This window comes from Adiantum capillus-veneris, chromosome 30, assembly GCF_014529385.1.
Source record: "Adiantum capillus-veneris isolate H3 chromosome 30, ASM1452938v2, whole genome shotgun sequence".
In the NCBI taxonomy this organism is placed as follows: Eukaryota; Viridiplantae; Streptophyta; class Polypodiopsida; order Polypodiales; family Pteridaceae; genus Adiantum; species Adiantum capillus-veneris.
The window spans coordinates 20,914,400-20,986,488 of NC_140960.1; the positions used below are offsets into that span (position 1 = coordinate 20,914,400).

Here is a 72,089-nt window from a genome sequence, read left to right on the forward strand (position 1 = left end):
ACTAGGTCAAAAAACGACTATGTGTGTGTGTGTGTGTGTGTGTGTGTGTGAGTGAGAGAAGGAAAGAGGGGGAGAGAGAGAGAGAGAGAGAGAGAGAGAGAGAGAGAGAGAGAGAGAGAGAGAGAGAAGGAGAGAGAGGGAGAGAGAGAGAGAGAGAGAGAGAGAGAGAGAGAGAGAGGGAAGAGAGAGAGAAATAGAGAAAGAGAGAGAGAGAGAGAGAGAGAGAGAGGGAAAGAGAGAGAAAAATACAAATAAAGAGAGAGAGAGAGAGAGAGAGAGAGAGAGAGAGAGAGAAATAGAGATATCAGTGGGGAAAAAGAGATAGATAGATAGATAGAGAGAGAGAGAGAGAGAGAGAGAGAGAGAGAGAGAGAGAGAGAGAGAGAGAGAGAGAGAGAGAGAGAGATAACAAAATAGGGAGATAAAGAGCAATGGTTGTAGGTAAAGCAGCCATTTTGTGATGTGCGCAATGCGGGTATGCTTCTGCTTCTATATAGTGCTATGAAAAAGACCTTCTTTACGTGAAGCTAATGGAATTCAAAAATTACTTTCTACTCTCTTCTCCTTAGCTTCTCTATCTTTCTCTCTCTCTTCCTATCTCTTTTTTACCATGAAATAGGCATTAGTTTGGATAGCTTTCAACGGTACCGTACCTCAAAATGGAGGCATGCATGCAATGTGGAAAGCAATCCCTTGAACCAGGAGCTGTTGTGAAGAGATGCTATGCAAGAAGCAAAATAAAAAATCTCTTCTTCATAGCACTCTACAGAAGCAGGAGTTCTCTGGCATTGTGTACAATACAAAACGATGGCTACATTTACAACCATAACTCTTTATCTCTACTCAAAATGATGGCTACATTTACGTAATTGTATATATATTTGTGTGTATATATATTTGTTTTTGCATGTATGTAGGCACTGAATACGAGAGCAGAGACGCTTCCTCTTGGGTATAGTACTTTTTTAATCGTGGTGTTGCAGTCATTGATCCTCTCATGCATGGATTATTGCAACGTACCTTTGGTTTTACCACGGTTGAGACTGTGATGATATCTAAAGAGGTGCCACTTGGCCTTGGGACTACTAGCCTCTACTTAGGTCTACTAGTATGTATATGTATCTACATGATTGTGTGCTAATATATTCGTGTACGTATTTATAGATGAGTGAGTAGGGGAGAAAGCTAAATCTCATATTGCTCTTTGTAATGTAGATGTCAGACAAGAGACCACTTGGTGGAGAGCAGCCATCTAGTTCTTCTTAGTACTAGCCATAGGGGGGCTTGCGAGGGGCTAATAATTCACAGATGTCGTTTAACCGAATTGGTGCATCATGAGGTGACCACCAAAATGAAGAATCTTCTCTCACCTCCACCAAAGAGGCCTTCTAACCCTAAAAACTCCCATCGGGTAGTCCATAATAAGAAAACCCTCCCTTTGGAAAGAGCCTCTCATGAAGAGGGTTTGCATCAACCCTTCAAAAAACCTAAACCCTCCTCCTCGGGAATCCTCCCTTCCCCTTACACCCCTTGTAAACCACCATCGATCTCCTCCTCCAAGAACCCCCTTTTTACTCCTCCCCCCTCTCCCAACCCCACCTATATCCCTCCCCTTTTGAAAACACCTAACTATCCCTTGGGCCCTTCCTCCTCTTCTACCCCTTTCCCTCACCCTCCACATCCCCACCCAAAGCATAGCCTCCCTTTTAAACCTAGAGGGTCAAAAAACTTGCAATGGAGGCAGAAGAAATAGGCTTTGAGCACCCTTCCTCTTGGGTCCACTTGCTCTTCTCCCATATCCCTCTGTATACCTACCTTTGGATCCCTCCTCCATGTAACTCGTCTTTTCTCCCCCTCTCTTGCCTTGATTATAGAAAAAGGTCTAAATATTGGCTCCCCCTCACCAACGCCCTCTACAAAATCTTAGCCTTGGGTAAGCAAACACTTTTTACCTGAGAACATAAGATTACTAACCTCCTCTTTCACAACCTAGCCAATCACTCTATCTAATCCGCGGAGCGTAGAGTTTTAGGCCTAGGACTCAATTACATTCCCCCCTCCCCTCCTCCACCCTCTTCTTCTATCTTCGGGGCTTACTCCAACCTCGAGAGAAGCTTACAACTAAAACTGTTTTTCAAAGAAACGCTCCCTCTCTCTCCTTCGTTTTCTCTCCCCAACCCCTCTTGGAACCCTCCTTCTCACTCCACCACCTTGAGGCGTGCCTTTGATTGTACTTTCTCTCGTTTAAAACCCCTCCTTATTCATTTTTCTCCTTTTATACCCAAAGCCTTCTTGTTGAACGCCATCAAAATCTTCATCCAGCTTCTTTGAAGTAATGTCAACATTAGGCTCATTGCAATGCTCATACATATCATGCTCATCAGACACAATGTTACTGCCAAATATGGATGATTTTTGCATTAAGCACCTTTAAGCCATGTGGCGTTGCTCCAAGAACTTTACATGGGTGAGAGAACTTTGTCAGCTGGGCTCATACAGAAGGTATGAGGCATAAAGTTGTCTTTGACATGTCATATGGCGAATGTGGCAACCATGTGTTGCATATGGTGCTTGCTAATGGGTATGGCGAATGTGGCTGTTAGGTGCAGCGCAAATGAGAGCTTTGCTCAAGATGAGTGATCCGATCGTGCTCAAGGTTCCTTTCACTTACGAAAGGGAGAGCCTTCCGTACCTTTAATGAGAGAGTGCAAGTAGACACAAACAAAGTGGTAAACATAGTGCATGAAGGTGCTGAGACTGAGAGATACAGAGAGAAGAATACGACACCAGAAAAGTTGTCAAACTTTCCTCCGAAGGCCCCACTCTTTATGGCGAGAGTGGTCTACTATTGATTGCACAATCTCTACAATGCTATGGACTTGCCGACGATGATGAGGACAACGACGAGACGGGCTGGAATCTGAAAAAATGCTCTCACCTTTGCTGGCATCAAGCTCACACCCTGTGCGATCTCACTGAAGCCTACAACCTCTATGAGATCGCCAACGATCTAACTCCGGCCCATGATCTTGCATCAACTGCAGGCACAACTGAGCCTAATCAAATTGGTCTTACTCTGAAAGCAAAACCCACATGATCATAAGTGCAGAGTCGACGTGTACGTGAACATGGCAAGAAAGCCCATCCGCTGTGCATCTATGGACATATTGTCAAACATTGTCTTGCCTATAGTACCACCTTTTGCCCTGATCGACAACTTTGTGAAGGTTACCTTTATGGCAGGATGGCTCACAAAAAAATTTCCTAGTCTTCATGCTGCTACAACTGAACCTAGCATACATATCCACTCAAGTGGATGTCGAAGCCAACTTGTGCTGGAGAAGTCAATAGAAGACCGCTATGAACACCATCAGATGGTGTCCTGCTAGGAGGTAGCATCATCCTCTATGGAAAACACAAGCCAAGGTCCTACTGTCCACCCAAAACATAACCTTTGAGGGGCTAAAAAAGGCTGTTGTAACGCAGATTTCAGCACTTCCGTACACCCCTGATAGATGTCGAGAGTGTAGGAGAGGCTTGATGGAGTGTGGATCTCTCGTACCACAGTCGTCAGAGGGCTGTAAATAGAGGAAAACTAGCAAGGTTTTAAGGCTCGTAACAGTGTTGTGTGAAGAGGATACGGGCCGGCAATGCACCGGGTGCAAAGCCGAGAAGTCGAAGGCAAGATCAGAGGTAGAAAGCCCATCATCCCCCTGTCCATGCTAAAAATGAAGGTCCCTTGGGTCGCTTGATAGGGTTGCTTTTCCCCTCTCCAATTGCGGGTCCTCCTTCACGTGCTCCAAAACAAGCGTCCTTTCAACGAACCGATGCTCGTATGCGATTAACGCAAGGGCCGAAAGTTAATGCAAAGGTGTAGATTAGGCATGTCTTGTGTGTTGGCCGCCAAGAACAATGTCTTAGGTCTCTTTTTGGCCCGGAGTAGCTACGAGGCCTCACGGCCAACCTACCCATTGAAGACCTTGATCAACTCTCCCTCCCCTCTTCCAAAAGGTGGCACTGCCAATGCGGCTTTTGTATCGCGGAATAGTGCCTTCTCCAAGCCTAACCAAGGCGGTATTCTTTCAAGCCCCCCTCTCACTTTCCCGACTACCTTCGGATCCCTCTCGGAAAACTCCTCCTCCTTCGTGTTTGCCCCATCCCTAGCCATGAACCCGCCTATGGATACACTACCCGTTCTTCCCGCCATCAACAAACCGTTGGAATTTGACAAAATTGTTACCCTTTCTTTAGTGGAGTTCAAAACCCTTAACCACAAGCTCCACAAAGCCTCTTCGCACCTCACTCATTTGCAAACTCTTCTCGCCAACCAAAAAGCCCCCCTTAGCCTTTGTATGAAGCCTCCCCGCCTCTCCCTAGAGGACTCTCAAGCGCAAGCGCTTTTGAGTGCCAAAATAGAAGCTCTTAACATCCAATTCCAATTGGATTGCACCCAAGCCTACATTCTCGCCCAAGGTATTCTTGTCACCAACCTTCAAAAAATCTTTGACTCCTACCATGACATAGTTGAAGAAAGGCTTCTTGACCTCACCAAGGAGCTTGCCTCCATCTCTTTTCCAAGGGTCCAACCTTCGACTTGGGCCAATCAACTCCTCACATGGAAGCTTTCCTCGCTACATGAGTTTGATGCTCAACTTCAAAATGCAATCCTCCAAACCCACTTGGCCTCTTCAATGAACAAGGCGGCCCATAATGCAAGGAAGAGGGATCAAGCTACCATTTTGGAGGAAGTGGAGTCTCTCCCAAAGGAAGAAACTGTTGGCGAATTGGTGCATCATGAGGTGACCACTCAAATGAAGAATCTTCTCTCACCTCCACCAAAGAGACCTTCTAACCCTAAAAACTCCCATCGGGTAGTCCATAATAAGAAAACCCTCCCTTTGGCAAGAGCCTCTCATGAAGAGGGTTTGCATCAACCCTTCAAGAAATCTAAACCCTCCTCCCCGGGAATCCTCCCTTCCGCTTACACCCCTTGTAAACCACCATCGAGCTCCTCCTCCAAGAATCCCCTTTTTACTCCTCCCCCCTCTCCCAACCCCACCTATATCCCTCCCCTTTTGAAAACACCTAACTATCCCTTGGGCCCTTCCTCCTCTTCTACCCCTTTCCCTCACCCCCCACATCCCCACCCAAAGCATAGCCTCCCTTGTAAACCTAGAGGGTCAAAAAACTTGCAATGGATGAGGAAGAAATAGGATTTGAGCACCCTTCCTATTGGGTCCACTTGCTCTTCTCCCATACCTCTCTCTATCCCTACCTTTGGATCCCTCCTCCATGTAACTCCTCTTTTCTCCCCCTCTCTTTCCATGATTATAGAAAAAGGTCTAAATATTGGCTCCCCCTCACCAACCCCCTTCTCTACAAAATCTTAGCCTTGGGTAAGCAAACACTTTTTACCTTAGAACATAAGATTACTAATTTCTCCTTTCACAACCTAGCCAATCACTCTATCTCATCCGCAGAACGTAGAATTTTAGGTCTAGGACTCAATTACATTCCCCCCTCCCCTCCTCCACCCTCTTCTTCTATCTTCGGGGCTTACTCCAACCTTGAGAGAAGCTTACAACTAAAACTGTTTTTCAAAGAAGCGCTCCCTCTCTCTCCTTCTTTTTCTCTCCCTAACCCCTCTTGCAGCCCTCCTTCTCACTCCACCACCTTGAGGCGTGCCTTTGATTGTCCTTTCTCTCGGTTAAAAACCCTCCTTATTCATTTTTCTCCTTTTCTACCTAAAACCCTCTTGTTGAATGCCATCTTTTCTCTAAAAAATGATCATAAAATATTAATTAAACCGGCCGACAAAAACCTTGGACCCAACATTCCCTCACAATCGTGGTACACTAAAGAGGCACTACGCCATCTCTTAGACCCTCTCACCTACTCTCCCATCACTACCCTCCTTTGCCTTTTGTACAATCCACTCTTTTTTCCATTGTTATAAACTTTCATCTCCTACCTTCCAAAGAGAGAGCGTCCATCCTCTCTTCTTCTCTTGCCCCTCCCAAGCCTTGTCCCTTCTTTCTTCTATCTAAAATTCATAAACCTGTCCTTGTAGGCTGCCCCATTTGTTCATACAAGGGGTATATCCTAGAAAATGACTCAAAGTGGTTACATGTGCAACTCTTCCCCATTCTCTTCGCTAAAAAGCAACACCTCAAGGACTCTCATTCTCTCATCTTAGACTTAGCCTCTATCCCCTTATCCCCCCATGTCACTCTCTTTACATTTGATGTTGAATCCTTGTACCCTAGCAATCCTATCCAAGAGGGGCTTAACGCTCTGAAAAGCTGTATCCTAGGTTTCTTCTCCTATCCCAAAGTCCTCTTCATTCTTTCCCTTGCCTCTCTCATTCTTAACCATTACTACATCTCTTTTAAAGGAAAATTCTGGCATCAAGTCAAAGTAACCGTTTTGGGGTCTAATTTTGCGGTGGTGTACGCATGTCTTTTTCTTTGCTCTTTGGAAGAAGGCGGGAATCTTGTCTCTTCCCCTTCTCTCCTATACTTGAAGAGGTTCATAGACAACACTTTTGGGATGTGGGACGCCCCCCCGCCATCCTAGAAAAACACCTCCTTGAGTATGGACATCCCCTCCAAGAGCATGTAAAAATCACTCCTTTCATCTCTTCACAGGAAGATTTTACCTTGGACATACACTTTTTTAAAGGGCCCTCCTTCTTCTCAAAGGGGATTTTAGACACGCATTGTCACCAAAAACCTCTTAACTCGTACAACTACATCTTGTGGCAATCTTGACACCCCACCCACCAGAAAATTTCATTTCTTCTTTCTGAGCTCAAGAGGTATATCATTAGGGAAAACTCGCTTGAGGGATTTATTTCAAATTCGCAACCTGTTATTCCTTCGGCTGAGGGCCAAAGGATACCCGACGCCCTTTTTGACAGATTGTTTTCTTTATGTTACCTATGCTTCGAGGCCCTCTCTCCTTCTTAAAGATAACCACAAGAATGCCCCACCTTCCATTGTCAAAATCCCCTTTTCTTCCTTCACCCGCAAACTCAACCTAGCCGCTCCATTAACCAACCTCTTTCTAAGCTTCTTGTAAATAACTGTGAACTCCCCCCTATTTCCAAACCGGTCATTTGTGGGCTAAATGCACCTAATATGGGAAATCATCTCTCTTAAAGTAACCCCACTCCCCCTTTCCCTTACCTCCCCTCTATTCATTAAAATCTATACCCCCCCCCCCCCCCCCACACACACACACACACACACACTCACCCCTACCCATAGTGCTACCCTCCCCCATACATTTTTAATCAAAGTTCCCACCATGCCCCCCTCCTATTACTCCATTATTTTGGTCATAGTTCCCCCATACCACCCTCCTCTTACTCCAAAATTTTGGTCATACCACCCCCCTCTTACTCCAAAATTTTTGGTCTTAGTCCCCCCATACCACCCTCCTCATAGTCCATAAACTTTTGGTCCAAGTCCCTTTCTCTTTGTACCCCCCAAGTTAACACTCTTTAAACCTCCCTCTTTCCCTCCTTTTCCTACCCCATTTAAGAGCTAATTCCCCTCTATTAAAGTGGCCTCCTCCTCTTTAAAACCTATACCTACCTTGGGAACCCCTCTTCTCTCAAGCGGACACCTATTTAAAACCCTCCTACTCCTCTTGTATGGTTAACACCACTGAAGAGCTAATGGCGAAATGCGTTTGGTGTTTAACCTATTTTGCACGATCTCCTCCCCATTCCCCCCTTCTCTACACTCTAGAGAATTTCCTCTCTCTCATCTCTCTCTCCTTCCTTAAGTTGGCAAAATTAATTTTATCGCTTGCTTAGTTTTTTAGCTAGTCAAGATACTTGGCTTTTGATAAAGTGTTTTAATTTTGAGATGTTGTTATAGCAAAGCCTTCCATTGCTCAAAAAAATTATATCTTTACATCAATGCATAGAGGGCTTCGTGCCTTTGATTGAGGCTATAGATCACCTAAATTGGAGTTCAAATGAAGGAGTTATGATTAGAAGAGTGAACTACTGTGTACTAGGTCAAAAAACGACTGTGAGTGAGTGTGTGTGTGTGTGTGTGTGTGTGTGTGAGAGAGAGAGAGAGAGAGAGAGAGAGAGAGAGAGAGAGAGAGAGAGAGAGAGATAAAGGTAGAGAGAGAGAGAGAGGGAGAGAGGGAAAGAGAGAGAGAAATAGAGAAAGAGGAAGAGAGAGAGAGAGAGAGAGAGAGAGAGAGAGAGAGGAAAAGAGAGAGAAAAATAGAAAGAGAGAGAGAGAGAGAGAGAGAGAGAGAGGGGGGGGGGGGGGGGGGGGGGGGGGGGGGGGGGGGGGGGGGGAAGAGAGAGAAAGAGAGATAGAAATTGAGAGAGGAAAAGAGAGAGAGAGAGAGAGAGAGAGAGAGGGAAAGAGGGAGGGAGAGGGAGATAGAGAAATAGAGATATCAGTGGGAAAAAAGAGATAGATAGATAGAGAGAGAGAGAGAGAGAGAGAGAGAGAGAGAGAGAGAGAGAGAGAGAGAGAGAGAGAGAGAGAGAGAGATAAAGAAATAGGGAGATAAAGAGCAATGGTTGTAGGCAAAGCAGCCATTTTGTGATGTGCGCAGTGCGGGTATGCTTCTGCTTCTGTAGAGTGCTATGAAAAAGACCTTCTTTACGTGAAGCTGATGTAATTCAAAAATTACTTTCTACTCTCTTCTCCTTAGCTTCTCTATCTTTCTCTGTCTTCCTATCTCTTTTTCCCCATGAAATAGGCATTAGGTTGGATAGCTTTCAAGGGTACCATACCTCAAAATGGAGGCAGCCATGCAATGTGCAAAGCAATCCCTTGAACAAGGAGCTACTGTGAAGAGATGCTACGCAAGAAGTAAAATAAAAAAGCTCTTCTTCATAGCAGTCTACAGAAGCACGAGCACTCTAGCACTGTACACAATACAAAACGATGGCTACATTTACAACCATAACTCTTTATCTCTACTCAAAATGATGGCTATATTTACGTAATTGTATACATATTTGTTTATGCATGTATGTAGGCACTAAATACGAGAGCAGAGACGCTTCCTCTTGAGTATAGTCCTTTTTTAATCGTGGCATTGCAGTCATTGATCCACTCATGCATGGATTACTGCAATGTACCTTTGGTTTTACCACGGTTGAGACTGTGATGATATCTAAAGAGGTTCCACTTGACCTTTGGCACTACTAGCCTCTACTTAGGTCTACTAGTATGTATATGTATCTACATGATTGTGTGCTAATATATTCGTGTACATATTTATAGATGAGTCAGTAGGGGAGAAAGCTAAATCTCATATTGCTCTTCGTAATGTAGATGTCAGACAAGAGACCAGCTGGTGTAGAGCAGCCATCTAGCTCTTCGCAGCATACTTCTACAATATTAACACTACAGCTCGCTCAATACCTAGTACGAGTTTTACAGCTTCATCTTCAAGCTAGTATAGGCGTATAAATATGCTACCAGCAACTTGATTCTATGCACGAACAACCAATTACTACCCTCAGTCAATATTAAGCTTAAAAATATGTACCATGAGTCCTAATTTGTTTGCAGGGATGTGTAAGCCATTCAGAAGCTGCACTTGCATGAGCATGAAGCTGCCAATTCCTGATTCAATCACCAAGTGGCACTCGGGGTGCGTGAAGCAAAGTAGTGCCATAGTAGTAGTAAGAGCGCAAGCAGAGCATAATATACCTGAGCAGGGAGACAATGACAACTTGGAGCTGAGTGAGCATGGCGCACAGAACATCCAACGGGCTCGAAAGGAGGCCCTTCTTCTTGGAAACCGACTTGTTGGCTCCCACCATCCCTTGCTTGCCCTTCTCCACAACTCTTTCGCCATCCCTGCCATTGCTCTCACCTTTGTCGGCATCAAGATCACACCCTGCACGATCTCACTAAGGCTACAACCTCTACGAGATTGCCAACGATCTAACTCCGGCTCATGATCCTGCATCAACTGTAAGCGAAGCTGATCCTGATAAAATTGACCTTACTCTAGAAGCAAAACCCACGTGAACATAAGGGCAGAGTCGACGTGGACGTGAACACTTTAGTCAGCTTCTCCAATGCTATTGTAGGCCTGCACACATGGGGTTGCTGTGTGTATCCCTTAAATAAGGATATAACATCCCTTACAATGAGCTCATAAGGAATCCGTCCTAGTTTTACATTTGCATCACACTTAGCACACACATCTACTCAAGCCGATGTTGAAGCCACCCTGTGCTGGAGCAGTCAACAGAAAACCGCAATGAACACCACCAGATGGTGTCCTGCTAAGAGGTAGCATCATCCTCTGCGGAAAACACAAGCCAAGGTGGGAAGTCAAAGGCAATGCACGGGATGCAATGTTGGGAAGTCGAAGGCAAGATCAGAGGTAGAAAGCCCAGCATCCTCCCCTCTAGCCCTAAGATCTTGTTTTCCATGTCTTTTCCCTCTCCAATTGGGGCTTCTCCTTCATGTGCTCTAGAACAAGCATCCTTTTGTCAAACTAGTGCTTGTATGCGATTAACACAAGGGCTTAGAGTTAACACAAAGGTGCAGAATAGGCAAGGCTTGTGTGTTGCTCACCAAGAACAAGATCTTAGGGCTGATCTGGGGTAATCCCATCAGGGATGAGAGAGAAGGGAGGAGCGATGGCTGATCTAGCTCTATAACACAGAAAATGCAACTTGAGAGGTTTGGTTGTTTTCAGAAAACACAACCACCAAAGGGGAGCGATCTCAGTTTTAAGGGAGTTCTTCACGATGGAAGCAATCAACAGGGGAACGCTGGCTTAGGAGAAAAACCTCAACGTCTGATACCATGTGAGAGTGGGCAGCGAAAGCGAAAGCGGAAGCATGAACATCAACTATAATGCTGCCAACAATAGCATATAGCTCAGGTTGAGTCCTTTCCAGGGATACATGAAGATCTGCTTTATTTTGTCCACATTTGCCATACGGTTAAAAGCTTGTGTTGCGTTCGACCACAAACCATCAAATCTCTCATGTAGCTTACTCTTGCATTGAGCTCCACCTGGATCAAAAGGAATTATAAGAAACTTCCCAAACTTATAGTTGAGATTACATACTTCTTCATTTAACATGAGCTGCAACCTCCTGGATCTAACATTAATTTGCAATGAAACATCGTCACCCCCTCTATCTTTAGAGCATATGATAGGCATCTCTAGACAATCAAACCCTATGGCATGCTTTAAAATCCCCAATCCTTTGCAAGCATGTCTACTATCCTCATTGTAAGGTTCTATTGCACTTTCAGATCCCTCATGACATATGTCATCTTGAACTTGGTCTTGCAAACCATCTTTGTTTGCTTCTAGAACCTTGTCCACAACAAAATCTTCATCCAGCTTATTTGAAGTAATGTCAACATTAGGCTCATTGCAATGCTCATACATATCATGCTCATTAGACACAATGTTATTGCCAAATATGGATGATTTTTGCATTAAGCACCTTTAATACTAGGTTGGTAACCTAACAGGACATAAAAGTGTCCTTTCAAGGTTTTGAAAAAAACCTCCAAAACCATAGTAGATCCACTCATTTTGTAAAATCCTTTCATGAGGTTATAGTTCAAGGGCTACTACACATGGAAAAAATAAGAAACTTGTAAAATTTCTCATCTTTTGGTCACACCAAGCCTCCAAAGTTGATGGACCAGTGCATTTTCATCAAAACAGTAATTTCTTACGTTTTGTTGCATAAAAATAAGATTAGGGATTTTTGTAGGACTTAAGATAAATTCCCTAGTTAACTTCAATGGGTTGGTGATCAGAACATATGATTGCTTCTCACTCACTATTTTTTGTTTTGCCAAAATAAATAGGTACAAAAAAGTTGAATTTTTACCATTCTGCAAACCTATCATCAAAGTTTCTATAGCCACACTCAATACAAATAATATATGCATGTTTTCTTAGCTCCCTATTGTCCTTTATGTTCATAAGGAGCCATGGAGCATGTCAAAAGAATAATACATATCTTACCAAGGGGAATCTTGGGGACAAAGATGAAGTGCTAAATACAGCAAACATGAAAAACCTTGGTTCAACATTATGAGTTGTAGAATCCCATAGAAACTATTCAATATCTAGCCAAATTTGATCCTTATGACTAGATATGGTTACTACCTACAAAATGCATGTAGTTGTCACAAGAAACTAACAATATGGAAAAAGCTATACTTGATATACTAGAATGTTTTGTTTTCTTCTATAATTGAAAAAATCAACCATCGTTGAATACTATGCAAAATAGGGTATTAGGTGCCCCAAAACTCAAGGAATATTAGCTTTATGTTACAATATGCGACGTAGAAAATCAAAAATGAATTTGGATATCATGAAATCCACCAAAAAAATCATAGAAGGGCTAAAATTGGCTAAAAAACAGGATTTGACAATTTTTGTAATTTGGTCATAACTTACAACTTTAATATTTATTTCTCCCTAGAAGCATCAGGACATGTTGAGGACTACTAAAGATAGTTCTCTAGAATTATATACCTCACAAAAATGAAATCTAGAGTGGTATAGTTGCAAAAAGTTGAAAAAAAGCCAAAAATAGGACCCATTTTTTCACACAGTTTAGGTTGTGAAATGTTGTGCAAGGACAAGGTTAAAGATGGAATTGATATTCCAAAAAAATGTCGAGTTTTTTTCAGCTCATGAGACAACTTTCTAGATAGATAGCACCTCAAAATCCATTTTGACACTCTTGACATAATTCAAGGAAAATGGTCACTTAATAGGACATAAAAGTGTCCCATTACCAACCTAGTGTTAAGACATGTGGCGTTGCTCCAAGAACTTTACATGGGTGAGAGAACTTTGTCAGCTGGGCTCATACAGAAGGTATGAGGCATAAAGTTGTCTTTGACATGTCATATGCTGAATGTGGCAACCATGTGTTGCATATGGTGCTTGCTAATGGGTATGGCGAATGTGGCTGTTAGGTGCAGCGCAAATGAGAGCTTTGCTCAAGATGAGTGATCCGATTGTGCTCAAGGTTCCTTTCACTTACGAAAGGGAGAGCCTTCCGTTCCTTTAATGAGAGAGTGCAAGTGGACACAAACAAAGTGGTAAACATAGTGCATGAAGGTGCTGAGACTGAGAGATAGAGAGAAAAGAATACGACACCAGAAAAGTTGTCAAACTCTCCTCCGAAGGCCCCACTCTTTATGGCAAGAGTGGTCTACTATTGATTGCACAATCTCTACAATGCTATGGACTTGCCGACGATGATGAGGACAACAACGAGACGGGCTGGAATCTGAAAAAATGCTCTCACCTTTGCTGGCATCAAGCTCACACCCTGTGCGATCTCACTAAAGCCTACAACCTCTACGAGATCGCCAACGATCTAACTCCGGCCCATGATCTTGCATCAACTGCAGGCACAGCTGAGCCTGATCAAATTGGTCTTACTCTGAAAGCAAAACCCACGTGATCATAAGCGCAGAGTCGATGTGTACGTGAACATGGCAAGAAAGCCCGTCCGCTGTGCATCTACGGAACATATTGTCAAACATTGTCTTGCCTATAGCACCACCTTTTGCCCTGATCGATAACTTTGTGAAGGTTACCTTTATGGGAGGATGGCTCACCAAAAATTTCCTAGTCTTCATGCTGCTACAACTGAACCTAGCATACATATCCAATCAAGTGGATGTCGAAGCCAACCTGTGTTGGAGCAGTAAACAGAAGACCGCTATGAACACCATCAGATGGTGTCCTGCTAGGAGGTAGCATCATCCTCTATGGAAAACACAAGCCAAGGTACTACTGTCCACCCAAAACATCAACTCTGAGGGGCTAAAAAAGGCTGTTGTAACGCAGATTTCAGCGCTTCCGTTCACCCCCGATAGATGTCGGGAGTGTAGGAGAGGCTTGATGGAGTGTGGATCTCTCGTACCACAGTCGTCGCAGGGCAGAAAATAGAGGAAAACTAGCAAGGTTTTAAGGCTCGAAACAGTGTCGTGTGAAGAGGATACGGGCCGGCAATGGACCGGATGCAAAGCCGAGAAGTCGAAGGCAAGATCAGAGGTAGAAAGCCCATCATCCCCCTGTCCATGCTAAAAATGAAGGTCCCTTGGGCCGCTTGATGGGGCTGCTTTTCCCCTCTCCAATTGCGGGTCCTCCTTCACGTGCTCCAAAACAAGTGTCCTTTCATCGAACCGATGCTCGTATGCGATTAACGCAAGGGCCGAAAGTTAATGCAAAGGTGCAGATTAGGCAAGTCTTGTGTGTTTGCCGCCAAGAACAATATCTTAGGTCTCTTTTTGGCCTAGAGGAGCTACGAGGCCTCACGGCCAACCTACCCATCGAAGACCTTGATCAACTCTCCATCCCCTCTTCCAAAAGGTGGCACCGCCAATGCGGCTTTTGTATCGCGGAATAGTGCCTTCTCCAAGCCTAACCAAGGCGGTATTCTTTCAAGCCCCCCCCTCACTTTCCCGACCACCTTCGGCTCCCTCTCGGAAAACTCCTCCTCCTTCGCCTTTGCCCCATCCCTAGCCATGAACCCGCCTATGGATACACTACCCGTTCTTCCCGCCATCAACAAACCGTTGGAATTTGACAAAATTGTTACCCTTTCTTTAGTGGAGTTCAAAACCCTTAACCACAAGCTCCACAAAGCCTCTTCGCACCTCACTCATTTGCAAACTCTTCTCGCCAACCAAAAAGCCCCCCTTAGCCTTTGTATGAAGCCTCCCCGCCTCTCCCTAGAGGACTCTCAAGCGCAAGCGCTTTTGAGTGCCAAAATAGAAGCTCTTAACATCCAATTCCAATTGGATTGCACCCAAGCCTACATTCTCGCCCAAGGTATTCTTGTCACCAACCTTCAAAAACTCTTTGACTCCTACCATGACATAGTTGAAGAAAGGCTTCTTGACCTCACCAAGAAGCTTGCCTCCATCTCTTTTCCAAGGGTCCAACCTTCGACTTGGGCCAATCAACTCCTCGCATGGAAGCTTTCCTCGCTACAAGAGTTTGATGCTCAACTTCAAAATGCAATCCTCCAAACCCACTTGGCCTCTTCAATGAACAAGGCGGCCCATAATGCAAGGAAGAGGGATCAAGCTACCATTTTGGAGGAAGTGGAGTCTCTCCCAAAGGAAGAAACTGTTGGCGAATTGGTGCATCATGAGGTGACCACTCAAATGAAGAATCTTCTCTCACCTCCACCAAAGAGGCCTTCTAACCCTAAAAACTCCCATCGGGTAGTCCATAATAAGAAAACCCTCCCTTTGGCAAGAGCCTCTCATGAAGAGGGTTTGCATCAACCCTTCAAGAAATCTAAACCCTCCTCCCCGGGAATCCTCCCTTCCGCTTACACCCCTTGTAAACCACCATCGAGCTCCTCCTCCAAGAATCCCCTTTTTAGTCCTTTGGATCCCTCCTCCATGTAACTCCTCTTTTCTCCCCCTCTCTTGCCATGATTATAGAAAAAGGTCTAAATATTGGCTCCCCCTCACCAACCCCCTTCTCTACAAAATCTTAGCCTTGGGTAAGCAAACACTTTTTACCTTAGAACATAAGATTACTAATTTCTCCTTTCACAACCTAGCCAATCACTCTATCTCATCCGCAGAACGTAGAATTTTAGGTCTAGGACTCAATTACATTTCCCCCTCCCCTCCACCACCCTCTTCTTCTATCTTCGGGGGTTACTCCAACCTTGAGAGAAGCTTACAACTAAAACTGTTTTTCAAAGAAGCGCTCCCTCTCTCTCCTTCTTTTTCTCTCCCTAAACCCTCTTGGAGCCCTCCGTCTCACTCCACCACCTTGAGGCGTGCCTTTGATTGTACTTTCTCTCGGTTAAAACCCCTCCTTATTTATTTTTCTCCTTTTCTACCCAAAACCCTGTTGTTGAACGCCATCTTTTCTCTAAAAAACGATCATAAAATTTTAATTTAACCGGCCGACAAAAACCTTGGACCCAACATTCTCTCACAATCGTGGTACACTAAAGAGGCACTACGCCATCTCTTAGACCCTCTCACCTACTCTCCCATCACTACCCTCCTTTGCCTTTTGTACAATCTACTCTTTTTTCCATTGTTATAAACTTTCATCTCCTACCTTCCAAAGAGAGAGCGTTCATCCTCTCTTCTTCTCTTGCCCCTCCCAAGCCTTGTCCCTTCTTTCTTCTATCTAAAATTCATAAACCTATTCTTGTAGGCCGCCCCATTTGTTCATACAACGGGTATATCCTAGAAAATGACTCAAAGTGGTTACATGTGCAACTCTTCCCCATTCTCTTCGCTAAAAAGCAACACCTCAAGGACTCTCATTCTCTCATCTTAGACTTAGCCTCTATCCCCTTATCCCCCCATGTCACTCTCTTTACCTTTTATGTTGAATCCTTGTACCCTAGCATTCCTATCCAAGAGGGGCTTAACGCTCTGGAAAGCTCTATCCTAGGTTTCTTCTTCTATCCCAAAGTCCTCTTCATTCTTTCCCTTGCCTCTCTCATTCTCAACCATCACTACATCTCTTTTAAAGGAAAATTCTGGCATCAAGTCAAAGTAACCGTTTTGGGGTCTAATTTTGCGGTGGTGTACGCATGTCTTTTTCTTTGCTCTTTGGAAGAAGGCGGGAATCTTGTCTCTTCCCCTTCTCTCCTATACTTGAAGAGGTTCATAGACGACACTTTTGGGATGTGGGACGGTCCCCCGCCATCCTAGAAAAGCACCTCCTTGAGTATGGACATCCCCTCCAAGAGCATATAAAAATCACTCCTTTCATCTCTTCACAGGAACATTTTACCTTGGACATACACTTTTTTAAAGGGCCCTCCTTCTTCTCAAAGGGGATTTTAGACACGCATTGTTGCCAAAAACCTCTTAACTCGTACAACTACATCTTGTGGCAATCTTAACACCCCACCCACCAGAAAATTGCATTTATTCTTTCTGAGCTCAAGAGGTATATCATTAGGGAAAACTCGCTTGAGGGATTTATTTCAAATTCGCAACCTGTTATTCCTTCGGCTGAGGGCCAAAGGATACCCGACGCCCTTTTTGAGAGCTTTTTTTCTTTATGTTACCTATGCTTCGAGGCCCTCTCTCCTTCTTAAAGATAACCACAAGAATGCCCCACCTTCCATTGTCAAAATCCCCTTTTCTTCCTTCACCCGCAAACTCAACCTAGCCGCTCCATTAACCAACCTCTTTTTAAGCTTCTTGTAAATAACTACGAACTCCCCCCTATTTCCAAACTGGTCATTTGTTGGCTTAATGCACCTAATATGGGAAATCATCTCTCTAAAAGTAACCCCACTCCCCCTTTCCCTTACCTCCCCTGTATTCATTAAAATCTATACCCCCCCCCCCCCCCCCCCCACACACACACACACACACACTCAACCCTACCCATACCGCTACCCTCCCCCATATATTTTAAATCAAAGTTCCCACCATGCCCCCCTCCTATTACTCCATAATTTTGGTCATAGTTCCCCCGATACCACCCCCCTCTTACTCCAAAATTTTTGGTCTTAGTCCCCCCATACCACCCTCCTCTTACTCCATAGACTTTTGGTCCAAGTCCCTTTCTCTTTGTACCACCCAAGTTAACACTCTTTAAACCTCCCTCTTTCCCTCCTTTTCCTACCCCATTTAAGAGCTAATTCCCCTCTATTAAAGTGGCCTCCTCCTCTTTAAACCCTATACCTACCTTGGGAACCCCTCTTCTCTCAAGTGGATACCTATTAAAAACCCTCCTACTCCTCTTATATGGTTGACACCACTGAAGAGCTAATGGCAAAATGCGTTTGGTGTTTAACCTATTTTGCACGATCTCCTCCCCCTTCCCCCCTTCTCTACACTCTAGAGGATTTCCTCTCTCTCATCTCTCTCTCCTTCCTTAAGTTGGCAAAATTAATTTTATCGCTTGCTTAGTTTTTTAGCTAGTCAAGATACTTGGCTTTTGATAAAGTGTTTTAATTTTGAGATGTTGTTATAGCAAAGCCTTCCATTGCTCAAAAAAATTATATCTTTACATCAATGCATAGAGGGCTTCGTGCCTTTTATTGAGGCTATAGATCACCTAAATTGGAGTTCAAATGAAGGAGTTATGATTAGAAGAGTGAACTACTGTGTACTAGGTCAAAAAACGACTGTGTGTGTGTGTGTGTGAGAGAGAGAGAGAGAGAGAGAGAGATAAAGGTAGAGAGAGAAAGAGAGAGAGAAATAGAGAGAGAGAGAGAGAGAGAGAGAGAGAGAGAGAGAGAGAGAGAGAGAGAGAGAGAAAGAGAGAGAGATAGAGGGAAAGAGAGAGAAAAATAGAGAGAGAGAGAGAGAGAGAGAGAGAGAGAGAGAGAGAGAGAGAGAGAGAGAGAGAGAGAGGGGGGGGGAAGAGGGAGAGAAAGAGAGAGATAGAAATTGAGAGAGGGAGAGGGAGGGAGAGAGAGAGAGAGAGAGAGAGAGAGAGAGAGGGAAAGAGGGAAAGAGGGAGGGAGAGGGAGATAGAGAAACAGAGATATCAGTGGGAAAAAGGAGATAGATAGAGAGAGAGAGAGAGAGAGAGAGAGAGAGAGAGAGAGAGAGAGAGAGAGAGAGAGGAAGATAAAGAAATAGGGATATAAAGAGCAATGGTTGTAGGCGAAGCAGCCATTTTGTGATGTGCGCAGTGCGGGTATGCTTCTGCTTCTGTAGAGTGCTATGAAAAAGACCTTCTTTATGTGAAGCTGATGTAATTCAAAAATTACTTTCTACTCTCTTCTCTTTAGCTTCTCTATCTTTCTCTCTCTCTTCCTATCTCTTTTTCCCCATGAAATAGGCATTAGGTTGGATAGCTTTCAAGGGTACCATATCTCAAAATGGAGGCAGCCATGCAATGTGCAAAGCAATCCCTTGAATAAGGAGCTACTGTGAAGATATGCTACGCAAGAAGTAAAATAAAAAAGCTCTTCTTCATAGCAGTCTAGAGAAGCAGGAGCACTCTGGCACTGTGCACAATACAAAACGATGGCTACATTTACAACCATAACTCTTTATCTCTACTCAAAATGATGGCTACATTTACGTAATTGTATACATATTTGTTTATGCATGTATGTAGGCACTAAATACGAGAGCAGAGATGCTTCCTCTTGAGTATAGTCCTTTTTTAATCGTGGCGTTGCAGTCATTGATCCACTCATGCATGGATTACTGCAATGTACCTTTGGTTTTACCACGGTTGAGACTATGATGATATCTAAAGAGGTTCCACTTGACCTTTGGCACTACTAGCCTCTACTTAGGTCTACTAGTATGTATATGTATCTACATGATTGTGTGCTAATATATTCGTGTACATATTTATAGATGAGTCAGTAGGGGAAAAAGCTAAATCTCATATTGCTCTTTGTAATGTAGATGTCATACAAGAGACCAGCTGGTGGAGAGCAGCCATCTAGCTCTTCTCAGTACTAGCCATAGGGGGGCTTGCGAGGGGCTAATAATTCACAGACGTTGTTTAACCGATGATGAATGCGTCGCATAGGCGAGGTACATCTTGTATAAGTGAGGACATTGTTTTTCTAAAAATTGGTCGTCGCATAAACAACGGCATCCCTTGCATAATCGACACAAAATAATTAAAATCGCTGCATAAATGACCTTATGACTACGCCTTGCTTAAGCGACAAAGACCAGCGAGGCTGGTAGCGACGGTTGCACATTTCCATGGCGTCTCTCATGCAAGGCACTTTTATAATACTCCCTCGTGTCTTCAAATTTCTCGTGGGAATCTTTCACACAGCTTTACCAGTGAAAATAAAGTAGCTATATGCTGAACGAGGCGCAGATACCCCACCCCACCCACCCCTCCCCCAGTGTTCATGACCTGCTATGTGTGCGCATGTGTAGGTTCGAGGTCTCTCCTTCAGCCCTCTCTCTCTGGTATGTTTTCTTGGCTATCTCTTGCCCATGTTTTCTCAGGGATGTTTATTGTGTAGGTTCTGGAATCCGAGTGCACCTGAGAGGCCTCCTTTCGAGATGGTAGTTGGCCTCTTGGTGGCACCCATTGACAGGTTACATGACATGTTTGAGAAGTTCCCGAGTGCGGAGGAGCTGAAGGAAGTGAAACCCAAGTAGCTAGCTAATACCAGTAGCACCTCTGACGATCTGTAGCTCAGGATGATAAGAAATGTGTGTATACATCGAATAAAGGAGGTGCTCATGCGGCCACTTGTGTCTGCATTTGCACATACTGCATTTTCAAGCGCATGTAAAAAGTGTGTAGGTACACAAGGTTTTGAAGATTAATCTAAGATGACTATCAAGTTTGCATTAAGAATAGTATCGATCCCAAGTTTTAATTGTGCTTGGTGCGGCAGTTTGCAAGAAATTAGGTTTGTTTTAAGTCGACGGACATACAAGCACCCATATTGTCGAGGGGTAGCAGGGCTTTGGAAATTCGACCCAATTAGCATTTTCTTGAGATGGTTGTAGCAAATCCTCGTCGCATGAACTTTGGATTTTCTCTTTTAAGCGAAGAAAGAAATAGTCTGCTTTTGTAAATGTGCAAATGCCAGCAAACCCTTGCTATGGTTGTAGACAATAGCATTCACTCCAATGATGTAATGACCTAGATTCACAAATTGGTGGCCTCTTGACGGTTCACATCTCATACTTACATACCTCAAGGACTCAACTGATGAACAATCCCATCAGGCTTGTTTGATGATCTTCTATCAGCATACATTGACTCACCCACATTGTTGTCAACATACAAGCTCTTTCTCAGTATTCCATCTGACACCGCTCATGAGATAAGTGTGTATCCATGTATTCGAGTCTCATTACAAAGCCATCCTCCGTGAGTTGGAGAATATGTTCTCTATAGAAAGTCATCTTTGTGCCCAACTCCAGTGTCGACTGTATCCATATGCTCACGGTATCTACCTGAATTTGATCCTGACATATGAGTTTGGTGATCTCTGTCCTTGTAAGAGATAGGAGAGTGCATCTAGGGAGTACTGGGCCATGAGCTCTAGATATATTCCCACTCATAGTGCCCAACTCAATATGGTATCCAACTCTCTCATCATCTCCTCCTCATCACCGTCAGAAGGCTGCCCATCCGGGCATTAAAGTCCCCAAGAAGGATGAACTCCCATATATCATAATCTAATACCGCAAATGCAGACTACCTTCTAGGTGCAGCATACTTCTACAATATTAACACTACAGCTCGCTCAATACCTAGTACGAGTTTTACAGCTTCATCTTCAAGCTAGTATAGGCGTATAAATATGCTACCAGCAACTTGATTCTATGCACGAACAACCAACTACTACCCTCAGTCAATATTAAGCATGAAAATATGTACCTTGAGTCCTAATTTGTTTGCAGGCATGTGTAAGCCATTAAGAAGCTGCACTTGCATGAGCATGAAGCTGCCAATTCCCGATTCAATCACCAAGTGGCACTCGGGGTGCGTGAAGCAAAGTAGTGCCATAGTAGTAGTAAGAGCGCAAGCAGAGCATAATATACCTGAGTAGGGAGACAATGACAACTTGGAGCTGAGTGAGCATGGCGCACAGAACATCCAACGGGCTCAAAAGGAGGCCCTTCTTCTTGGACACCGACTTGTTGGCTCCCACCATCCCTTGCTTGGCCTTCTCCACAACTCTTTCGCCATCCCTGCCATTGCTCTCACCTTTGTCGGCATCAAGATCACACCCTGCACGATCTCACTGAAGCCTACAACCTCTACGAGATTTCCAATGATCTAACTCCGGCTCATGATCCTGCATCAGTTGTAAGCTAAGCTGAGCCTGATAAAATTGACCTTACTCTAGAAGCAAAACCCACGTGAACATAAGGGCAGAGTCGACGTGGACGTGAACACTTTAGTCAGCTCCTCCAATGCTATTGTAGGCTTGCACACATGGGGTTGCTGTGTGTATCCCTTAAACAAGGATATAACATCCCTTACAATGAGCTCATAAGAAATCCGTCCTAATTTTACATTTGCATCACACTTAGCACACACATCTACTCAAGCCGATGTTGAAGCCACCCTGTGCTGGAGCAGTCAACAGAAAACCGCAATGAACACCACCAGATGGTGTCCTGCCAAGAGGTAGCATCATCCTCTGCGGAAAACACAAGCCAAGGTGGGAAGTCAAAGGCAATGCACCAGATGCAAAGTTGGGAAGTCGAAGGCAAGATCAGAGGTAGAAAGCCCAACATCCTCCCCTCTAGCCCTAAGATCTTGTTCTCCATGTCGTTTTCCTCTCCAATTGCGGCTTCTCCTTCATGTGCTCTAGAACAAGCATCCTTTTGTGAAACTAGTGCTTGTATGCGATTAACACAAGGGCTGAGAGTTAACGCAAAGGTGCAGAATAGGCAAGGATTGTGTGTTGGCCACCAAGAACAAGATCTTAGGGCTGATCTGGGGTAATCCCATCAGGGATGAGAGAGAAGGGAGGAGCGATGGCTGATCTGGCTCTATAACACAGAAAATGCAACTTGAGAGGTTTGGCTGTTTTCAGAAAACACAACCACCAAAGGGGAGCGATCTCAGTTTTGAGGGAGTTCTTCACGATGGAAGCAATCAAAAGGGGAACGCTGGCTTAGGAGAAAAACCTCAACGTCTGATACCATGTGAGAGTGGGCAGCGAAAGCGAAAGCGGAAGCATGAACATCAACTATAATGCTGCCAACAATAGCATATAGCTCAGGTTGAGTCCTCTCCAGGGATACATGAAGATCTACTTCATTTTGTCCACATCTGCCATACGGTTATAAGCTTGTGCTGCGTTTGACCACAAACCATCAAATCTCTCATGTAGCTTACTCTTGCATTGAGCTCCACCTGGATCGAAAGGAATTATAAGAAACTTCCCAAACTTATAGTTGAGATTACATACTTCTTCATTTAACATGAGCTGCAACCTCCTGGATCTAACATTAATTTGCAATGAAACATCGTCACCTCCTCTATCTTTAGAGCATATCATAGGCATCTCTAGACAATCAAACCCTATGGCATGCTTTAAAATCCCCAATCCTTTGCAAGCATGTCTACAGTCCTCATTGTAAGGTTCTATTGCACTTTCAGATCCCTCATGACATATGTCATCTTGAACTTGATCTTGCAAACCATCTTTGTTTGATTCTAGAACCTTGTCCACAACAAAATCTTCATCCAGCTTATTTGAAGTAATGTCAACATTAGGCTCATTGCAATGCTCATACATATCATGCTCATCAAACACAGTGTTATTGCCAAATATGGATGATTTTTGCATTAAGCACCTTTATGCCATGTGGCGTTGCTCCAAGAACTTTACATGGGTGAGAGAACTTTGTCAGCTGGGCTCATACAGAAGGTATGAGGCATAAAGTTGTCTTTGACATGTCATATGCCGAATGTGGCAACCATGTGTTGCATATGGTGCTTGCTAATGCGTATGGCGAATGTGGCTGTTAGGTGCAACGCAAATGAGAGCTTTGCTCAAGATGAGTTATCTGATTGTGCTCAAGGTTCCTTTCACTTACGAAAGGGAGAGCCTTCCGTTCCTTTAATGAGAGAGTGCAAGTGGACACAAACAAAGTGGTAAACATAGTGCATGAAGGTGCTGATACTGAGAGATAGAGAGAGAAGAATACGACACCAGAAAAGTTGTCAAACTCTCCTCCGAAGGCCCCACTCTTTATGGCGAGAGTGGTCTACTATTGATTGCACAATCTCTACAATGCTATGGACTTGCCGAGGATGATGAGGACAACGACGAGACGGGCTAGAATCTGAAAAAATGCTCTCACCTTTGCTGGCATCAAGCTCACACCCTGTGCGATCTCACTGAAGCCTACAACCTCTACGAGATCGCCAACGATCTAACTCCGACCCATGATCTTGCATCAACTGCAGGCACAGCTGAGCCTGATCAAATTGGTCTTACTCTGAAAGCAAAACCCACGTGATCATAAGTGCAGAGTCGACGTGTACGTGAACATGGCAAGAAAGCCCGTCCGCTGTGCATCTATGGACATATTGTCAAACATTGTCTTGCCTATAGCACCACCTTTTGCCCTGATCGACAACTTAGTGAAGGTTACCTTTATGGCAGGATGGCTCACCAAAAATTTCCTAGTCTTCATGCTGCTACAAGTGAGCCTAGCATACATATCCACTCAAGTGGATGTCGAAGCCAACTTGTGCTGGAGCAGTCAACAAAAGACCGCTATGAACACCATCAGATGGTGTCCTGCTAGGAGGTAGCATCATCCTCTATGGAAAACACAAGCCAAGGTACTACTGTCCACCCAAAACTTCAACTCTGAGGGGCTAAAAAAGGCTGTTGTAACGCAGATTTTAACGCTTCTGTTCACCCCTGATAGATGTCGGGAGTGTAGGAGAGGCTTGATGGAGTGTGGATCTCTCGTACCATAGTCGTCGGAGGGCTGAAAATAGAGGAAAAATAGCAAGGTTTTAAGGCTCGAAATAGTGTCGTGTGAAGAGGATACGGGCCGGCAATGCACCGGATGCAAAGCCGAGAAGTCGAAGGCAAGATCAGAGGTAGAAAGCCCATCATCCCCCTGTCCATGCTAAAAATGAAGGTCCCTTGGGCCGCTTGATGGGGCTGCTTTTCCCCTCTCCAATTGCGGGTCCTCCTTCACGTGCTCGAAAACAAGCGTCCTTTCATTGAACCGATGCTCGTATGCGATTAACGCAAGGGCCGAAAGTTAATGCAAAGATGCAGATTAGGCAAGTCTTGTGTGTTGGCTGCCAAGAACAATATCTTAGGACTGATCTGGGGCAATCGCTTCGGGGATGAGAGAGAAGGGAGGAGCAATGGCTGGTCTGGCCTCCATAGCACAAAAAATGCAGCCAAAGAGATGAAAACACTGGCTGTTTGAAGAAAACACAGCCACCAAGGGGGAGTGATCTCAGTTTTGAGGGAGTTGTTCATGACAGAAGCAATCAGCAGGGGATTGCTGGATTAGGAGAAGAACCTCAGTGTCTGATACCATGTGAGAGAGGGCAGTGGAAGCGCAAGTGGAAGTGCTAGCGCTGCCAACAACAACATATAGCTCAGGTTGAGTCCTTTGTCGGAATACATGAAGATCTGCTTCATTTTGTCTACATCTGCTATACGGTTATAAGCTCATGCTGCATTCGACGACAAACCATCAAATCACTCATGTAGCTTACTCTTGCATTGAATTTGTTCTTGAGCGTGTTTCTCTTTCAGTTTTGCTACCTGATCTTGCATTTGATTCATAACCTTTTGAAGCATCTGTAGCATTTTTGTTTGATCTATTTTGTTGTAATCCACTCCATTCATGGCTACTTCGACCTCATCTGTAGATTCTTGATCTATTGATATTTTTACTTGCATTGACGTTACGTGCAGATACGATGTTTGTGTTAGTCTGACATATAGTTTGTTTTAAATATACAGATACGATGAGTGACCAGGGTCATAGAGTGAAGTTGATGTTCATCAAGACTTTGCTACGTACCACTAGACTATCAGGAGAGGCTTTGATGGAGTGATCAGCATGAGGATGACAAGAAATATGTTATCAACACACTAGAGACAGAGTATGGGACAGGATGGAGTCACAAGTGGATGGTCAAGCAAATGTGCAAACTCATGGGTCATCGACGCGACGCAGCATGGTAAGTAGAGAGAAAGAAATAAAGAAAGAAAGAAAGAAAGAAGGAAAGAAATAAAGAAAGAAAGAAAGAAAGAAAGATTTTTAACGTCTATGTCAGCAGGCCGAAACCGACTTATGAGACAAATCAAATGTACATGGTGTGTATGTCTTCCGTCTATCGGAAAGACAAATGAAACAAAACTATTATGCGCCACCTCGCTGCCCTGTTGGGTGTAGAGATTCCATCCTTGCCAACATCTCTTAATGTCCAAAAGCATGAGCAATATGCCTCAGCCTCAGCACCTGCTACCAAACTCTTTGTCCAAGCAACCAACCAAGGGAATCTAGTTGCTTCACTATTCTCTATCCTTGAGCTATCCGAGAAATGCATTACTTCCATTGATATGCCCCAATGGTGGCTGCCGAGTATCATAGGCTGCCTTTTGCACCTCTTTGTGCCTTCAAAACTTTTGTGACTATGAGGCATCCACCTCATAAACTTGGTCCAAGCAATCAGCCAACCGAAGTTGCTCGATTGACCTCCCCGCATTTTAGATTCGCACTTCGACACCCTACCTTACTGTCAGCAATAAGCGTATAGTTTATTTACTGCCTCGCTGCCATGAGTCCAGTGGCCCCATCTTAGCCAACACTATTTGATGAGCAGAAGCATGTGCATAATCACTCTCCGAGCATACCCATTATCATCATTGACCTCGCATTTTGCTGTCGTGGCTCCAATCCAAGCTACTAGCCAAACAAAGCAACTTGAATAAGACGCGGGCTGGTGCTCACCGAAGCCCGCCCGCTCGCAATACGGGTCGTGCATTACATCAGCCACCAGCTCTTCCTCCCATGTATTTTTGAGAGACACCTCACCAGGTTTGCACACACCGCAAAAACTTTTACCGTTCTTTTCAGTACCTCGCTCTGTTGTAGTGATTTGGACTCTATTACATTGACCTTTCTCATGTGCACTCATGTAGTACTTCCACTCGTTGATTAGCCCTCTTTGAAGATAAAGAAACCATTGGCCAACCAATCGTGTTCCTTGCTGCCTGCCGGCATGGTATCGAATACACTTTACCCGTCTTACATTCTCTTATATTCCACCTCGTCATGGGGGAATGAAGCGGCCATTTGCAGCCTACAGTAGAATAAACCCCCGCTGATCCATTAGGTACACCAAACATCTGCTCACATTTTGCTTATCAAGACCAGAGAACGGCTGTAACTCCCCTAGATTAGCCTTGCATCGGCCAAGTGTATTCCCTTTTGCTATTATCTCTGCACCTTCATACATGCGTACCGTTCCATAATCAAACGCATCCCAGCATTGGGTACCTTCTCCGAGGTCCCATATGAAGGTATTGCGTGCACTCACCTTCCCTATAAAATTGAGTTTGAGGGTTAGTCATCATGACGACGAGACCCCTGTTGTCTTTTCCATTATACTTACCAGCTAACTCCCCGGGGGATTCACTCTATATACAAAATGGGATGCCACCTGCGAGTAGGCAACTTTGATAAAACCCCTATATATGACTTATATTAGGGAATATGACCCCCCTTTCTACGCTTATACGACAGTCAATGAAGAAAACTATCATACCCCTATCTTACATACAAAGTTTAGGTCTCACATAATCTAATTGAGTAAAACTTGTCAAAGAGTGTGTAGCATAGTGACAGGTAACGCACTAAGGAACCACTTCTAATGATAACTAGATGTGCCCTCAATGTGTCTTACTTTGAATTTCAAACTATGTGCCCAATCAGGCTGCACTCTAGCTACTCGTCCAATTCTGACGCGTCCAAAGTTGGTGTAAATCAACCATTGACCTGCTCCAAATCAGCCCTTATTTATGACCTGATTGATGCAAAATTTTATATGTGACCTGATAAAAAAATTCCCGTAAACTCATCCGAGTTCTAGTGCACATCGTTAACTAATTGTTACAAGTAATCAACCCAGGTGAGTCCCCCCCTCCCCCCCTTCAAATATGATACCCCCTCCCTTATTTTTAAGCTTGAGAGATAAATTATTGGGGGTCTGCCCCTAACTTATACGCTTATGTAACTTGTACAAAAAAACCCCTCCCCTGCAGTTATGTGGTGCGGTAAGTTTTTCATGGTGAATCCCCCGGGGCTAACTCGCATATCTTCACCTTCAGCAGGCCTTGCTCACTTCCCTTGAGTAACTCGAAAAGGGGCTCCTTTTCCACAAACCCAGGCAGCCCTCGTCGCCGTCCATGACTTCAACAACCACCCCCTTCAGTAAGCACCATAGAGCCTCCGCTCCTGGTGTGAGAAACAACTTCCCACCCATTTGCATCGTTAGTCAGGCGGGTGAGAGACCCCCATCCTTCCATACCAGCCAATTGGCCGTCCTGTACCATGCTGCTCCTGGTGAGCATTAGGTTCCGATACCAAAACACGAGCATAAAAAAAAATCTGGGTTCTATATCCCAGAACCCCTAAGTAATATCCTTTCTGAACCCACACTCGGCCCACACTTTGTCATATCCCTGCATCTCATTCGGCCCACTAGTCTGGATGTCACCTGTCCATGCCATTGGGACCATTCAGGAGGTCGCCCGCTTTATGGCAAGACGCCTCAAGCAAAGGTACATCCAACCCTCTAATTGTATCGTATCTGGCTAGTCAAGCCAGGCCCGGAAGCTCAAGCTGCCCATAGTTAGGCTTCGTGCATCTCCCACCAATAGGTACCTCCTCAAGGATACCATGACCGAGAACTGACCATCTGTGCCATCCTCAACCTCATACATGCGCATCCATAACAGGACCTGCACCCTCTCATTCAATTGTATCCTAATGGTGACCACTCCCGGAGGGTCCACTTTAAATTGTTTCGGCTCAGTGAATAGCCCGTAAGAGGACTCCAAATACCTTTCCCTTTAAATTTCCATAACCTCAGCCATGATCCGATCACCGTGCCTTACTGTCAGGTCATACCCCCAATCACGTCTTGCTACACCTCGTACATCACTGACCACTCACGTCAAAGTCACGCCCATCATTGTTGGTAAGTCCCTACTCACTCCACCTGGTTGTGGAGGATCTGTCCACCCATTCCAAGCATCTCCACAATCCAATTCACGCCCTAGTATCATGACATCCGTGCAACATTCCAGGTCCACCGCCTCATCTTGAGTTGATGGGCTGCCTACCCCCAGCTTCTTGCATACAGAAGGCATGCAGCCATAAACTTCCACAGTCCCCTTCTTGGGTGCACCAAATGTAACATTCAATGGCCTAATAACTTATATGTAGCGGAAATTAGCATGAACATAGTGGGCATTTCATTAGAATAAATTCCTAATGAGAATTACAAGAGTGCTTGGGTGGAGAGAGCAACAAAAAGCATAACACCTAGTTAGTTAGCATCAACAATACTTTCAAAAGAGAGAGAAATTAAGCTATTAACAACAATTGAGGACCGGATTTGCATGGAGCCGGTCCCCCCTCCAAAAGGCTTTGTATTATGGTTTCTCCCATCAAGAGAGACATTGTACAATACAATTCTTTGTGTTCCTTCAAGACTAGCTAGTGCAATGAAGATGGAAGCTTCATTCACTAAGCAAAACACTTAACAACACAACTTGAATTATCCCCGTTCTCAGACCCAAGACCTCACACACCTTCGAAGATGGTGAGAGCTAGCAGGGTAGGAGAGTAGATTGAGAGGAAGAAGGAGTATCTTACGAGAAAGATGTACATCTCCTCACATAATCACTCATATTAGCATAGCTTAGCTTAGTAATTAGCTTGGTAGAGAAGATGAGCATGCATTGAAGCTTGGCTCTTGGTTGGATTTGCATCCACATGCCAAGAGAGTGTTGATGTAGGCTTCTATCTCACAAGCTTGGAGTAGGTGATGAGCTCTCCATTAAAGCTTGGGAGGAGATAGAGTATTCTTTCTTCACACATGGTCAAGTGTGAGTGTGTGTGTGTTAATACCAAGCAAAAATCAGCCCTCTCTCTCTCTCTCTCTCTCTCTCTCTCTCTTAGGCGAGCCCTTCCTGCTATTTTGGTCTGGCTTTTACCTCATTGGACCTCCCCAAGTCAAACCAATAGGTAATAAGCAGCATAAGTGATAGCCTTCTGACATGTGTCCCCCTTTCCCCTTTTGTGAGAGCTTTAGGTAATTAAATTATTAAACTAAACTCTCATTGGACCCCTTTGCCTCCTGGCCAATAGGAATCAGGCAAGCCATTGGGCTCCTGAATGCTCATTGGACCCCTTGGGAGACTGTCCAATAGTCTTCTAGGAGACTTAATTATCATTGATTTCTTTTATTAAATGTTTTTAAATTAATTAAACTAGATTTACTCTAGTATAAATCTCATTGGTCCACCTCCAAGGCCATCCAATAGGAATTGGGAACACCTTGTGGGCATCTGGCCTAGGGAGCTGACATGTGTCCCTAATTCCCTTTGTGTAAAGGGAACCTGTGTGTGTGTGTGTGTGTGTGTGTGTGGCTTTATCTCTCATCCCCTAGAAAAAGGGCTCCTTCCCTCCCATGTAGGGATGTGCAAAGACTTTTAGGGCACACACAAAGCATCCAATTTTCCCTAGGGTTGACCTTTGGACACAATCTTTGAATTTTGGAACCTTAGCATTTTGGAAGTCTTAATGGGCTGGACCTTAGGGTCTTTTTAGCCCATTGTTTCACATGGATCTTTTGCAGATGGCCCCCCCTTTGGATCCCTACTTTCCCTCCTTTGGATCCCTACTGTGGCCGGTCTGCTAGCTTAACCAATATTCTAGCTTTTTCTACCCTGGCACTTCCCCACATTAAATGATCAGTTTAATATGAGAAAATCATTTAGGAGAATTAGATATTGATTATTATGACATTACCTCTCTCTTGAAATCATAGTCGTCCTCGACTATGGTGTAGAGAAGATAAAGCATATTCATGAGTCCTTTTCTTAGCGGGTAGAGGATCCCTATGTTACACTACGACATCATTCCATAATGGATGACTAGTCCATTTGGCGCTTTAGAGCTTGAGGCTGCCGCAAGCATGTCTGCACATTAGTCCTATCAGTCTTCCGTAGTAAAGAGACAAGCTCTACTTGGTGTTTGGGAGACGTCGTCTCCACAAACTTGATCTAAGCATGCATGCTACTTCATTTTTGTGCAGAAATAAAGAAAAAGAGAGTCTTATAAGACAAAAACTTTTTTCATTTTTAACATTTTGTACATTTGCTTACTCTTGGGAAGCATTGTAAGCACTGACAAGGTTTAGGTTATCCTTTAATTGTATGCCTTGCATCCATCTAGCATCTTCAAAAGGATAATTCTTAAACTTAATAAGATATCGTCTGATAGTCTTACCGCCTCTTAATACCTTGTCTTCATGTCGGAGAATGGCTGCAGCACCTCTTCTTGGTCCTCGATCTCCGGTGGGTCTTCAATAGTTGGTGCTTGAGGTGGCTCTCCTTTGTAAGGCTTTAATAGGCTCACATGGAAAGCATTGTGTATGAGCCAATGATTGGGCAACTTGAGTTGATAGGCCATCTCATTGATTGGCCTAAGAATCTGGAAGGGACCATAGTACATTTTTACTAGTTTAGCATAGTACTTTTGGTGGCCCGTAGGATTCTTGCCCGTCGTGTGCCTTAATCGAGCCTTGGGAAACTTTAACAAGACCCAATCGTTTTCTTTAAAGGTTTGGGCTCTTCTGTGCTTGTCAGCAGCAGCCTTTTGCCTTTGCTGTGAGATAGAGATAGCATTCTTAATCTTTTGAAAAGATTCTTGTAGGTCTCGGCTATACTCATCTGCAGCGAAGATCTTCCCATGTACCTTAAGTAGCAAGGGACTTTTTGATCTTCCCTCAATTACCTCGAAAGGTGCTTTTCCCGTGGAAGTATGTACAGTGTTATTGTAAGCATACTCCACTAAGGGTAAGTACTTCTCCCATTGGGATCTTTGATCTACTTCTGTTACATAGGCTTTTAGTAGATCGAGAATTGTTAGGTTAGCTATTTCACTTTGGCCATCCGTTTGTGGATGATAGGCCGAAGAGAAGTTTAGCCTTGTCTGTAAATTCTCAAAGAGACCCTTCCAAAAATTATTGGTCATTCTAGGATCTCTATCCGACACTATGGACATTGGCAAGCCATGGTACTTGAAAATTTGTGAAATGAAGAGGGTTGCCATTTGATGGGCTTTGATAGTCTTTTTGACAGGTATAAAATGAGCTTGTTTACTGAACCTGTCTACTATCGTCCATATTCCCGTATTCCCATGGATAGACTTAAGAAATCCAAAGATAAAATCCATGGATATGCTCTCCCATGGTGAGTTAGGGATTGGCAAGGGTTGAAGTAATCCAAGTTTCTTCCCTCTATCAAATTTTGTCTTTTGGCATACCACACTTTTGGAAACATACTCTTGTATGTTCACTTTCATGGTAGGCCAATAGAAATATGTTTCAATTCCCTTAAAGGTAGACTGAATCCCTCTATGCCCCGCATAAGGTGGAGCATGACATTCATACATTACTTTCTCACGTAGTGAGTTAGTAACGCATAGTCTATTGCCATAGAGAAGATAACCATCTTGTAAAGTAAATGGTTCTTCTTTCTTCCCTAATGCAAGGGCTGAAATCACGTCTCTAAAGTCGGGATCAATAGCGTACTCATCTATCATTGAAGATAGATCATTGTGAGTTGCTATGGAAACCGCATTCACTCTCGGCCGTCTTGAGAGTGCATCAACTACTTGATTATGCTTGCCAGCAATGTGAGCAATATGAAAATGAAATTGCGAAAGGAAATTTTCCCACCTCATTTGTTTTTCGGAGAGCTTGGTCTGCATCATGAAGTACTTAAGACTTTGGTGATCCGTTCGCAGAATGAAAGGAGTCCCCAATAAATAGTGCTTCCATGAGTCTAAGGCATGTAGAACTGCAAGGAGTTCCTTTTCGTATATGCCTAGAGATTGCTCAACAAGGTCGAGCCTTCGACTCTCATAGCCTATGGCGTGCCCTTCTTGGAGCAAAACAGCTCCAAGGCAATCACTGCAAGCATCACATTGGACCTCAAACGGTTTTGAGAGGTTCGGTAGTGTAAGCACAGGTTGAGAGGTAACCTTTTCTTTAAGCTTTTCGAAAGCATTGTTCTCCTTAGCAGACCATGTATACCTAATGATTTTCTTTGTTAGGTCATGTAATGGTCCCGCAATTTGTGAGAACTTTTCTATGAAGCGTTTATAGTATGCACACATACCTATAAAGCTTCTTAGTTCATGAAGATTCCTTGGTTTAGGCCATCCTTTTATTACCTCTACCTTAGATGGATCCATTTGGATGCCATCTTGAGAGATAATGTGACCTAAATACTGGATCTCTTGCAAGAAAAATTCACTTTTCTTTCGATTAACATAGAGTTTATTCTCTCTTAAAACTTGAAATATTACCTGGAGATGTTGCTTGTGTTCCTCCAATGAATTAGAGTAGATGATAATATCATTAAAGAACACTCCAGTGAAGGTTCGATGAGGCCTGAACAGCTTCTCCATCAAGCGGTTGAATGTGGCTGGTGCATTGGTCAAGCCAAAAGGCATGACAATGTATTCGTAAAGACCAAATGTAGTACGAAATGCGGTCTTTACAATGTCTTGGTCAACTATCCTTATTTGATGATAGCCACTTTTTAGGTCAATCCTACTGAAGTAGGTCGATCCTTGTAGCTTATCAAATAGGTCTTCTACCCGTGGAACGGGAAACCTATTCTTGATAGTGATCCTATTTAGTGCTCTATAGTCGACACACATATGATATGTGCTGTCTTTCTTTTGCACTAATAGCACTGGTGAGCAAAATGGAGATGAGCTAGGCCTAACCATGCCCTTCTCAACTAACTCATGCACTTGCCGCATAATCTCCTCTTGTTGAGCTTGAGAAACTCTATAAGGAGGTTTATTAGGCGGTGAACTTCCTGGAAGAAGTTCAATTGCATGGTCATCATTACCTCGTTTAGGAGGTAGCTCACAAGGGATGTCATCAATAAAAACATCTTTAAACCCCTTGAGAAAATTGGATAACTCTAATTCCTTTTGGTTGCTTTTATTTTCTTTTGCTAAAGCATTAGGTTCATTTTGAGAATCTTTAACAAAAATCATGTACACGGAAATAGAGCTCTTTATTGATTTGTTGAAAGCTGATGTATGTACAATGGGGATGGTGTTACCCATTTCCTTAGCATCTATATACATGTCTTTTTCCCTGAACTTAAAGGAGATTCTCCTTTCAGGAAATTTAACATCGGCAGCAAGGCGGTCAAACCATGGTGCCCCTAGGATTACATCCTCATGCTTGAGAGGAGAGATAAAGAAGTCCTCTTTGTCCACATAGCCTTGGACATGAAGCCTCAATTTCCCGATTAAGGGAGTGACTGAAGCTTCTTGCCCCTTGAAGGCACTGTCTGCGGGTAGGATATCTCCCATCTCGTAAGATTGCATGCCTAGCTTGGTGGCCAACTCTATAGATATAAAATTGTGAGTAGAACCAGGGTCAAAGAGAATAAAAGTATCATGTTCTCTTACCTTTCCCCAAGCATGGCATAGAGGAGATCCTTTGTGAGTTGTTTGGTGAGTCTCCTCCTCTTGGATTTCAACCAAGGAAGCTCTAGGAGGATCTTGGCGGTTGTTCTTTTGTGGACAAGCGCGGTACACATGCCCTTGTTTGCCGCACTTGAAACACCGGTTATCCTCGCGATAACGCTCAAGCTCTTCAGGAGAGAGTTTGTTCTTACCTTTGTAAACTCCCTTCTCTTTAGCTTTGTTGGAGTTGCCCTTAGGAGACTTTTGGACATTGTCCTTCCCCTTAGGCTCATTGGAACCCTTGTTTTCCGGGGGCTTATTATTTCTTTTAACCCCCGTTTGGAAATTGATTCGAGAGGCCACCATAGTATGGTGTATTACTGCCGATATGGTACGCGGCCTTTGGGAGTTGACATACTCCGCCATTTCTTCGGTTAAGCCCGCACAAAATTGTTGCTTTTGTTCTCCAAAATCCAACTTTTTGAAGACAGTGGCTTTGAGTTGTAAGTCCCAAAACTTGTCTACATATTTGTGGATGGATTCATTGGGAGAGAGCTTTAAGCTTCGCCATTCGGTGAGTACTTTGTCTTTGGCATCGGTGGCCAAAAACTGCTTCATAATGGAAGCTCTTAAAGCCTTCCATGTTCGAGGAGCTTCACCGTTGGCTCGTAGGCTAGACCACCATTGTTTGGCGGACTTTTGAAAGTACATAGCTACATGGCGTAGCTTAGAGGACTCCGTGAAGCCCTCATCTCCAAACGCCGCATCGAATTGCTGGATAAAGGCCAAGACTTTGTCCGTAGCACCAAAGGTACCATCATAGGTAAGGAAAGAGATGCTCTTCCCTCCCTCTTTGAATTTCTTCAGCTTGGACGACCTCTTCCATGCGGCATAGGATTTCCTACGGCCTCTTCTTTTTGATGGTTCAAAGGTTGCACCATCACTTTCTTCAGAGGGTGAAGAATTTGAAGAAGGTGGAGAAGAGGGTGACCTCTTTCTCGCCTTTTTCTTGTCTTCATCTTTGTCATCTTCACCATAGCTTTCATAAGAGGAAGAGGATGAAGAAGATGGAGAAGAGGGTGTCCTCTTTCTCGCCTTTTTCTTCTCTTGATTTTTATCATCCCTCTTTGAATTGTGGTGAGGAGAAGAATACGATGGTCTTCTCCGCTTTTTATCATCTCTCTTTGAATTATGATGTGGCGAAGAGTGCGATGGTCTTCTCCGCTTTGGTGGTGATGGAGAGCGTTTAGCCCGCCGTCTTCGTGGAGCCATCTCTGCCGAGGTGGCGGGAGACTCGCTTCTTTCTCGTTCCTTCGGTGGAGGCTCTTGAGTTCTCCTTTGGGAAGGAGATGCATCATCAAGAAGTAAATTCTTGAGCCCTTCGTAAGGATTCTCTTCTTCTTCCCAAATCGGAAAGAGACCTCTTTTGGGAGTCTCACTAGGAGGCTTCCTAGATGTTCTCTCGTCATGGTGATTAGCTTGAAGAATCCCGTGAGCACGGAGCTGCCGTTGCACTTCAATTTGGAGAGATGGATTGCCCATGGCTTGATGAAGCCTAGAAACAAGATAGTTAACAAGCATCGAAGCATCATTAGTAGCTTGCTCATGAGCTAAATCAAAGTTATCAACATTAATTTCACTCTCTTTACTATTGTCAGCCAATCTAACAACTTTTAGGTGTACTTTGGCACTTCAAGCCCTAGTTGCTACTCCTCTTTACCCCTTTAGAAAAAGCACTCAAGCTACTGTACCCGCGGCTCGAATACCATTAATTGCAAGGAATAGAAGAGAGGGTCTTTCAACACCAAAACAACACCAGCTCCTGTCAAGCTTCTAATAGCTCAATAGTGGTTAAGCCGTAGGCAAGCCCCGTAGGACTCCACTATCAAGACCATAGCTCTCAACGCTGATGCCCCATTAACTGCACAAAGGCAGGCGCACTGCAAGGCTGAAAAATCCCTATTCTACTTACTCACATGCAATTAATAATACCAACCATTTGTAGCTAGCTTGAGGACCTCACTTCTTGAGCAAGAAAAGAGAAACCTTGAGCTCTGATACCAATGTAACATTCAATGGCCTAATAACTTATATGTAGCAGAAATTAGCATGAACATAGTGGGCATTTCATTAGAATAAATTCCTAATGAGAATTACAAGAGTGCTTGGGTGGAGAGAGCAACAAAAAGCATAACACCTAGTTAGTTAGCATCAACAATACTTTCAAAAGAGAGAGAAATTAAGCTATTGACAACAGTTGAGGACCGGATTTGCATGGAGCCGGTCCCCCCTCCAAAAGGCTTTGTATTATGGTTTCTCCCATCAAGAGAGACATTGTACAATACAATTCTTTGTGTTCCTTCAAGACTAGCTAGTGCAATGAAGATGGAAGCTTCATGCACTAAGCAAAACACTTAACAACACAACTTGAATTATCCCCGTTCTCAGACCCAAGACCTCACACACCTTCGAAGATGGTGAGAGCTAGCAGGGTAGGAGAGTAGATTGAGAGGAAGAAGGAGTATCTTACGAGAAAGATGCACATCTCCTCACATAATCACTCATATTAGAATAGCTTAGCTTAGTAATTAGCTTGGTAGAGAAGATGAGCATGCATTGAAGCTTGGCTCTTGGTTGGATTTGCATCCATATGCCAAGAGAGTGTTGATGTAGGCTTCTATCTCACAAGCTTGGAGTAGGTGATGAGCTCTCCATTAAAGCTTGGGAGGAGATAGAGTATTCTTTCTTCACACATGGTCAAGTGTGAGTGTGTGTGTGTTAATGCCAAGCAAAAATCAGCCCTCTCTCTCTCTCTCTCTCTCTCTTGGGCGAGCCCTTCCTGCTATTTTGGTCTGGCTTTTACCTCATTGGACCTCCCCAAGTCAAGCCAATAGGTAATAAGAAGCATAAGTGATAGCCTTCTGACATGTGTCCCCCTTTCCCCTTTTGTGAGAGCTTTAGGTAATTAAATTATTAAACTAAACTCTCATTGGACCCCTTTGCCTCCTGGCCAATAGGAATCAGGCAAGCCAATGGGCTCCTGAATGCTCATTGGACCCCTTGGGAGACTGTCCAATAGTCTTCTAGGAGACTTAATTCTCATTGGTTTCTTTTATTAAATGTTTTTAAATTAATTAAACTAGATTTACTCTAGTCTAAATCTCATTGGTCCACCTCCAAGGCCATCCAATAGGAATTGGGCACACCTTCTGGGCATCTGGCGTAGGGAGCTGACATGTGTCCCTAATTCCCTTTGTGTAAAGGGAGCTTGTGTGTGTGTATGTGTGTGGCTTTCTCTCTCATCCCCTAGAAAAAGAGCTAGCCCCCTCCCATGTAGGGATGTGCAAAGACTTTTAGGGCACACACAAAGCATCCAATTTTCCCTAGGGTTGACCTTTGGACACAACCTTTGAATTTTGGAACCTTAGCATTTTGGAAGTCTTAATGGGCTGAACCTTAGGGTCTTTTTAGCCCATTGTTGCACATGGCTGTTTTGCAGATGGCTCCCCCTTTGGATCCCTATTGTGGCCGGTCTGCTAGCTTAACCAATATTCTAGCTTTTTCTCCCCTGGCACTTCCCCACATTAAATGATCAGTTTAATATGAGAAAATCATTTAGGAGAATTAGATATTGATTATTATGACACCAAAAATAGCAGCCTCTAGGTCGCTTTGCGTCGCATATTTCAACTTTCCCCCATCACGTGGGAAACAAGAATCAGCAGGGTTCACCTGGTGTTCCTCTATCTCCTCATTCGATTCATTGCTCCGCATTGCCCTTGGCCCGTTGGCCACCAACATCCCGAAACCTGGTTTACCGGGAGTACCGCAAAAACTCGCATCCACCATGCTGGCGCCACTAGAAACCTCGTCACTACCATCATCCACATAACATCCCTTCCTCTCGGGTATCTTTTGGGCCTCATCCAACCTTACATCTGGCCAAATTCCAATTTCTGACACATGCAACAGCTCATTCAGCACTGCCAGCACTTGCCCTTCCCCGTCGTCCGGGATATAGGCATCCACCCGATCAGCTTGGCATTTCTCTTTGCTTTCCTCATTCTGGCATTGCTCTTACTTGCCAACCACATCAAATCTACATCTCAATGGAACTCTCCATAATCCTAGAGAGTGTTTGGGTCAACACATGCATGGCATCTTGCACCGCATCCCCGTCATATCCCGGTTCTTCTTTGCTCCATCCATCATAGCCGAAGCCCGCGTACCCGCAAATTGAGTAGTGCCTTACATCAGCCATGTCTTTTTCCCATGCATCTTTGAGTGCTTCCACACCTAGATCAAAAAGCACCATGAATGCAGTAAATTGCTCGTTCTTATCAGTCCGGTCTCTACCATTCAGAGTCTTCTCATGCGCACTCACACCGCTCTTCCACGTATATCACCGCACTGCTTAGACATTTGCTGGCCACTCGGCTCAACCAGATATTCCCCTATTCTCATACTTCCTTGACTATTGATTCATCAAGGAGGAACCCATCGGCCGTCTAATTCCTGCATGAGTCCCAATTTTAGCCACATTCCACCTCGGAATGGCTTGCATCTATACCTCGCCTGCTCCGATGTCGAGGCATCCTGATCTGATCTTCCCCATTGGGCCTTTACCTGGCCAAAAACAAACGGAAGTGTGCTTACACTCAAAACGAACAACAAAGTGATCAAGATGTATGAAACAAAAATCCAACTCTGACTCCTTTTACCCGAGTCCCACACCAGGCAATTGTGCCCATTGTCCTCTCCAGAGAATTGTTCTCGAGGAGCCATCATTCCAACTCCGAGAACCCCATTATCATGCATCAGTTGCATGCTATTGTGCATCAGACGATCCTCGCACATTTCCACGGCTTGTATGGTGGCTCATTAGCCAGGCAAGAGGCCAGCCTCGGCCGCCATCTGCAATCTCGATGGCATCGCACATGTCATAGGTGCTCCACATGTCATCCCCAATAAACTCATACACCCCCATCTGCTGGTTGTAATGTGCCTAGGAACACATTCCAAGCAACCCACAAAGTGAGCACTCTCTAGCTCAACGAAGCACGTCCATTCACCTTCTTGTTGACCTTAGTCATGCTATAAGCATCCTCCACCTCTCTTCCAGGAAACATAAAAAACAATCCGCATTTAATCCGCATTCCGCCACATCTTCCAAAAGTCCAGATTCTTCCTTCATTCTCTCAGACGTCTCCTCCTCAGAGGGCAGTAGCCCTGCATTACACATAACCCAGTCAATGGATTTTGTGCCGGGCCACTGAGGTAGCAGTCCGCAGGGTCCTCCCGAGGCTCCTTGCAGTCCCTGCCCCAGTAGTCCTCAAAGTTTAGATTTCGCTCGCAAGCCAACAACTCCCCATCCCACGGGGCATAACCAGCACCACATCCAACTTCATGCATCACTTATTCCTCATAATAGGCATCAACATAGCCAAAAAACATTGCACCCAGCTTCCTCGTCAACTCTTCCTTACCGATTTCTTCCTCGAAAAAAAAAACAGAATCCCCTTCCGTATCTTCCTCACTCGATGCGTCAATACTCTTCTCTTCCTTCACAATTGCTACCTCAATGGCCCACTTATCTTGCATCATAGCCACCTTCTCAAAAATCCAGGTTATCCTCTGCTCTTGCCGGCGGAGCTCGTCCTCCAACAAATGGATACAAGATGATACCCTTGAGAGAGAGCCATGCTCATACACACACCCATACCATAATACCGCAGGCCGGTAGTAGAGTTGTTAGGTGCAGCGGAAATGAGAGTTGAACTTCACTCAAGATAAGTAATCCGACCATGCTCAAGGTTCCTTCTACTTATGGAAGGGAGATCCTTCCATTCTTTTAATGAGAGAGTGCAAGTGATCACAAACAAGTGGATAAACACTCTGCATGAAGGTGCTGAGACTGAGAGATAGAGAGAGAAGAATATGACACGCACGGCTAATAGTCCTTATCGTCATATTTGAGATTAACCGTCAATAAAATCTCATCTTAATTATCTTTGTTTACTTCTTCAAACTCCTCTGCCATTAAATCTGTGTTGACATTCATTTCCTCCATGTGCTTGACATCCACTATTTCTTCCTCTTCGGTGTCTGTAGTGTCAGAGTACGGATGGTTATCGTTCTCAAATTCTACAATGTCATCATGATCGGCAAGGGAAATTCTACACGTCTCTAACATGGATGTGTCTAGATTCAAGGATGTTACCAATTCATCCTGATTTGCTTCCTTAGGATCAACGCTATCAAACAACTGACGACCTCTAGGTTGGACATGCACAACTTGCCACCATGGATGAGAATCTGGGTTCTTATAAAAGAACGCTTGCTTAAAATGAGTTGGAAGAATGTAAGGCTCTCTTATTGCACACATTAACTTCAAGGAGTCGACGGACCAAAATTTGGACGGTTCTCTTCTCATTGTGGCACTATTGCCTTTATACTTGGCATGAAACCAATCCACCTTCAGAATCACCTGTCAAAATGCACGAATCAAAACTTTAGAATCATGTACAAGAAATCTACATGTCATTGTTGTATGAAGAGGGATTTCATTCACCTGTTTGAAGATCTGATACGATATTTCATAAATGCCGACTATGGTTCCCACATAACCAAGTTCACCATCGACAAGATTTCTCTTGAACTTGCACGTGATAATTGCTTGAAAGAGGTAACAATGGAAGAATCTTGAGTTAGATGTAAATCATCAATAGCTTTTATCCATTTGAGCCTGATCAATATATAAATGATATAAGAAAAAAAGGAATATTGCTTGTTTAGTTTAAAAGTTTTCAAAACCCAAAAATTACCTTTCTTTCACATCCGATCATAAACTCTCTCTGTTCCCTTGAGATTCTCTCATGATCTCTATCCACCCGTTGCATAAGGGTGTATAACCAATCCATGAAAGAAGGTATGTCTTTGATGTTATTTATGTTGGTTTGACGTCTGGATCTCCTGTTTTTACATCTATCAACTCGTTGGTTTGCAAGTTCCTCCTTGTAGTCCTCAACAAAGTGTTGCATGCATTCGCTATTATAGACAATGAAAGTAGAAATATCCAAAATATTTTGGATCTTAAGTCAAAAAGCGTCTCCCTTACCAGACAATACCTCGTCTAACATGGTAGAAGAAGACTCATTTGTCCATATGCGTGGGACTTCGAAACCGGTTCGCTCAAGATATTCACAAAAGTAATACATGCATTCTTCAAGCATCCATCCTTCTGCCATAGAACCCTATGGTCTTGCTTTTTGGCGTACATAACCTTTCAATACTCCCATAAATCTCTCGGCCCAAAACATCCATCAAGTAGAAACAACACCAGCAAGCTCTATCTTGTCCACTAGATGGATTAGCAAATGAGCTTGGATATCAAAAAAGGAGGTTGGAAGTTTCTTCCCCATTAAACAAAGAAGCTTTATACATTCACGCTTCTTTTATGGAATTAACCCCTTGTCAATTTCTTTAGATGTAATCCATCTATCAATAAAAGAAAGAAGATATTAAAGTTTTATTTGAATTAAGAACTTATCAACTAAAATTTTACACTAAAATTTAATGAGCTATAAATACCTTGCAAGCGATCCAAAGCGATATTTTACATCTCGGACTCCTTGGGTAGTACGTCCATCAATAACAAGGGGTAGAACATGCTGTATACATGATTAATCTGATAAACAATACATGCAAGAAAATAAATACTTACGAAGATTGATAAAAATTTACCTTCAAAAATTGTGCCAATCATGTGTTTTTAAACCAGACAAGCTCTTGTCATCTAAAGTGAACATGTTTTGACAAGATGCTCCATATCTTGTAGGCGTACGACTCAATTGAATCCTCTTGTTGATAGTCTGCACCTCTTCTGTGTTGAGTACCCATGGGGCAGGCTCATAGGTTGTCTCACCTCCAGTTTCATCAGAAAGTGGCCATAGATTAGGCATTGAGTTTCGATCCTTTAAGTCATTTCTTGCTGCCACCGTGTCTTTCAAGCAAACAAGGTGTTGCCATAACAAATGACCAACGTTCTTAAATATATGCATAGGATCAAGAAGATGACATATCTTCAAATCCTTCCAATATTCCGAAGTGTACCATATCGAAGGACTTTGAGCCAGAGAACATTTTCCTCTGGTACGCACCTTCACAACATCATCATCATCGCCCGCTTATGACCTCCGACTCCGGATCGATAGCGGGTCCAACAATCCACTTTAGGCACCAATCCTTTGGTGTGTTTGGTATTGGACATCTCCCTTCTTCTACCTTCCCGTTAAACTGTATGGCTTTCCTTCTATTTTGTAGATGATGCTCTTCAGGTAAAAATTGTCTGTGTTGAAGATATATATTTTTGTTGAGGTTTTTGTTATAAGTCGATCTCAACCAATCACCACACAGGACAAGCTTTATAACCCTTCGTACATATTCCTGCAAGAAAAACATAACAAAGATGATTAGCACAATAAATATACAAAAAATGTATGAGACAATATTATATTAAAACCATTTACCTGAGCAAAAACCATATCCTAGAAAGTTGTGGATAGTCCATAATAAAATCGAATGAACAATGAACTATCTTTGACCATGCTTCTTGACAAATCCACGACATCAATCCCTCTCCACAAATCTTGAAGATCGTCAATGAGAGGAGCCAAATATACATTCAGGTCTTTAACTTGTCGCTTTTCCGATGTTAGCGTGCAAACAAGAAGAAAAATGAGAACCCCTATAGCCTTGCACACACCACCCGTCGAAAAGAAACACCTCAAAGCTGCGGAAAACACCTATGTCGAACACCTGTAGAGTCGGGCAGAAAACAACTGTAACCCAAACCATGATAAAAATTGATAAAGATTAAGACCATAAAGATGAATCTTGTGTCGTGTAGACCTCCATAGAGTATCCATATGCTTGACTCCGACATCAGACAAGAGAGTTACAAGCTTTCGAAGTTGGGGTATCTCTCAAAAGCTCCAAGAAAGCTAGTCTCTGTTAGGAAAAAGGTGTGCAGGGAATTGCAGCTATTAAAAGGGGATTTTTTTGGCTTATCCCAAGGTATTTTCTCTCTCTTCTTAGCCGACGTCATTTCCCCCTTTGGGCACCTTTTAATTGGTCCATTTTAGACCTTTTTTGGGTGAAAAATGAGTTGTTGGCCACTTTTTGACCAAGGCAAGTGAGGAAAGGGGATGTCCAGTGGACCAAAAAGGTGGCCAGGCGCCTGGGCAGATAGTGTGGACTGAAAATGGTTCCCCCTCTCTCCCCCAATACCCACAAGACCTCACAAGCAAGGCAAGGAAGCTCCATTAGCTCCTTTGATACACCCTTAGGGGGTACCCACTCCCCCCCTTATACCCTCCAATTTCCACTTGCCCCCCCCCCATGTTGAATTACTCCACTGCCACTTGGCACCATCCTCCCACCTCCCCACTTAAGCCAATGAATTTTTTGTTTTGTCCCCCACATCGAGCAATCTTGGCAGAGGCGTGGTGGGTGACTCCGAGCACTGAATACGATGATGTAAAGCCCGGCTCGGAGCTTATCACTTCGGCTATTTCCAAAAGTCCTTGGACACACCTTTTCTATTAAAATCCATTAAATCAGCCCACTTTCCTTTCTTCACATGCATCCGCATCCACTTTCTAAGTAAGGAACTGTCCACTTCCAATGCCTGTAACATATGATGTATGAGTCCGATTCACCGGCCATCAAGCATGATTGAGAGTACTCATTGAAAACCACCTTTTAATAGTTTGACCAACCCAACTCTTACAAATGACTAAGTAGAACCAAGCCTTTATACATAATATTTACAAGAGCACTCTAAAAAGTCAAAGCATTATGTACATCTATGTACTCGAGGCTAGTGAGCAAGCTTTTTGGCATGACTTAGTGACTTCATGCTTATCCAAAAAATGCCTGACATAGATTGCCAAATCCCCCTTGCCTGCTTAGTCATTTATGACAAGCAGAGATCCCCAGGGTGAATAACTGCTGCATTTCATCCCCAGAAACCTCATCCACATTTTCAGATGTCTCCACATTGTCTCCTTCTGTTGATAGCATTTCTTCAGCCACAATTGTCATCAAACGTGCCAGATACTTCTTCAATCTATAACCATTAACACGATACTTATGCTGTGTACCATGTAAGTCTGCCAATTGATATGTGCCATTTTCAAACTTGTTTACAATAGTAAAAGGACCTTCCCATTTGATTTGAAACTTCTTTTAAAAGGTATTTTCCAATTTACTATTGTATCGCAACACTAAATCACCCTTCTCAATTTTTTTATCTTCCACGCACTCATTGGCTTTTAGCTGAGCCTTCCTTGACACTTCTTCACAGTAGCTCAAAGCTAAAACTCTATCCAACTGCAAGAATTGTAAATCTAATAACCTTTTTTGCCATACATTTGCTGGATCCTCATCTTCCAATGACAACAACTTGAGAGCAGGAATTTCCACTTCAATTGGCAATAAAGCTTCCTTGCCATAAATCAAATGGTAAGGGGAAAATCCTGTGCTCGTTTTGATAGCAGTTCTATAGGCCCATAACGCACAAGGCAACTTTGAATCCCAAGTCTTTCCATGTGTCTGTGTAATCTTTGTCAAGATCTTTACCAAGTCTCCATTGAATCTTTCATTAAGACCATTGCATTGGGGATAATAGGGAGAACTGTACATATATTGTATATGGAGCTTTTTGCATAAGAAATCAAACAGTTCTCCTCTAAATCCTGGTCCTCTATCAGAAAGTAGCTCTAGTGGCATATCAATTTGCAACATATATACTCATAAACAAATTTTTCCATCTCTTTATAGGTAATCTGTTTGACAGCCTTGGGTTCTACCCATCGTGACAAATAATCCACTGTTGTCAAGATATAAGCATTTCTTTTGCTAGTCATAGGTAAGGTTCCAATGGCATCAAGACCCCATTTTTCAAACACGTCAAAAGCTAGAATTGTCTTTCACATTTAGGCTTCAAAAGTCTCTTTCCCAACCTCTAACAAGGCAAACATGACTTGTACCAATGATTAATGTCCCGTTGAATAGTCGGCCATATATAACCTTCTTGCAAGATCTTATGCAACAGGATCTTCATAGCAAAATGGCCTCCACAAGACCCCTCATGATTTTCTTCCAGAATTTTGTAAATTTCTTCTTTCCACAACATAGAATGCAAAACCAAATCACCTCCTTTCATGTAAAGCACATCATCAAGCATTTTGTATTTTTTGGCTTTTCTTATGAACGCATACTTTCTAGAAGACGGTAAACCTTCAGGTAGAATACCTGTCAATAGAAAATCCATTTCCTTTGATAAGATTTCTCTCCCATGATATAAAGGGGCATTTGTCTTCACCACAAAGACACAAGTGATCATTTCTTGGGCAGCATCATGAGCTTCTTCATTTTGAGACCTCCCAACATGCTGCAAACTCCATGCTTTGAGCTTTTTGAGCAACACTTTCACTTTGAAGCATAAATTTTTCAATTTAGGGTTCTTATTCTTCCATACTCCCAACACTTGCTTCACAACCAACAAAGCATCTCCTTTAATTTGCAAGCGTTTAATTCCCAATTGTAAGCAAATATGCAAACCACATTCAAGAGCCATGTATTCTGCTTCATTATTACTCTTTGCATTAAATTTCAGCCCTTGCTTCCTCATAAGATTTCCTTGTGCATCATAAATAACAATGCCTCCTGAAGCAGAATCATGACTTCTTCAATAAGAAACATCAAAGTATAACACTGAAGCATTAGGGATGGCAAGAGTCCCAACTTCCCTCTTTCACACCACCTCTTCTTTAACCAAAACCGGAGTATCCTTATAAGTAACAAGATCTGCCAGGGTAGCTTGACTACTTTCCTCCACCAAAAAGGCGAACTGAAACGCCTGAAGCTCAATAAACCATTTCATCACTGTTTTTGATATATTTGAATTATTGAACAATTGGGGAAGCAATGAATAACTGGTGAGAAAAGTGAATGACTTTTGCAGCAAGTAGTGTCTGAAGCGTCTGCAAGCATAAACCATACTGGTCATCACCAATTTAATTTCAGAAAAATCTCTTTCATGAGGAGTCTTCACTCTGCTAGCATAATGAACATGCTTCATATAAAGAGATTCCTTCCCCCTTTGCAATAACATAGCTCCAATAGCATCATCTCCCATTGATGGGTTGACATAAAACTCATTTTCCCAGCGAGGAGCTTGCATAATAGGTAACATACTCAAAACCTCTTTAAATATGTCAAAAACATCGTCACAGTCATGAGACCACTCCAAGGGATCATTCTTAACTGTTTGCTGCAATGGATACAATAGCTGTGATGCCAAAGGTATGAAGCGAGACAAATATTTAACTTTTTGTATGAAAGTGGCCAATTGTTTTGTATCTTTTGGAGGTGACAGTAACAACAAAGCATCCACTTTCTCTGGATCTAATTCAATCCCATTTTTTGAAATTACATGCCCCAGAAGCTTCACCCGTGGCTGTGCCAAATGACATATTTTAGGATTGAGCTAACCCTCGCATTCATCATACCTAGCAAATGTCATTTCAAGCTTTTGAACATGCTCTTTCCTTGAACTATATACACAGAAATCATCTATCAATCCTTTGACAAACTTCCCAAGGAACGGGGTAAGGACCCAATCTACTTTTCTTTCAAAGGTTCCTGGCCCATTTGTCAATCCAAAAGAAAGGAAACAAAAGAAGAAACAACCCCATGGCGTAATAAAAGTAGTCTTTTTCTTGTCTTCAAGAGCAAGGATACGCTGAAAGTATCCTGAATACCCATCACAGACACTGTATCTCTCAAAGCCAGCCACTGCATCTAGCAATTGATCAATAAAAGGCAAAGGGTAAGGATCTTTCTTGGTCACCGCATTTAGTGGCTTGTAATCAACACAGACTCTCCAACGCCCATCTTTCTTTGGGGTGACTACTATAGGGCTCACCCATTTCGCATTATCCACTGGCACATTGAACCCTGCATCCAAAAGTTTATCCACTTCTTCCTTTAAGGAATTTATCTGCTCCTTGCCCGTCCTCCTTAACTTTTGTCTGATTGGTTTTGCCCCTTCAACTAGCTCAACATTCACAGGATCCCGAACAAAACCCCTTATTTCTTGATATGAGGTAATGAAAAGATTTGGAAACCTGTCCAACATAGCTAAGTACTCCCTTCTTTCTCCTTGTGTCAAATCAGTACTCAACATATTTTGAATCAACTCTTTCTTCACTGGCAGTTCCTGTTTAGGTTGCATCAACTCTTCAATTTTCTCTAAACGGATTGAAGCATTTATATTCCTTGATAATTACAACACTTCACTAACTTCTCTCTATTCCTCGTCCAACAACAAGAATGCCACTTCACTCTCATCACTGGAAGTCAAAGTAGTGCTACTTTCCGAGTCTTCAAAACTATCATCACTGGTAGTTTCGGACTCATCATTCTCACTCACATCTTCAAGTGCCATAGGTTGTTTAGTAGTCATATCAAACACCCTCTTTTCACCCTTCTTGCCATGCACACCGATTGTGACCTTGCCCCAATCTTGCACGACACCAACAGCTCTCAACCAAGGTCGTCCCAAAATGAGAGAAAAGGCTCCCAGACTAGCTGGCATAACATGAAAGGTCACCATAACTTTCACGTTAAAGACTTCAACTTCTAAATTCTTGATCATTCCCAAACATTTCACCGTGGCATGGTTTGCTAGTCCAATTTGAAACCTAGAGCTTCCGCATGTAATGAGACACAGTCTCTCAACACATGACTGTGTGATCACACAAACTTGAGCACCTCCATCAATGTAGGCTTCTCCCATGCCCACACCTTTGTGCCAAGCATTCACCACAGGAAAAATGTCAGGTAACTCTCCCACATACAACACTCTGACTTGTCCATGCTTTGGCTCTTTTTCTGGATTCACTAATGATTTCCACTGCCTTTTAAGTTTGCGCACCATATTCATCAACTATCCAAAAGTACAATCTATTTTCCTCCCAATCAGGTCTTCCTTTAAAATGTAAGCTGTTTGGCCTTCTCGCAAAGGAAAATCTGCCACTTCAAATTGTGTACGAGGCTTTCTCTTTCTCTTGGATTTTGCATCTTCACCCTCCTCCTTTCATTTTTTTCTACTAGTCCCTGGTGCTGCATAGCCTTCCCTCTCTCTTTTGCCTACTGGCAACACATCTGCGTCTTTCTTTTCTACCCGCACAATACCCACATGACCACCAGAGGTTGATGCTTGATTTTCGTGTCCAGTACCTTGATCTCCCTATATATCCAATGAATAATCATTAGCTCTGTTAGGAATCTGTTGAGGAAGTGGAAACATATCCCCTCCCACCTTGTTGGTTTTGGACAATAAGTGCTGATGTGACCAAGCTCACCACAATTATAACAAGTAGGAATGAACCTCCTTTGCGGATCAAAACTACCTTGCCCATGACCCTGGTTAGCATTAGGATGAGCTTCACATGCCTGAGCCATTCCTCTACCACATCCACGATCACGACCACCTCCACCACCAAGAACACTAAGTCGTAATTCTTGCATCATGGTCATCATGTCTTGCATATTTCCTTGTAATTGTTCAGTACTAGTAGCCCTTTGAATAGGTTGATTATCCTCCTTTTGGCTACCACTATTTTGCTCAGGGACCACTTTCCCGTATTCATTAAGCGTTTGAGCTTTCCATTCTTTTTCTCTGGCAATGGCGACTGCCTCCTCAAAGGTGACGGGTCTTTTCAACTCAACTTTGAACTTCAAGCTTTCTTTTAGGTTTGCCACAAAATGGTCCTTCTTTACCATGGATGGAGGGATCTCGTTTCCCAAAGCTTGGGCCCATTTATCCATAAACGAGTGAACTGCATGACAAAATCATCAACACTTTGATTAGCCCTTTGAGTGTATTCCAAAATTTCATGCCAAACTTTGTCTGGTACTTTGATGGATTGGTCTTGTACTAGGAAAGCTTGCTTCACACAATTGTAGTCCAAAACCACCCCTGGGTTTTGTGCCTGCATCAACTTCTCAAAATTGTGTAACCAAAATTTTGCCTCATCCTATAAACTATATTGCAGCAGCCGCAACAATATAGCTTGGTCTAGTATGTTACGGCGTAAGAAATTGACTTTGAACTTTTCAATGAACGTCTGTGCATTTTCATTAGGTAATCCATGAAACCATGGGAACTCGCCTACCATGTTTGAATGCCACAAAAACACTTACATGTGACGTCGAAAACTCAAGGGATACTGATGGATCTCTCCAGTACCTAATCCACCTCACACTGGTTAACCTGGCCCCCTCCAAAGGCTGCAATCCAATTATACAACTTCCTCAAGTGTTGTCCACAATTTTCACATACATAGGCGGTTGTCCATCAGGACCCACATCTCTTTTACATTCACTGCCTGCAGAATAGACATATTTCACAAGAATAGGAGCACTTGTTCCTCTGTGGGGGCACCAAAATGATGTTAGCATGAAAACAAGAAGGAAAATCAGAACCACTATATCCTTGCACACACCACCCATAAAAAAGAAACACCTCAAAGTTGCGGAAAACACCTATATGTCGAACACCTGTAGAGTTGGGCAAAAAACAGCCCTAACCCAAACCATGATTAAAACTGATGGAAACAAAGACCATAAAGATGAATATCGTGTCATGTAGACCTCCATAGAGTATCCATATGCTTGATTCCGACACCAGACGAGAGAGTTACAAGCTTTTGAAGTTGGGGTATCTCTCAAAAGCTCCAAAAAAGCTAATCTTTGTTAGAAAAAAGGGTGTGCAGGGAATTGCAGCTATTAAAAGGGGATTTTTTTGGCTCTTATCCTAAGGTATTTTCTCTCTCTTCTTAGACAACATCATTTCCCCCTTTGGGCACTTTTAATTGGTCCATTTTATGCCTTTTTTGGGTGAAAAATGACATGTCGGCCACTTTTTGACCAAGGCAAGTGGGGAAAGGGGATGTCTAGTGGACCAAAAGGTGGCCAGGCACCTGGGCAACTGGTGTGGACTGAAAATGGCACCCCTCTCTCCCCCAACACCCACGAGCCCTCACAAGCATGGCAAGGAAGCTCCATTAGCTCCTTTGATACACCCTTAGGGGTACCCACTCCCCCTTATACCCTCCAATTTCCACTTGCTTCCCCCCATGTGGGATTACTCCATTGCCACTTGGAACCATCCTCTCACCTCCCCACTTAAGCCAATGAATTTTTTGTTTTGCCCCTCACATCAAGCAATCTTAGTGGAGGTGTGGCGAATCAATATGCTCAAATGCAGGACTATCCTGCGGAATTTGCAAAACTCCATGTTTGCTCTCGTGCTCCGCTCCCCATGTCATAAGATTAGCTAATTTGGGACTTTCAAACATATGTTTTATACACGGAGCCAAGGGAAAATGCCTCAATACCTTTCTAGGAACCTTACCTTTGTCCTCTTTATAACGAGGCGTTTGACATTTTGGACATGTCACATTGTCCTGGTACTGATGTCTATATAAAATACAATCATTGGGACATGCATGTATGGAAGAATATTCAAGTCCAAGGCTACTTATCATCTTCTTCACCTGATCATCGTGTGATGCAGGGAGGGAATTGCTGCCGGCAAGAAATTTTGAGAGAGTAGCCTGCAAGTTGATTAAAAATATGACAATAACAAGCACCAATGTTTAGAGTGTAACACATAAATATGTTAGATGTATACTCCGATAGTGCTGAAATGGATACATTACTCCATCCAAAACGGTTTTGAAGATTAACAATAAGTAAGCTTGCACTTAGTCATGTCAGTTGGCTTCCTTCATAGATATGCTTTAGAGCTTCTTCTCGAAGATACTTCTTGTTGTTAGGAATATCACTCGCACTATCATTTTGATGCCAATCCTCAATAAAATCAGCCATGCCTTCGTCGTTATCAAAGATACTATCACGTCCATTAAAGTCCTTAGAATATTGTTCCTTTAGTCTTGCATACATATTAGGATCACTCCTATGTAGGATCCTCATGCACTCTATTGACATTTGAGATACGTCATGTGAATGTTGATTTGTGACATTATCAATGTCATAATTTGGAATTTGCATATTTGAAGGTAAAGAAGATTGTATCAGTAGCATGCTTCTATATAAAAGGAGAGAGAGATGTGCATGGAATTCAATAACATTTGGAGACATCAAAAAATAATATCAAATTAAATTAGCAACAGTACAGAACGTAATGAAAATTAAAGTATAGAATTAGGGTACAATAGTTTAAAATAACATTAGGAATTGTATATAATGAGCTCTCAACCCTCAGCTGTTAAGGGTGCTCGTGGATGTCTACGCCATCCATAATTGACTAGCAATTCATCACAAGCGCATAATGATTTAATAGCATGGAAAACTATGTATCTTGGTACATCCCTACTCATATGTCTTGGTTCATGACTATTCTCACACTCTACAAACGTGCAATTGGTTATTGCACTTCTCCCTCAACTACTATTGATTAAATCTGCTATGTTTCCTTGAAAGTAAGGTCTTCCATCAACATAGAGTCTTTGGCCTTCTGCATGTGTAATCCTTCTAGCAGAAAGAGAGGCTGCATTGAGACATAATCCATAAGTAGTCATGCTCTGGATGTAGCGATTAAGATGATGCCATGGACCCCATCTATATATGGGTCCACAAAAAGACATAAGGGTGATCTCACATGAAAATCCTATGCAATAAAGACGCCTCGTCCCGCTTCACTGATGGTGGACGGAGCAATCATGTAGCGATTGCCTCAAAAGCCAAAAACCATTCCATCTGAACGAAGTGGTCCTCCTTGCCAGCCTCCGTATCGTCTACGATCATAGGTCTGTACTAGATCCTGTAAATGAGTAGGCAACATATGATCTCCACCCATCTCAGCCTCCAATGGAGGAGGTAGAGGATGTCGAGAAACCTCGAGCTGCAATTGACAAATGACCTGTCCGTGTCGTGTGCGAGAGACATGTGCACCACTGGTATAAAAGCATCCTCGTCATCAAGTGAAGATACCTACATATATAATCAAGTTACATTATATATATCAATCTTTGATTTTTAAATTTCCAATATCAAACAAAGGGAGATAAAAAATATACCATAGGTTGATGTCACTCCTCAGGTGGTGATGCTTGCTCAAAAGTACCATAAGTCATCTGATGTGAAAAGCACTCCCGTCGTGGCCTGCGATACGTGCCACAACAATGAGCACACTAGTATATAATAGGTTCATCGTAGTAGAAATTATTGTAAACGGGTTCATGTGCAGTATCGAAACTCTATGCACCCCAACTACCACTAGTAGGAGGTGGTGGTGTACCCTCTGATTGATCCGAATTTGGATTTCAATTACCATAAAAACATGAGACATTTGTCAAATGACCAAAATAAAAAACTCAATAAAAGTAACAAAACATTGAAGTCTAATAAGTTATATTGGTATATTCTGACGCTTATTGTAATTTAGAAAATAAACAGGCGCTATTGTATGGTGCCATCAAACAAGAGAAAGGCAACCATTTGCATGGAGACATGGCAGTTCTTCCGCAAGGAGATGCACCTACGCATTGATTTTCCCCAACAAAAGGTGTGTGCCTTTGGTAATATATATTAGAATTAATATGAACTTTCCTAGATTGATTCTAACTTTTCTCTAATCTATGTTATTTTGTTTATTCAAATTTGCATAGGAGGCAGCACAAAAGAGAGTAGCTTTACGTCACACATCTAGACTAGGATCGATGGGATGGGATGGATTTGTGCCCACATTTGTGAGTATAGACCATTCACAAGTATAACTTTTAAAGGTAGTATTATTGAATGCAAAAATTAATAAGTCTTTGGTTGTGTCTTAATGTAGACAACAAACTATGGTCGTGCACCGATGGCGTAGGAGATAGAGTACGCTACATACTCGGCTACCGCACTTTGTGTCAGACACTTACTGACAGTCCAGATCCACTTGTACGTATACTTGTTTTGCTTTGTAGTTTTTTTCATGGTAGCTATAATATATTCCTTTTTTATTTCACTAACGAATACAGGAGCAGCGTGGCGAGGCTAATGTGACAGAGGTGGCTCGACAAGAGGCCAAGGGGCAACATCGAGAGGCTGAGAGGAGCAGTGGCCCGATCACTGGCCATGATGGTGACGATCACGGAGATGGGGACAGTCGTAGTCCCACGGTTTGGACCAGTGGTGGTTGCACTAGCGATCATGAGACCAATGATATTGATTCTTCCAGTAGTGATGGATCACACAGGGATCCTTCATAGAGATTTATTTTGCATATTTGGGATCGTTATATATGTATCTTTCACTATGCATTACTACATTGTATGTGATGATATATAATATTTGTTTCGTATATGTGAGGATTGATCACCACACATTTTGGAGACATGTACATAAACTTACTAATGATATATATTGACATGTGTTTGTTGCATCACTAAATTTGTCTATTGTCAAACAATTAATTATTTGTCGATAAGATAATTAGCCTAAGTAACTATCTCAATGTTATTTATTTGTCTTTACATATATATTTTTTAAAAAGATGGATTGAAATTGTGGTCATTGTGCTACCAAATGATGATGTGGCATGTGAAACCTAGTCCTAAGTTTTTTGTTAGCTGCTTTACTTCTAAAAACTAAGGCATTTTGATCTTATAGCACTCTTGTGCAAGTCTTTAAGAATATAAAAGAAATATCGCAATGGACGCTAGTATTTCTGTTCAATTGTTGTTGTTTTGGTTTTGGGTCACCGCCTGTGGCTTTTTGCCTGATCGGTTTACACATTGGTGAAAAGGCTTCTAATGTTTTTTTGAAGATGAAGATTTTAACTATGACGTTTCAAAGTACCAAGCATCATACGCTCCAAGTTTCAAGTTATGTACCATGTACCATGCACCATGCACCAACTACAAGTATTAAGTTTCATTATGAAACCTGACACCAAACACTAAATCAACTGCAAATCTAACACTAACAAGTTTTTTTGGTTTCTATGTCAGGCTCTAATATTAACAAGCTTTTGATTTCCATACTTTTTATAAAGGTAGCAAATTTTACGCTAAGTGTCAGATTCTACATACCTTGTATCAAATCAAGTACCAAGTATCAAGCTGCAAGTACTAAGTACGTACCAAATCAAGTACCAAGTACCAAGTACAAATCAAGTACCAAGTACCAAGTACCTTATACCAAATCTAACACTAAAAAGGTTTTTTAGTTTTCATGTTAATTTATTACAATACCACAAAGTTACACCGACCAATTAGTACCATGGACCCTGTACCAATTGCAAGTACAAAGTTTCATTATGGAACCTACTACCAAAGCAAGGACCAAGCACCAAATATCGACATGTACCAAGTACCAAGTATCGACATGTACCAAGTACCAACCTGTACCAAGTTTTCTTTATTTTCATGTTAAACCCACATGTCCCGAGTTGTATGAAAGAGGGACAAGTTTCTTTGATTGTGGACTCCAAAAACGGTCCATCAGCGAGCCGTTTGAGCTCTTGTGAGCCCACGCGGAATGTCCATGTACCAATGAGGCATATGGGCAAGCTATACGGATCGCTAAGAGCTCAAACAACTTGTTGATATATGGACCGTTCTCAAAGTCCTCGAGCAAAAAACACTTGAAAATGACACATCGATCAGCTTTTTGAGGTCTCGACGAGTCCTATAACTTGCCCACATGCCTCTTTGGTATGCGGACAAGCTATGGGGGCTCGCAAAAGCTCAAATGGTTCGCCAATGGGCCGTTTCCAAAGTAGTCCGCGAGCGTTTTTTTGGTCGTGGACTTCAGAAATGGTCGATCTGCGAGATTTAGCACATGGAGCCCATGAAAATGAGGCATGTGAACAAGCTATACAGCTTGTTGGGACTTTGAAAATGGCCCATTTGCGAGCTGTTTGAGCTTTGGTGAGCCCACATAGCTTGTCCACGTGCCAACGAGGCATGTTGGCAAATTATATGGCTCGCGAGATCTGAAGCGACTGACCAATGGATCATTTTTTGAATTTGCAAGCATTATTTCTATGTTAGGCTCTAATCTTTTGTCTGTGTGTGTGTGTGTGAGAGAGAGAGAGAGAGAGAGAGAGAGAGACTTCTTTATAGATCTTATGTTATACATCAAGAATGTTTTCCTTAACTGAACAGAGGGAGCCGATTTAGGACTTATAGAAACGACTGCTACATGAAAGAAATCATGCAAGAACACCGGCACGAGAGAGAGAGAGTTAGAGTTTGTGGGTGTGTGTGTTCCACTGGAGAGCTAGAGTTTGTATGTGTGTGTAGAAGAGAGAGAGAGAGAGAGAGAGAGAGAGAGAGAGAGAGAGAGAGAGAGAGAGAGAGAGAGAGAGAGAGAGAGAGAGAGAGAGAGAGAGAGAGAGAGAGCACTAGAGCTAGATTTTTGTATGTGTGTTTCACCTGAGAGCTAGTGTGTGTGTGAGAGAGAGAGAGAGGGAGGGGAGAGAGATCACCTAAAGATCTTGAGTGAAAGGCCATGCACGTCATATAGTCGTTGCACGTCCAAAGCGTCGCTGATGCGATCTTTAAAAAAAAAAACAATCCGTCGCTTAAGCGGCTTGCCGCTTATGCTAGGTGTTGCTTATGCCACACATCTTGCCACGTGTCGCTTATGCCACGCGCCGCTTATGCGACGCAAAGTAAAAATCTTATTTTTGTCGCTTATGCGACGCCTACTCGTTGCTATAACCCTCGCTAAAAGCCTTGTTTATGCGACGTACATTAGTGACGGTTAGAGAGACGCCCTTTTGCCTCGTTAATGCGATGATAATTTGTCGTTGTAGCCGTCGCTATGGGGGGCAAATGTAGTACGTAGTGTCTTTTTGTTGGTTCACATCCAAGTGGGATCCCACCCGGAATGGACATATTCAGCTCCAGTGGACCCGAGTCTTGAGGCGGTGAGAACAAGCAAAGGAATAACGATGATTTTTGGCTAGTTAACCCTAAACCATGAGTATCATAGGTTTATTTTTGTTATTTGTAGGCATGGACATCCTACACCTACTCTACTCAGGTTCATCCACCGGTTGTAGATCTAGCTAGATCTACAGTTGGCTCTCTCTTTATCAGACCGGTACCTCTGTTGAACGGAGGGATTGTTTGGTCACTACACTCCGTAGCAGCTTGTGACGTCCGGTCTTGCTCCACAATCCACACCATGGGGAATTCAGGGAGGGACTCCTTACATCCAGAGCCTCGCACCGACAACACCTTTGTCTATGGCGCCTTCTTATCATTCTATTCTCGTTCCATCTCGCAGGGTCCCACTCCCATGGCATCATAGGGTCCTACGCCACTCCATTCCACTCCTATTTTGCTAGAACACTGTCGACGTACTTCCTCTAGTGGTGTGTGTCAACGCTCGTCTCAAGGGAGCGAATGCCGAGAGAGATGAAGCGGCGGGGGATCTTGTGGCTTCGCTTGTTTTGGTAGTGGCGGGGGAACGGAGTCCCCTATTTCAAAGCGTGTTTCCCCTGACGTAGAGGACGAGGATATTGACGCACCCATGCCAGACACACATGGGTGCTACTATAAGGTAAAATATGGTGGGGAGGTGGACTTCGGTACAGCACAGGACATGGCATTTCAACACCATCTTTAGATTCTTATACATTCGATGTATAAGAACTGTTTTGTAAAGTTTAGAGACCAACTGCCCGATCATGCACTCTACATTGAGGACGCACTGCATGCTAGATTTCCAAATGTCCAATAGTGGTTGGAGGGCTAGAAAAAAACATTTTTTAAAAACAAGCAGTCCAATGTACGACATGCAGCAACAACCTACCAGGTTAGAGATCCAGACAGGAGCTATTGCGGTTGTAACATGACAGATGCAGAGTGGGAGTGTGCAATGCAAGAAAAGAGCGAGTAGAGGCTATGACGGGCTCATCCTACCGACAACAATGCGAAGCTCGCGCCAAACAAACTCCCACACACTATGGCTTGGGAGGCAAAGCAACTTGAAAGGACAAATATATAAGATTTGATTAAATTGCAACCTAAATCGGTGATTATAAAAATTATAGTTGATGATTTATTGTTGTTATTGCTAACTTAGGAAAAAATCACTCTTACTTGACCAACCAAAGAGATGGTCAAGTATTGGGAGCGACATACAAAATTTGATGCTTGGCGATGGTTGTTCGAGAACAACCACATCTCTCGCGAGAAATTCGACGCAGTGGTTGGATCACTATAAGCGGTAAGTTTAAACATATAATTTTATATCAATTGTTTTGAGCTGTTGATAATTGTTTAATTTGGTTTGGGCTTATGTAGAGTCAAGGTGATCAATGTACGTGCCTTTGGACGACAATGAGAACGAGGAGGATTAGATAGAAAAATATTTGTATAAACTTTCGTAAAGTTCCAATGTGGCACAATGTATATACAACTATTTTCATTTTATTTGCAACTTTTTTAGTTAGTTGATCTTCTGCACATTAAATTGTCAAGGTAAAGTAAATTCAATTTCAATTCTTTCGTTTTTTGTATATTCTTTCAAAAAACAATTGATGTTTTATTGTTTTATATAGGTAAAAAATAAAGGTGCTCAGATTTGAGTTGGGTGGCCCAAATGAGCAGCTTTATTTTTTAATGGACATTTAGTTGTAATTAGCACGATAATATGAGCGGCAATAGATGCAGTAATAGCAACGGGTATATTACCGCAAATATTACTGTATTATTGCTTTCAAACCACCACCACGATATGAGCCGTGGTTAGTGCCGCGTATGTAATATTTTCTCTTTCCATTTTTCTTTGTTTTTCCACGGCAATGCTAGCAGTTATAGACTACTCCTCTTATAGTGCCACAATCAGTGCATTCTAAGAGATGACATCCCGGACAGGAAGCTCCTTAAGCTATTTTTGTGCTTTATGGAGTGCATCACATCAGGTATACATGTCAACCAAGGCAGTGCCAAGCACGCCATTTTCTTTCAACAACCCTTGACTAACAATATCAACATGAATTCTCTTGACCATATCAACATCTTGTGTAATTCCACATGCCTTCAAGGTGCAAGTGTACGTGATTGCATTTGGAGAGATGCCCTCTCTCTGCATCTGTTGAACAACCTAGAGCGTCTTGACCTTCACCCTATTGGACAATGGACATATCTTGCAATCAATGCACTCCATGAGACAATGTTGCAGACAGAAGCTCGTCGAGGACGTATGGCACTCTGAGAAGTGCAATGCACTTGACATACATACTAATTAACGTGTTGCCTAAGTATGTGTTCTTTTCAAGTAACCCATTATCACGAATATCAACATGTATCCTCCTACCCTTGTACAAATCCTTCTGCTTAGTACAATCTTTATGTGAGCTCACAAAAGAGAGGCTTCTTCTCTTCCCCTCCATGTTTGCTTGTGTAGCTGATATTGCTCCTTTCTTGGTGTTGCTTTGTAGTGCTCTTAGAAGTGCACCACACTTGACATGGCTTTGCACGCCTTGATTATCACCGCAGACCCAGCTAAGCCCTTGCACAAAATGCTGCAGCATCTCTCTCTCTCTCTCTCTCTCTCTCTCTCTCTCTCTCTCTCTCTCTCTCTCTCTCTCTCTCTCTCCGCATTATGTCGCCTGGCGCTTAGTGGACACTGATCGGACATTGTAGCAGCTGACACTTGTCAGGGGATTGCTCGAAATAAAAGGGATCTAAGATCCCAATTTAACCACATGCACTCACTCGACCACAAATTGAAGAAGTTAAATGATCAAATGTAGTCAGTACATCTATGTCACTCAAAAGAAAAACACAAACAAAAAACGGCTTTTACCTACTGTATTCCATTTTAAATTATTTGAAAAAATATGGGAAAATCACTTTACATTACTGTTTGATTGTCTCTCTCCCCTACCCTGCCATGCAATTGATCATTCTCAACAAAAGAAAATGCCCTTCATTAGCTTCTAGTCATGAGTCATGTTGAAGACATGGAGATTGGAGGGGATGAGCATCAAATTTTCAACTTTGTCCACCCCTTGTAACCCTACATCTTGAAGAAATGCTCAAGAAATGACATAAAAAATGTTCAAAAAGAGAGAAAATAGCTACAAAGTGAAGGACATTTTGCACTTTGCAATGTTGCATGGCAGCCATCAAAACTTGCCTTCAAGATTTTTCTCTTACGACCAACGCAAGGGTGCTACTGTGCTAGTGAAAAAAACTTTAGATCCCTCCCAAACTTGATTATCAATGTCCTTTCCCAAATTTGCTCTTGTACGCGTTTGACATTCTCATCTCTTCCTGTTTTGTAAACATCATACAATCTCTCTCTCTCTCTCTCTCCCTCTCTCTCTCTCTCTCTCTCTCTCTCTCTCTCTCTCTCTCTATAGCCCCTTCTACCTGGCTCCCATTCATAGTCATTATCTTACACTCCCCATTCCATTGTACCATGTTTAATCAACTCACCTTGTCCTCTGCACACACTCATCCATACTCATGACCATTGAGCATCAAAGAACCGATAGTATCATATCCACAACAATGGAACAAAGGAGAGCAAGCATCAACGCCACTATTGTTGCAGGAAGTTGATTCCATGAAACCGAGCTATGAATATACACTTACCGATGAAGTTGTGAGCTATAAAATTTGCAGCAAGTTTTTGTAGGGTGATTGAGCTGACATACTTGCCGGCTATGCTTCCTTGAAACCTGTGTTAACCTCTTACTTAAGTTTTGTTTCATATTCAATGAAAGCATCAATAGAGGGTGAGCTTGTGCATATATATATATATATATATATATGTGTGTGTGTGTGTGTGTGTGTGTGAAAGAGAGAGAGAGAGAGAGAGAGAGAGAGAGAGAGAGAGAGAGAGAGAGAGAGAGAGCACCTTGGATCCATGCAGATCTATACTGTGTCCATCTCACGTTACCGACAATGACCACCATTAGTTGGATTTTTCAGCGTGTATATGGTTTAGTGGGGAGATGGAAGGGTTGCAAAGATTAGGGTTATATATATATATATATAGAGAGAGAGAGAGAGAGAGAGAGAGAGAGAGAGAGACGTCGTTGCCAAAATGCTCTATAACAGTCTCATTTTCACCCACCATTACGAATTTGAATGCTTCTCAGCCTCTCTCTCTCTCTCTCTCTCTCTCTCTCTCTCTCTCTCTCTCTCTCTCTTAGGCGACCCTCATCACTATATGGCACGGCTGTGGCTCAGAGGGGATCTAGGACCCAAATTTGGAAGGGCGAGGCGGCTTTAATCTCAGCCGTCTGATCATGGGGTGAACTAGGGGTGAACTGGGGGTGGGTAAACTAAGGCTGTGATCATGTGCCATGACAACATGGGTAGGGACGCGCGCTAGCGTGGTGGTAGGGCATTCGTGTGGCAATCAAGACGTCCTGGGTTCGATCCACACCCCGCGAGGCGGGTGAACTAAGGGTGAACGCGGGGTGCCATTTTTGCCCCAAGTTCACCCTTAGTTCACCCCTAGTTCACCGAGTCGACAAACAGTTGACATTGCATTGCGATTTTCGCTTCGATTTCCCACCATAGGTCAGGTCCCTAGCTGGAGCCGTGCCATATAGTGACGAGGGTAGGCGACATCTCTCTCTTCTCTCTCCTATGTTTGTCGTTTCGCTCAAGCCACACTGGCCGGATCAACATTCTTGCGACACGTGGCCGGGGGAGGGGCTGTAATTCCTTCCCGCTTTATCTATAGTATAAATTCACAAGATGTTAATTAAGTCACAAATACACACTAAAAACAGCCCGCCATTTTGCTTTCTAGCAAAAAGCAAAACCTGCGTCCGCCACATTTGTTATTGTTTTATCCTTGTTATTCTTGTTTTTATCCTTACAAAATCTAAAAATTTGTTTGAATTTCTAAGTGAACCAGTCTTGCTGTACTATTGTTTAGTATTGATCTATTGTTGGGCGTCAAAAATATTTTATCTACATATAGTAGATTGCAATGTAGAGAAATACAAAAGTTAACTTGGCAATGCTAGGCACAACGTTAATAGCTTAGATTGATACAATCCAATGATCAGATATATTTTGAATTATCTAAGCTCCCTGCTAAACTCCAATGAGTGCTGTTTCTTTGAATTAGCTGGCAATCTATGCTCACTCATTATACTACTGGCTTGAATGAAAGAATGCAAAGCAGCTCTAGCCAGCTGCTCATACCCGCCCTCGAAATTGCCCGCTCCATTGGGACGAATCGCTTAGTTCTACAAGCCTTGACCTCGTGTGCACTCCTTGCTAAACTCCAATGAGTGCAGCTTGTTTGAATTAGCCGGCAATCTATGCTCACTCACTGCAATGATGCCTTAAATGAGAGAATGCAAAGGTAGCTCTGGCTGTCTTGACTTGCGGGCATGCGACGAGCATGCTCCAGACGTTGACAAGAGACGCTATCCCGAACATGAAGCTTTTGAAGCACTGTTTTGCATTATGAAGTGCACCACATTTGGTATACATCTCGACCAAGGCAATGCCAGGCACAAAATTTTCTTTCATCAACCCTTACTATCAATATCATTGTGAATTCCTTTGCCCATATCAACATCTTGTATAATGCCACATGCCTTCCAGGTGTAACTGTACATGATTGCATTTGGAGAGATGTCCTCTCTCTGGATATGCTGAAAATAGCTTGGAGCTTCCTAACCCCAACCCTTGCCTTCAAGATGCAAGCGTATGTGATTGCATCTGTAGAGACACCCTTGCTTTGCATCAGCCAAAAACAATGCAAAGCTTCTTGACCCTATCCAAGTTGAGCATATCCCGCAATCAGTGCATTCCAAGAGACGGAATCCCACGAGGCAATGCCAATCACAACATTTTGTTTCACAACAACCCCAGACTAATTATACCATCGTGAATTCTTTTGTCCATATTAGCATTTTGTGTAATGCCACATGCCTCAAGGTGCAAGTGTACGTGATTGCATTTGGAGAGATCACCTTTCTCTGCATTTGCTGAAAATAGCCCATATGCTTCCTAACCTTGACCCTTGACTTCAAGAGGCGAGCGATGTGATTGTATCTAGAAAGACACCCTCGCTTCACATTCGTCGCAAATAGCCCAAAGCTTATTGGCCTTGCCCAAGTTGGGCATATCCCACAATCAGTGGATTCTAACAGATGACATATTGGACAGGAATCTCCTTAAGCTATTTTTGTGCTTTATGGAGTGCATCACATTAGGCATACATGTCAACCAAGGCAATGCCAAGCACTGCATTTTCTTTCAACAACCCCTGACGAACAATATCAACATGAATTCTCTTGTCCATATTATCATCTTGTGTAATGCCACATGCCTTCAAGGTGCAAGTGTACGTGATTGCATTTGGAGAGATTCTCTCTCTCTACATCTCCTGAAAACATTAACCTAGAGCTTCCTGACCCTGACCCTATTGGACAATGGACATATCTTGCAATCAATGCACTCCATGAGACAATGTTGCAGACATAAGCTTGTTGAGGACCTATTGCACTTTGAGAAGTTGAGTGCACTTGACATACATACTGATTAACGTGTTGTGTAAGTATGTTTTCTTTTCAAGTAACCCACTATCACGAATATCAGCATGTATCCTACCACCCTTGCACAAACCATCTGCTTAGCACAATCTTTACGTGAGCTCACAAAAGAAAGGATTCTTCTCTTCCGCTCCATGTTTGCTTGTGTAGCTGATATTGCTCCTTTCTTGGCGTTGCTTTGTATAAGTGCTCTAAGAAGTTCACCGCACTTGACATGGCTTTGTGCGCCTTGATCATCACTGTAGACCCAGCGACCCTTCCTTGCACAAAATGTTGCAGGGTTGCACCGTCTAGGCTCAGAAATGACCGCTCCTGGCACAAAAGGGCTCCACCCCACTTTGTAACTGATTTGTTCATTCCTCCCCCCCTCTCTCTCTCTCTCTCTCTCTCTCTCTCTCTCTCTTTGCGCACTGTCGCATGGCGCTCAATGGACACTAGTTGGAACATTGCAGCAGCTAACACTTGTCAGGGGAAGGGGGAGGGAATTTTCAAAATTTAGAATTGCTCAAAATAAAAGGGATAAAATCTCTCAAAATTATACAAATTGACCACATGCACTCACTCAACCACGAATTGAAGAAGTTAGATGATCAAAATTAGTCATTTCACTCAAAAGCAAAACACAAACAAAAAGCGGCTTTCACCTACAGTATTCCATTTTAAATTTGAAAAAAATGCGAAACTGGCTTTACATTACTGTTTGATTGTCTCTCTCCCCTACCCTGCCATGCTATTGATCATTCTAAAAGGAAAATGCCCTTCATTAGCTTCTAGTCATGACTGGAAATTGGAGGGAATGAGCATCAAAATTTCAACTTTGTCCACCCAACCCTTGTAACCTTACGTCTTGAAGAAATGCTCAAGAAATGACATAAAAAATGTTCAGAAACAGAGAAAATAGCTCCAAAGTGAAGAACGTTTTGCACTTTGCAAGTTGCATGCCAACCATCGGAACTTGCCTTCAAGTTTTCGCTTTTACGACCAATGCAAGGGTGCTATTTTGCTAGCGAAAAAAGCTTTAAATGCCTCCCAAACTTGATTATCTATGTCCTTTCCCAAATCTGCTCTTGTATGCGTTTGACATTCTCATCTCTTCTTTTTTTGCAAACATCATACAATCTCTCTCTCTCTCTCTCTCTCTCTCTCTCTCTCTCTCTCTCTCTCTCTAGCCCCTTCTACCTGGCTCCCATTCATAGTCATTATCTTACACTCCCCATTCCATTGTACCATGTTTAATCAACTTACCTTGTCCTCTACACACACTCATCCATACTCATGACCATTGAGCATTAGAGAACCGATAGTATCATATCCACAACAATGGCAACACAAAATAGTAACATGCTAGATCAAAGGAGAACAAGCATCAAAGACACTATTCTTGCAGGAAGTCGATGCCATGAAACCGAGCTATGATCATACACTCACTGATGAATTAGTTGTGGGCTATAAAGTTTGCAACAAGACTTTGTAGGGTGATTGAGCTGACATACCTGCTGGTTATGCTCCCTTCACTACAAGAGGCTATTCATATTAGCGACGCTCACACAGCGACGTTCAAAAAAAAAAATCCCGACGTCGCTATGAGCGTCGCAAATTTCTTTGGAAATTTGCGACGCTCATAGCGACGCCGACTGGGCTAAAAAAATAACAGAGCGCGCCCAAAAACTCAGATCTCAGATTTGAGTTTTTCGGCGCCCTCAAGCAAGGAGCAGGTAACGCTCTCTCTCTCTCTCTCTCTCTCTCTCTCTCTCTCTCTCTTTCTTCTCCACACACACACACACACACACACACAAACACACACACACACACACGAGGAGAGGAAGGAGAGCCAGGTATGCTCCTTCCCTCTCCTCACTCTCATGTTCCCTTCCCCTCTTTCTCTCTCCCTCTCTCTCTCTCTCACACACACACACATACACACACACACATAGTGTTTTTGAGAGAGAGAGAGAGAGAGAGAGAGAGAGAGAGAGAGAGAGAGACAGAGAGAGAGAGAGAGAGAGAAAGTACAAACATTAAAAAAAACGCACACACACATACATAAACAAAGAATGCACACACACATTGAGAGAGGAAAAGAGAGAGAGAGCATGCATAAACAAAAAACGCACGCATTCAGAGAGGAAAAGAGAGAGAGAACATGCATAAACAAAAAACGCACACATTGAGAGAGGAAAAGAGAGAGAAAACATGCATACGATCCAAAAAAACGCACACACAAAGAGAGAGAAACTAATTTAACGTCGTAGGAAACTAATTAAAATTAAAAGACCTAAAGATCTAGCCGACGAGGAGTTGAACTCAAGACCTATTATTCAAGAGGGAAATGGCATAACCAATCTATCATACTTGGCATGGGTGATAGAAAGGTTATACCATTTATCTCTTTTTATTGGCACACACATCCACACACGCGCACACACACAAGAAGAAGAGAGTTATAGCGTCGTAGGAAACTATCCTAAAAGACGTTAAAGATTAGGTTAGATGTAGACTTACGTTAAATTAGATTTAGGTTTATTTAAGTTAAATTAGATTAGATTTAGGTTTATTTTTAATTAGATTTACGTTTATTTACGCTAGATTTAGATTTACGTTATATTAGATTAGATTTAGGTCTCCATAGACTGCGATGCCTGCATGAAGCGGGTGAAGAAAGCCCTCAATGGAATATAGGGTATTGCTGCCTTCACTCATGGTGGGCTCTGTCGATCCAAAAGTACTGGTGAAATGTCTTCAGAAGATAGGGAAGAAGGTGGATCTTCAGAGCGGCAAGAGTCACTACATCCCCGACACAATGACCATCTAGACAACCTCTAGTCATTCAACAGCAACTTCAAAGTTAGTAACAAGAGCAAGAACGGTCTAAAGGGCCAATTGCTGTCGTCCGATGTGGATGGAGATGAGGCAGTGTCACCGCCGGAAGTTAACTCTCACATCTTTAGTGATGAGAATGCCAACTCTTGCCGAGTTATGTGAAAAATTATGTGTTAAATCAGTTTTAAGGTTCTTATAATCCCTGTTAGTTTAGTTCTTTGTTTTTAATATAACATAATTTATGTTAGATTTAGATTTATGTTATATTAGATTAGACTTAGGTTTATTTAGGTTTACCCACACACACACACACACACACACACACACAAGAAGAAGAGAGTTTTAACGTCGTAGGAAAATATTCCAAAAGACGTTAAAGATTAGGTTAGATGTAGACTTACGTTAAATTAGATTTAGGTTTATTTTTAGTTAGATTTACGCTTATTTACGTTAGATTGAGTCCACGCAAGAATTACTTACGGTTTAGGGTTTAGAGTTAGACGAACAGTGAAAAGATCTACTGTGAAAAGATGTTAAGATGCTGTGAAGTGCTACAGCTAGAGAAGAGGCAAAGGGGTTTTGTCCACTACATGCAGTATCATGTAGATGTGGGTCTGTAGATTTCTTGTACCCACAAATATAGGTATTGACCAATAAAGACGAGATTATAACCCGATGGTTCTGATCTCCGTGCACCTCTAGACCAAGGTGTGCGGGGATTGGACATGACTAGAGAATGTGAGGTAGAGAGAGAGAGAGAGAGAGAGAGAGAGAGAGAGAGAGAGAGAGAGAGAGAGAGAGAGAGATAAGACGAAGAATGCCAATAGAATATTAAATTTGTTGTCCAGGTTATAAGATTTTTATCCTCATTATGAGTAGTGACGAGGATGTGGGACCGTCCAACCGAAACACCTATCTCTCAACGAGGGTCTTATGTCCTTGTAATCAATGCAAGCATACTGTGCGACGGACAAGACGTGTTTCTTTGCAGCACGTTCGCGAATTTGGCGAGTTCGATCCATCTATTATAGATCGAGTTGTTGCCAATTATAACTCGTCCGACTCTGACGCTGGCCAACAAGCAGCAATCTTGCAACCCAATAGACGTGTTCGCAGGCGCTTTGGTCAAGCAGCATATGTGAGGCCACAAGATGTAGCCTCTGACAGCTCGGGGGATGATCATGCAGAGCACATTCCCAACGAGGCAATGTTTGAGCCCGAGATTGATGAAATGATCGAGACGATCATGGATTCAGAAAGGCTTATCTATGATGATATGAAAAGTGAAGCCGATACGCCATTGTATAATGGAGCACGTATGTCTAGATTGAAAGCACTCCTGGTTCTTCTCAACATGCAGGCAAAGTTTGGATGGAGTGACACTAGCGTCACAGCGCTTTTCAGGTGATCTATTACAATTAGTTTACTTTAATAAAACTCTAAATGTATAATGATCTGATAGATTTTTACACGACTGTATCGTATTTTTATGTTGTGTAGATTGCTTAAAGAGCACATACTACCAGCTGACAATGTGATGCCAGATTCCCGAGATGAAGCAAGAAAGATTTTGCGAAACTTGGGGATGGATTACAATTCTATCCATGCTTGTCCTAATGACTGCATTCTTTTCAGAGGGGAATACATAGACATGGAGAAGTGTCCGAAATGTGATTCCGAAAGATATCGAGTAGATCTCCACGGGACAAAACTTCCACAAAAGTTTTGCGACATTTTCCTCTGCTTCCTCGCATCAAGCATTTCTTCGAATGTAAGTCCATGGACGCCCTAGCATCATGGCATGAGGAGAATAAATCTTCGGATGGTGTGCTACGAATTCCGGGAAGCTCGAAATTTGCGCTTAGGCCTGGCTATGGATGGCGTAAATCCATTTGGTCAAAGATCAACATCTTACAGTGTATGTCCCATTGTCATCGTCAACTACAACATTCCCCCGTGGTTGACTACGAAGAAGGGGCACCTATGGCTAAGCTTGATTGTGCCAGGGCGATATAAAGTGGAGAATATGGATGTGTATCTTCGTCCACTATTGGAAGAGCTACAACAATTGTGGATTGGCATAGAGGTGGTGGATATGAGCCGACACACAGGACGACGGAATGCTTTGATCAGAGGCATTCTAATGTGGACCATGCATGACTATCCCGGGCTAACAGAATGCTCAGGTGATCTATTGACACTCCTCACTCAGACATTGTAAATCTTGTTTTTTCCCATAGTTGATCTATTATCATGTGTATACATGCAGGGCTTCAAACAAGCGGATACAGAGCATGTGTCACATGTGGACCTAGACTGAATGCACGTAGGGCGCCCTCACTGAAGAAGCAAATCTACGAAGGTCATCAAGCGTATCTTCCAGAGAATCATGTGTTACGCGACGGCTTTTTGGGAAGAGAGCCACCAAGGATGTCTGCACAAGCATGGTTAGAGCAGAAGGAGATGTGCGATGAAGGATTGCCTCCAGGGATGAAGAGACTATCTCTATGGTACGAGTTACCATATTGGCCCCGACTCATGATCAATCACTTGCTCGATCCAATGCACATATTCAAGAATGTGGGTAATCTACTATGGGACCATCTGACCGGCAAGAAAGATACTTTGGGAGCCAGAGTTGACCTTAGAAATGTGGATCGTATGGAGCAATATTGGCCGCAAACAGCGTCTGATGGATCGATAAAACTCCCTAAAGCACCATGGATTTTCACAGGAGCCCAAGAACGCAAAGTAAAAGAGACCATTCGATCTTTGCGGATCCCCACTGGCGTAATGCACTCGCTCCGAACGTGTTTTACTAAAGACGGAAAGCTTACCGGTTTGAAGTCACACGATTGGCATAAAATGTGTCAGGTACGTTCATAGTGGACTTTAATATCATTGCATAAAATGTGGACTTTAATATCATTGCTGCACATACTTTACAGTTTATTTTACCGGTTGCCATTGAGGGATGTTTGTCTCTCGACATCCGTAACACAATCTACAAACTTGCAAAGCTGGTGCAATGGATCTCACAAAAGGAGATCAACGTAGACTCCATACCATTCGCCAAACTAAATGCTGCGGAGCTTGTGTGCATGTTTGAGAAACATTTTCCTACTACCATGCTAACCATTCAGGTGCATCTTCTTGTTCACATAGTTGATGAGGTGGAAATAGCTGGCACAGTTCATTCCAGATGGATGTTCTTCTTAGAACGTTTCATGAAAACGCTTAAGGGATATGTGTGTCAAAAGGCACGTCCGGAGGGTAGCATGGCAGAAGGTTGGTTGGTATCAGAGTCCCTAGTGTACATTGGAGAGTGGCTAGACGGATTTGATAAAGCCCGGGACACGCTATGGCGAACCATAGATGATGAGCGCATATCTGGGATTGTCATGTGCAATCTCGGTGTTGAGAAGAAGATGACGGAAGATCTAGAGGCTAAAATCAACCGATTTTGCATGCTTCACAATCCAGTGATGCAAAAGTGGATTTCACAATATGAGGATGCAAAGCAAGAGCGACAAAGGGCACGAATCGAGTGGAGACGGGGAAGACGACCACCGATGCACTATCCGACGGGTCTGGAGAGCCTACCAACCTTCATGAGCTTAAGATGGTTGCACAACCAATTGAAAAGCGCACAACAATGCGGTGACGAAGTGACTGAGGAAGAGTGGGAGTACTCTCGGGGTTGCGCGACCAAGGTAAGTTTGCAATGTACGACTGCTAGTGACTTTATTTCTAAACGTTTGAACGGCCACTCATAATCTTTGTTCGTTGTAGTATAAGTCATACACAGCAGCATGGTGTAAAGGTCGACATTTTAGGGTGGAACGGATCGACAAAAAGCGTTTTACTCAAGATTGTGGAATCATGGCAAAATTTGAACAGTCTAGTCGACGACGTTCCTCTGATGCAGATCCTGTGGTGGCGGAACTCACTTACTTCGGCACGCTGCAAGAGATTTTGAGGATCGATTACAGAGGATTTTTTGTTGACTTGTTCGACGTGCAATGGTTCAAGATAATCATGGAGGGTCGCAACGCTACTGTGCGTAGAGGAGAGTCTGGTTTTCTTGAGGTGGATTCTACTAAGAAATGGACTGACCTAAGAGACACTTTCGTACTACCAGAGCATTGTGAACAAGTAAGTATGTAAATAGTTAACATCCCCCTTTTACAAGTTATGTGCTTGAAAGCTCTCATGTAAGTTATGTGGCTCTGACAGGTAATATTTCATCCTACAAAGTCTACATCAAACTGGTGGTACGTCATAGAGGTAGCCCCTCGTAGTGCAAGGACGTATGAAGGCTACCATGTGCCAATCACAACGGCATCAATGGAGGAGATCAGAGAAGATGCTCAATCAGAAGCCGCTGCGGTGGTGCCAGACGAGCATCAAGATGCTACTACTCTATATGGGGTGCATGCAGAGGAGCTACAAAACGAAACAGAGGATATGTGTTTAAACGAAGAGCTCTATATAGATATAGGAAGTTATGCTGAGTTATGCGAGGATGAGAGAGAGATCTCTTAAAGCCACAAATATTGTATTTGAACAATTTTGCTCCGTGCTGTAAAAGCTCTGGCTCTCTAAGTACCTTCCATGGTGTATAACGCTCTTTTCTACTCGCGCTCACATCTTTTGATTGAAAATTCTAAGTTTTCGACTTGCCTCTTCTATCACTCAATTCATTGCGTCATTGTATTTATATGCATCATTACGTCATTGTATTTAATGGTCTTTGCATCATTGTCTACTCTATTCATTCAATATTAAGTTTAAATATTCGTGTGTTTAATGCAGGTATGGATGATGAGGAGTTTCTTTCTTCTTTGTCACCGCAGCAGAGATAGTGGTACGTGGAGCGTCATCGCTTTCGCGCATCATCGCGCGTTCCTACTCCATCCGCATCTCCCTCTCTTTCGGAGCATTCGGCGCGCTCCGAAGCTTCGGCCTCGACGAGACGATCTTCACACTCGTCTAGACACCGGCGCTCTAGTGGTGGCGGTGGCGGTTGTTGTGTTGATTCCGCCGCCGATGCCTCCACACCGCCTCGTGTTCGACGAGGCTCTTTACCCTCCCCTTCTTTGCTCGCCCCCACACCAGCCACATCATCGCCATCTATGCCAGGTTTTGCGCGGCTGACTGTTCCTAGCAGCTACACACCTCTACCTACTCCGCCAGGAGCCACCCCACTCGACACTCCTCGCTTCGGGGCCCAGACGCCGGTGGAGACACCTGACGTCCGTACCCCCATTGACACGCCGCTAGAGACCCCTGCCGGGACACCCAGGTTCATGCGTCACCGGCCAGAGGGCTTGCCTTACTCCGTCGACTTCAGCGGCGGCATCATCATGGATGATGACGGCAAGAAGGTGATCTCGCGCATGCGTGGTCTTTGCTCTCAGCTGTTTAGACACTACATACTAAACAAATGGAGTGAAGTACCAAGTGATTTAAAAAACAGAGTCATCAGCATACTTCATGATGAGTTTCCCGTTCCAACACGGGATCAGCGCTTCAATGAAGACCTGATGAAGATTCAAATGCGCGAATACTGCAAACACAAGCGTTCCGAAGTGCAAAAAGCAATCAAGAATGGGTGGAACAGGCCAGATTGGCTGGCCAAAGAAGATTGGAAGAATGCGAAGAAAGCAGCGCGCGAGAATCCCGACAAGTGGAAGCAACAAAAGGATGCAGCGAGAGTGCGAGTAGAGGCAGGGAGCTCGCACCACTTGGGGAGCGGTGGATGGGCATCATTTGAGGCCGATTTTGTAAGTGTTTTCGCATTGCTCTTTATGTTCGATAGTTTAGGGTTTATGAGTTTTTTAATTCTAACATAATGAAATCTTTGTATTTTTTGACAGTGGTCGATGATAGGACGTGATCTCACACCGTACGAGCGCGAGTACGCAGGCAGGAAGGGCTTAAACGCTTTGATGGACATTCTCAGTTCTCGCGGCGGCATGGTTAGTATTAGGGTTTACTCTTTTCTATTTTTTGTATTGTTTTATAAATGTCGTTATATGTTTATACTTACTGAAAGCTGTCTTATTGTCTTTTTTTGCACAATCCGACAGATACGCCGCTTGGACGCGATGAGACGTCTGACTAGACGACGTCAGTTTAGCCGTAGCTAGATAGCATTAGTTTAGGGTTTCTCATAGCTTATGTATCATGAGACGGATTTTATACTTCTTTTTGAACCATGTATATTCTTACATTTGTCACCGCAGTTCCTTTTGCCAATCAATTCTTTATGCCTATGATGTTGTACAATTGTCATTATTACATTTGCCAATCAATTCATTTTGCCTATGATGTGTACAATTGTCAATGTTACGCTTGTCAATTTTGCAAACAATGCGTCTTGTGGGTGACTATTTTGGGTCTATTATCTACCCTTGCACTTTTTTAAAAAAGTGAATCAA

The 72,089-nt window shown here is 43.1% G+C and overlaps 2 protein-coding genes and 1 pseudogene across 2 annotated transcripts; 1 reads left to right on the top strand and 2 right to left on the bottom strand.

The window, feature by feature from the left end:
- Positions 1-10,857: 10,857 nt before the first annotated feature.
- Positions 10,858-11,460, bottom strand: LOC147417637 (uncharacterized). The gene has a single exon (XM_086506760.1). The coding sequence runs from the start codon at positions 11,458-11,460 to the stop codon at positions 10,858-10,860; it is 603 nt and encodes a 200-aa protein (XP_086362886.1).
- Positions 11,461-22,660: 11,200 nt separating this feature from the next.
- On the bottom strand, positions 22,661-23,263 carry LOC147417638 (uncharacterized; annotated as a pseudogene).
- Positions 23,264-23,279: 16 nt separating this feature from the next.
- LOC147417639 (uncharacterized) lies at positions 23,280-53,542 on the top strand. The gene is given in 7 exon segments (XM_086507026.1): positions 23,280-23,344; positions 25,513-25,641; positions 52,746-52,854; positions 52,958-53,038; positions 53,128-53,179; positions 53,182-53,231; positions 53,312-53,542. Coding segments are annotated over 7 exon segments (717 nt in total).
- Positions 53,543-72,089: the final 18,547 nt, after the last annotated feature.

What these genes read in the sequence shown, in the direction of transcription:
- LOC147417637 (XM_086506760.1), bottom strand. Translation starts at nt 11,460, where the DNA reads ATGCAAAAATCATCCATATTTGGCAATAACATTGTGTCTAATGAGCAT.